This window comes from Adiantum capillus-veneris, chromosome 2, assembly GCF_014529385.1.
Source record: "Adiantum capillus-veneris isolate H3 chromosome 2, ASM1452938v2, whole genome shotgun sequence".
Classification (NCBI taxonomy): Eukaryota; Viridiplantae; Streptophyta; class Polypodiopsida; order Polypodiales; family Pteridaceae; genus Adiantum; species Adiantum capillus-veneris.
The window spans coordinates 82,097,179-82,169,267 of record NC_140932.1 but is presented as its reverse complement, the minus strand read 5'-3'; the positions used below and the strand labels follow the sequence as shown (position 1 = coordinate 82,169,267).

At 42.7% G+C, this 72,089-nt stretch overlaps 1 protein-coding gene across 1 annotated transcript; it reads right to left on the bottom strand.

Moving 5' to 3' along the window:
- Positions 1 to 30,906: 30,906 nt before the first annotated feature.
- On the bottom strand, positions 30,907 to 65,517 carry LOC147463080 (E3 ubiquitin-protein ligase AIP2-like). The gene is made up of 5 exons (XM_086487158.1): positions 65,300 to 65,517; positions 32,511 to 32,724; positions 32,167 to 32,429; positions 31,275 to 31,484; positions 30,907 to 31,195 (listed from the first exon to the last, which is right to left on the bottom strand). Exons 1-5 carry the CDS (start codon positions 65,426 to 65,428, stop codon positions 31,046 to 31,048), a joined length of 966 nt encoding a protein of 321 aa, XP_086343284.1. The 5' UTR covers positions 65,429 to 65,517; the 3' UTR covers positions 30,907 to 31,045.
- Between the last annotated feature and the right edge of the window lie 6,572 nt (positions 65,518 to 72,089).

Genomic DNA, 72,089 nt, shown 5'->3' with positions numbered 1-72,089 from the left:
GGTATTGATGTGTATTATCTGGTTTGGGGTGGTTCACCTCATTGAATCATGTCTTGTATTTCAATCGGATTAATTGTCTTGTATCTTAATCGCATCAATTATATTTAGTCATTTCAAATTTGTCGTGTTATCCGGGGTATTTTAAATTTTTCTTGTGGTTCAATTGGGTCCGTTTGTTGTGATTTTGTTTAGCCACATCAGTTGTGATTTGATTTAGTCAACTTACGATGTCTTATGTGATCTGCTTTGTGTATCTATGAAACCGTTGAATTGTGACAATATATTTTTGTCAATGATATTGAATATTTGTTGTTTGTCCATTGCAGCTCTAAGATAAATTGGCCAATGAAGAACAAGTTTGTGGCACGCAATCAGTGCCTGATGATCAACATCAAGCTGTTGTTAATGCAGTTCAGTGCATGAAGTCTCTAGCGCATGGTATGTCGACCCAGCAAGCAACACAGAGATGCAATGGAAAGAGATAAATAAAGAAGTGACCAAGGACATGAGGACGGGAAGATAAAGAAAGGAAGGTGAAAGGTATCAAAGTGGCTCCACAAAGCAATCAAAGAAAATGCTGAGAGGATCTACTTGGAAATTTATGGTCATCCACTACACAATGCAGATTGTGTGTTATATTTTGCAAGAAATGTTATATGTTCACTTTGTGCAACAGTGACCAGTAGACTTTTCATCGAAGGAGACAACTGTTGCCACCCATGATATCAGGGAGAGTTGTGTCACTTTCATCCAAGATGAGCTAGCATTGATAGTTGAAGGTGCCAATCTACAATTAAAGAAAATGAGATATATTTGCACAATACATATGGCAGAGAAAGATGCAAAAATAAATAACGACTTTCTATAGCCACCCAAACACCCCAACCCTCACAGGTTCGGATGGAGAAAAGTATTCATCGCTTAAGCCAAGACGTTCAAAATCTGACACAGCGAGTGAATCCTCCACCTATACAAGGGACACGCATCAGTCACCTTGTCTTGCATGCAGATTTGGTCCCCTCGTCTACTTTGGATGCATCTTCATCTTCCCAATGTCCAGTTTGCTACAAGAATTTTGATGGATAAAGTGGATACTATACATTGACATGTGGTCATTATTATCACTTCGTTTGTCTTATTTGTTTGATGCAAAATAGTAGCTGATGTGCAATCTGTTCACAAGATATTCCACAAGGAATATATGTTATGTTTGGCATGGAAAATGAGTATAAATTCAAGCGAGCCCGCCAAGATATCCTAGCGCAATCAGAAATCTATTTGGTGATGAAAATGCTGGTTTTGAACAATTAATACAAGCTCTTTCATAATGGTTTTTGACACAATCTTCGTTCTTCTCTTAAGCTATATTGAATCTGTGAAGTTTTTATCTTGTTCTAAGTCTGAGTGTTGTGGGTCTCCTTGTAATTCAACCTCCACATCTACTACCAAATTCTCTTCTATTTCGTCTATAGTGCATTGAGATACACATACATTGAACTCTTCTTCATCTTCCAGTTGACAATCATACAACCAGGTTGGCATTTCCTCCTCGTAGCCAGTACTTTTGATATGATGCAATATCTTTTTGTTGCAAAACATATACACTAATTTTTCCGCTCTATCTGCTAATAGTCTGTTGTGAATAGTGCTATGAACATACTTGTACATACTCTAGTTTCTCTCTGAACTTGAGTTTGTTGCACATTGTGCCAGTACTTTCATTGCAATGGGACGTAAGGTCGAGTAATTCCCTCCACCATTCATCATCCACCACTTCCATGCAGATTGCTCTTTTGCCATTGACTGTACAAAATCATATGCAGAAGGACCTTCTTTTAATCTAAATGCACTCATTTCTTTGATACAATCAATTCGGTATTGAACGTTGGAGTAGAACGTGTTGACCACGTGATAGAGATCGTTGACCACCTCTTTATTGGACATCAGAGCTAAATTCCAATCCTTCGAATCGAGCATGTAAGCCACACTATGGAGTGGACTATGAGCTCTCTTCCATCTTGCATGAAAATACTTGGCCAAAATTTGTCGCTGTTTGTTAGAGAATGGTAGTCGCCACTCCTTCTCTACTACAGACGATTTTAGCTCCTCAGAATTTTCAAGACTCTATTGGACTCACCACCATGTCATCCACACTTTACCCATATTTGACGCCTTTTGATCAAGGTGGAAATTGCAAACATAACAGGCATCATTACATGGTATGCATCCATTACATTCCTCTACCAAGCAGCCTTGTTCATATTGCCACGTAGACATGTAATTTTCTCTTTTACTTTTTCTTTCTGCTCAAGCTGCCATTCATCAAAGGCTGTGCAATTGAAGGTGTCAATCACAGTGCACTTATTGTGGAGAAGTAATTCCAATGTATAAAAATGCATGCAAAACCAAGTTTCAGCAGGAAGTTTCAACATCACTGACATGCGCATTCTTACAACTCTTTTTAACGCTACCCAAAAAATGGTCCCTAATACATGGTGCATCGCTTGATTTTGTTGTGAAGCACAATTTACATTGCCACTCCATATATCGACCGCATATGTTGTGAGCATAATCCCACTCTTTGCCACAAGCTTTTTTATTCTTTAGCTTCTTCGTACCACTTGTGCTGACATTTTTCTCCATTGCTTTTAAAGTAAAACTATAGACAAAAGAAGTAGATGTTCAGTTTTTAAAACACTTTTCTTCTTTTCAATATATATTAAAAGACCATTCACTAGGAAAGTAATCAAATCTGCACGATATGAGATTTGCAATGCACACTAGTCAATCCACATATCGATCACCTATGTTGTGAGCAAACATACACATTGCAATGCACTCTCTGCACGGCATAATAAATACAACAATGCTATGAATTTCTATTTATATGTCCTCTTTGATTTGCAAACAATAAGAAACATCTAATTTCAAATTCTACAAGGAATAATCATCTTCTACATAGAACAATGTCAGTTGTTTGCAAAAAAAACACAAAATCAATAAAATCTATGATTGGTCATGTCATACAATTATAATCTTTAATAATACATAATCTAATCTCTGTATTGGGCAATGCATGAGATAACGCAAAGAAATCTTCAATATAATCACACAATTGAGGACTGCTTGTACCCAGTCAAGGATTGTAGCCCCCGAATGTAACCAATTCAATTTAAAAAAGCTATTTTCATCCGATTAAGGATTATAGCTCTTATATTGTGCAGTGAATGTATATCAACTCAAATTTATGATGGTGAAAAATGCAAGACTTCAAGGATCTTTATATTTCTAGTATACTAGTACAGGACATCCAACCCTTGACTATCGACTCGTCATTTACATATGCTCATCTTTTAAAACCAATTGCATCCCTTGTTTGGACCAATGGCTTTGTTGCCAATGAGCATGACTCTCCAAAATTTTAATTGTTTTGGTTTTGTACCTTTATGTTTGGTAAAGGAATTAAATATTTTTAGAAGTGGTTACCGAATTAAGAATCACGTTCAACAAAAAAAAAGGACCCGTGACTTTGTAACCTTAGGTCAATTCACTTGGAGATGACAATACCCGGCACCACTCGGATACACTCCCCAGGGATTTGCCGAATCAAGGCACCATGGTAAGCATGTTGTTTACTTTATATAAGTATGCCCGTTGGAATTTTTTATTTTCCCGACGGACCCGTCGGGCAAAATGAATTTCCCGATAGGCCCGTCGGGGAAAATAAAAAATCTCGACGAGGCCCACAAGGAGTATACCTTTACCCGACGGGCTACTATGGGTTTTTGCAGGTCATCATCAAAGTCACGTAAACAATTAACGTGATCACGTGTTTTTTGTGTAATTACTAGAGTTATTAACGTACTCACACGATCGTGATCACGTCAATAAAATCCCTGCTGCTCAAGCAAAAGTCTGTCCACTATGGACTTAGCCCAATTGCAACTAAATGTTTGTCCAGTACCTACAACAATGTAGCCCTCCTACAGGTTGCCCGCCACAAAATCACTCACCGTCTTGGTGATAGTAACACTATGCTATAAAGAGAACCGAAAAGTCACTATATGTACAAAAGAAAACTGAGTAGAGCAGTGCGGTCCTATCAGTCAAGAGAAAGAGTCATTCGCCACTACTGCACTTAAAGTATCCGCCTCTGCGGGAGGAGCCATCAAATTGATAGTGGGAGGCTGCTGCTGATGAGCTCTACTGCTATGGATGAACTGGCCGGTGAGAAGAGCTGCCACGTGGCATGCGGTGTACTCAGGGTATCAACTAACCCAGCCCTGTTGGTGTACACCATCAAGTCCATCGTAATGAATTCTATGTGTTGACTGCATATTTGGTAGGGAGGCCAATGGCTGAAACCCCTGAGGATAGTAGGTAAAGAACTGAGGCTGGCCGTATCCGACAGAAGTGTGAGTAGAGGGTCCCATGAAATGGGTAGAGCTACTTGGCTATACATACCCAATAGGTATACATGTATCCCCTGCCATGTCCAGCCATATCCCCTACTCACTAGAGCTTAAAATCCCATATCACTGTGGAGTAGCACTTCCCGAAGTCCCTTCATCTAGCTGGGAGGTCGTCGATGATTTTAGACTTTTCTTGCAATGCATGTTGCAAAGCAAAAATGGTGGCATCTCTATCCGCAATTGTGCTCTCTGTGACACACAGAGGGCCCTCCATAGCTGCATATGTAGCAGAGTGGCACTGGTGAGTAGCCACGAGCCGCTCTGCCCCAAGCTCAATGGTAGCAATGGCCTACCTGGACTCCTACAATATGTCCTTAGATAGCCCAAAAAGTGATGTAGAGTCCAAAATGGTGGAAGAGGGTTGGCAATTTGTACCGCTGGTGGTGGATTGGGAGCATGCCTCTCTGGTGGAGTAGAGGCTGGTGGAGTGTCTGCAATAGGGAGAGGTATACGAGACGAGGCAACTACAAGCAGGGCACGGTAGCTAGTCACTGTGGTAGGAGTGAAAATGACAGGAGTAGGTAGAGGGACACACAATGTAGAAGCCACAGTTGAAACATGCATAGTGTGGTCCAAAACACCCGAGCATACCCCAGAACAAGTAGCAGGAGTAAACAAGGAGCACCGTACAGGGTTCTTCACCCAAAGCTACTGGCTTTCAGATATTGGTAGCAATATTAGAGATTCTAATGTCTCCTTCACCACTCAAGCCCTCTTCTTCTTCTTCATCTCAGGTAAACCTGTTGTATGGACAATAGATTTCCCTTCGTTTTGGAGTGTATACTTTGTATCTTGGCATTCGCATCCATAGGGCTTACATGTATGTTAATAACCCAAGCCAACGTAGGAGTTGCAAAGCACTGAAAGCTAGACTGTATTGACTACACCTAGGCTCAAAACCTCTTGGCCAGGGATGGTAGATTAGGCAATAGAGGCCGTCGCAATGACAGAACAATGTAGGTACATCGCATCTTTCCTTACTTGCTTTAGCATCTCTGACCAAAAAGTAATATTTGAGAATAGACAAAAGCTTTTTATGTCTTGCATAGTCTGGGTGATCAGTACTTAGTAGATCTTGATATGCCTGGATGGTAACATCTTTAGAAAGTTATGAGTATGTCCTAGTGTTTCTTTTTACGGAGGGAAAGCTTGTCATCCCCAAGGCATGACCAATGTGTGTAGCTGTAAGTGTGTGATCATGTACCTTGGTGAAAAGCTTCAGAACCTCTTGGACCATATCCAAAGGGACATTCTCAGGTAGATCTACATCCGCCAATGCTGTAAGACCTACCGTGTGCAATTGATCTCTGGATAGAATTTCCCCAAGTGATGGATAGAACTTCCCTAAGTGATGGATAGAACTTCCCCAAGTGATGGATAGAACTTCCCTAAGTGATGGATGATGCGGTTGTAGGTAAAAATTCAAGGTGAATTTGGCGTGAATTTTTGATGTCTCGGGCCTACTGATATGATGGATCAACACTTGCATGCTAGTCTTCTTTTTTCCTTTAAGTTCATTCTAATCACTAGAAGGGTCTGAGTTGGACTCCAACTTCGAGGACTCTATAGTTGCTTTGTAATTATCATCACCGGGATTGCTTGAAGACATATCTATGAGACCATGGCTAAAGTGTTCTGCATCTTCCTCAGCCACAACTTTCAAATCTATCATACAAAGGTCTCTGGTGCAAGGTCCTTTTACGCACTTGCTTGCTTTTTCTAGCCATAGGGAGTCTGTATATTCTCAAGTACTAGTTTGGTCACCATCGATAAGCACAAGCGTACACTCAAAGTAATGAATTTTTAGATGAATTTTTAGAGAAGCATACATCAACCTTTCTGATACATCACATGTGTTGCACTGTATCCTCGTAAGCATTTCTGTAGAGCAAAATTTTCCACAGCAACATACATAACTGAACAAGATTCTCTATGCAGTATGTTGGTCTACTTGTCTCTGTAGAGGACGCTTGCAAGCCAGGCTAGGGGAGGCACGAGGTGTAGAAAGCATGAAAGGGTGGGTAGGGTCTACGGTGGTCCTGGGACAAAAAGGGTATGAAGGAGTACGAGCGGAAGTGCGACGCGAGAGAGAGTGCGAGAAGAAGAGCACGACGATATGGTGAACTCGCTCTACTGTAATGTGTAGAGCATAGTGAGTTCTTATTAGGTTTTTACAAAAAGAATATGTGTACATACCTGGCGGCCCGCCCACTTACCTGGGCGACCACATTGGGCTTTATACCCCAACAACCTCCCACTTAAAGTCCAATGTGGTACTTTAAGTGTGAGAGAAGCTACTATACAAGTTAATATACAAGAGATGTAGAGAAGTGGTGTACTACCCTACACCAAACTGCTTGCGAAAATGCGCAAAGCTCTCTGAGGGAAGTCCTTTTGTAAGTAGATCAGCAGGATTTTATGTGGTGTGAACTTTGACAAGCTGAAGTTGCTTATCCTCAAGCATTTCCCTGATGAAATGATACTTCACATCCACATGCTTTGTCTTTGAGTGATAAACTGGATTGCGAGCCAATTGTCTAGCACTTTGACTATCACAATATAACACAGGCATCTCTTCTTTGATTCCCAAATCTGTTACTAGTCGATTAAGCCAAATTGATTCTTTGCATGCCTATGATGCTGCAACATATTCAGCCTCTGTAGTAGACTGAGTAACACAATCTTGTAATCTAGAACGCCATGATACTGCTCCACCAGCCAATGTAAAGACATACCCTGACGTAGACCTTCGGTTGTCTAAGTCACCTGCATAATCTGAGTCTGTAAAACCCTTTACACTTAGCTCCTGACTCCCATAGCATATACGCATACTCTTTGTAGCTTTCAGGTATCTCAATATTCCTTTCACTGCCTCCCAATGTTTCTTGCCTGGGTTTGACATGTATCGACTTACTACTCCCACTGCAAATGAAATTCTGGGCGAGTAGCAATCATTGCATACATCAAACTACCCACTGCAGAAGCATATGGAATCTTATCCATTTCAGCCTGTTCTTCCTCAGACACAGGACAATCTTGTTTGCTAAGTTTCACATATGGTGGCAATGGAACACTCAATGCCTTTCCCTTCTCCATATTGAAACGTTGCAAAACCTTGTCAATATACTCTGTTTGAGATAACCAAATCAACTTCTTTGATCTGTCTCTCTCAATGCGCATACCAAGTATATGACTTGCCTCACCCATGTCTTTCATGTCAAACGCTTTTGCCATCTTTGACTTCAAAGCTGAAATTTCTTCCAAGTGCTTGCAAGCAATCAACATGTCATCCACATACAAAATAAGGATCAGCCAACTGCCATCCTTAGCCTTCTTTGTATATAGAAAGTGATCGAACTCACTACGTTTGTAGCCTTGAGAAAGCATCAACTTGTGGAATTTATGGTACCATGCCCTCGGTGATTGTTTTAATCCATAAAGACTCTTTAACAACTGGCGTACCCAATCTTCCTTGCCTTTCTCAACAAACCCTTGTGGCTGCTGCATGTAAATTTCCAAATCTAAATCACCATGCAAGAACGCTGTCTTGACATCCATTTGGTGCAACACCAAATCTAATATGGCAACCAATGCAAGAAAGCATCTCAATGTAGTCATCTTGACCACCGGAGAGAAGACTTCATCAAAGTCAATGCCTTGTTCTTGCTTAAAGCCCTTGGCAACAAGCCTTGCTTTGTACTTTGGCTGACTATCATGAGCGGTGATCTTATACCTATAAACCCATTTACAGGGTAGAGCCTTTTTGCCCCGTGGTAATTTAACTAGCTTCCATGTCTGGTTTTTATGCAGAGCTGTCATCTCTGACTGCATGGCCAATTGCCAATTCCCGGAGTCCTTCATTTGCACTGCTTCCTTGTAACATGAAGGCTCATTGCAATCAGTCAACATGACATAGTTCATAGATGGAAAAAACCTATCAGGAGGTCGCGTGACACATCCAGATATACGCACAATAGGTGGCTCAGGCTCAGCCACAACCTGTGGTTCCACTCTATCCTGTCCTTGCTCCTCTTGAGCCCTGACATTTTGTCTTGCACGTGCAGGTCCATTTTCTTGGAAGACAACTCTTCTTATCTCCTCAACCCTCTCTGGTTTATAATGATATTTGGATTCATTAAAGTGAACATCATTGTTGCGGACAACCTTTGTAGATTGGGGATCCCAAAGTCTGTACCCCATCTCACCAGAATTACCATAGCCTAGAAAGATGCACTTTCTACTCTTTGGCTCAAGTTTGTTCCTAAATTCCTTTGGAACGTGATTATATGCCTCACAGCCAAAGACTCTGAGATGCTTGTATGAGGGAATTTTGCCTGACCATACCATCTCTGGCACTGAATCCTTCTGCAAAACCTTGCTAGGAGATCTATTTACAAGATGAACAGCTGTTGATACAGCTTCAGTCCAAAACCCATTTGGCAGCTGTGCATTAGACAACATACTTCTGACCTTCTCTTGTATGGTCCTATTCATCCTCTCAGCACCACCATTTTGAGGAGGATTGTAAGGAGTAGTAAGTTCACGTTTTATACCTTTTGACTCACAAAAGTCTTGAAAGGCCTTTGAAACATACTCTCCACCATTGTCAGTGCGTAAGCATTTAAGCTTCTTGCCACTCTGATTCTCCACAAGTGTCACAAACGTTTTGAAAACACTAAACGCTTCATCCTTGTGCTTGAGAAAGTAAACCCATACTTTCCTCGAGTAATCATCTATAAATGTCATAAAGTAAGAAGCTCCCCCTAGAGATAGGTTAGGCATAGGTCCACACAAATCACTATGAACAAGTGCCAACTGTGTATCTCTTCTACTGCTTCTATGCTTATGTGGCTGCTGTGTTTGCTTACCATACAGACAATGTTCACAGAATTCAAAATCATAAATGAAAAGCCAGGAAAATAACCAGAACGAGACAAGATTTCCATTCCCTTCTTGGACATATGTCCTAACCGGCTATGCCACAAAGAAACGTTCGGCTGCTCGGTTACATTGATTACATTTTTAGAGACATTTGATACATAAATCATGTAAAGTCCTCCAGACTTTACTCCATGTGCTACTGTCATAGAACCCTTGGATATCTTCCACATGTTCTGTCCAAAAGTGGTGACGTAGCCAGCATCATCAAGTAAACCTGTGCTGATCAAGCTCTTTGTAATTGCGGGAACATGTCTCACATTCTTCAGCGTGAAAGAAGAGCCATTCTAAAACTTCAATTGAACATCTCCAACACCTAAGATCTCACATGTCTGCCCATTGCCTAGCCGAACATGATCTTTAGTGGTCACATAAGAGGTAAACCACTCCTTGTTTGGAGACACATGAAGTGATGCCCCTGAGTCTATAATTCAGTCACTCAGTGCATTTCCATCAGATGCTGTAAGAAGAGCTGAGTCCATTGTATTCTTCAAGAAGTAGATGTCTCCAGACACTAGACTGTCATCCTCTGCAACAGTGTTTGTCACATTTATTTCTTGAATCTTCACTGAGGACTTGTTCTTCTCACCATGGTCTTCAGCTTTCTCTTTGCCTTTTTCTGCTTTCCATTCTCTGCAGTCTCTTTTCATGTGACCCTTCTTGCCACAATGGTAGCATTCTATGTCACTCTTGCCTTTAGCACTGCGGGACTTGCTACAAGATTGATTCCTCTTTCCACCTTTGTACTTTTCTTTGGTCCTTCCCCTGACAACTAAGGCTGTTCCTGTGCCTTTGTCCATTGTCTTTCTATTGGTTTCTTCAGTAAGCAGACTTCCTTCTACACCTGTTATGTTCAAACCATCTGGAGGTGCAGAGTTACTCAAAACAGTGCGAAAAGTGTCCCAACTTTCCGGCAATATGATCAACAGGAACATAGCTCTAACAGGTTCATCAAACTTGACACCTTGAGCTGACAACTGACTGTAGATTGTGTTGAATTTATTCAGATGATTGGACATAGGTGTCCCTTCTTTCATCTTCAAGTCAACAAGCTTCTTAAGCCAGTATACCTGTGAAGCTGCACTCTGCTTCTCATAAAGATCACTCAGCTTTAACCATGCTTGATAAGCCGACATCTCGTCTGCTACATTGAAGTAAACGCTTTCTGCCAAAGTCAGCATAATGGTAGAAAGTGCCAATTCATCCATTTCGCTCCATTCATCTTCGTCCATATCTTCTGGTTTTATCCCCTTGAGCTTTATAGGTTTTATCTGCTTCTTTTGTACCAACACGTGCCAAATTTGCTTCTTCCACAATGGGAAATTGGTTCCATCCAGCTTCTTGATATTGTAAAGAGCAGTAAAAGTGATCCAACCATAGCTACGCTTCACAGTGGTTTACTTTCCTGGGAAAAATTCGGCAGAGTTTCCCCTGTAAACTGACCTCTGAACCAATATCAACCTGTCAAATGAACCAAGAAAGCTTCAGATTCTGCAAAATTTTTGGCTGAGTCTCCTTTGTAAAATGGCTCTGGTGTACTAAAAACAGACCAAAAAACAGCTCAAAAAACACTGTCTCTCTGACACTGTAAGCTGCGAGTAAACCTGTCCTGCACCTGTACTATCTCTCACTGTCCTGTCACTGTCGTGTAAGCATAGACTGTGACAATTCCTCAACGGCAGTAAAGCAAAGATGCAATCCCAACTGTCTAACTCACAGTCAATACATCCTAGCTGTCTATCTAAGGGTGCTCGAGGGATCGCTCCAAGACGTGTATCACCGAAAGGATCTCAACATTCAAGAATCCCCCATCTCAATAAAACCTCACTCGACCCTCAACAAAGGCTGCAGTAAATCTGACAGTACATAGACTTCCCACAAAGTCATACATCCACAAATTTCCCACTATATGCTGTAACCGTTGCGGCGGTTGTTTGCTGCGTGACTCACAGCCAGCTAACCCTCAACAAACATACATCATCTCTGACAATACATCCCATGTGGAAGTACCTTCAATGTCAGGATGAAATCTGGAATATCAAGCAGCAAACACAAGCTACCTGATGAACTAGTGGATGTCGCCTACAGTCTGTGTGTAGATGCGCCCGTGTCGTATGTGACACGCCTCCAAGAACTGTGAGTCGTCCTTCGATGTGTATACAGCCACAAATCAACACTCTGGGAGTGTCGATATCCTCAGCACCTGCATTCGTAGGCCGAAAACCCCAAATTTGCAGAGTCGGATCTGCACCCGCAGAGACCACGTAGTCGAAAATGGCCTGCGCAGACCTTTGTCGAAGCTGAACGGTGGCCGAGATGACCTCAGAATGAAATTCTGAGAACACCAGGTCCTTTGGGCTTTCCCACAGGATTTGGGGCCGTGTCTTCGCCTGTCGAATTTCACTCCAATCTGAGCTGGTGACTCTAGCCTCCTGCAGTGATGCCCCGAGCCTCGATCTGAGCTCTGATACCAGTTGAAGGAGTACAAGCGGAAGTGCGAGCAAGAGAGAGTGCGAGAAGAAGAGCACGACGATATGGTGAACTCGCTCTACTGCAATGTGTAGAGCATAGTGAGTTCTTATTAGGTTTTTACAAAAAAGAATATGTGTACATACCTGGCGGCCTGCACACTTACCTGGGCGACCACATTGGGCTTTATACCCCAACAGGGTAGAGAGGGGCTAGGGGGTAGGGCTAGCCAAAAGGGGAAGAGAGGGGTGAGGGAAGGGTAGGTAGGCACGAGGAGTAGAGAGGGACAAGGGAGGGGTGGCGAGGGTGAGGGGGTTAGGTAGGGGTGAAGCCAATAGGATAGAGGCAAGGACTAGAGAGGGATGAGGGAGGGGTGATGAGGGGCGAGAGAGGGTAGGGAGGGGTGAGGGGGATAGATTAGGGGTGAGAGAGGGTAGGGAGGGGCGAGGGAAATTGTGTAGGGGCTAGGGGCTGAGGGTAGGGAGTGGCAAGGGATTCTGCAAACTGGAGACTAGGAACTTGCACGTGGAGGCTGTAAAAATTGCATTTCCCTGAAACATAAAGTAGAAGGTTGCAGCATCAAAAAAATTGGTAGCTCCAATAGATGTGAATTAAACACAAATTTTGCAGTTTAATTTATTGCAGCTCCAATATATGTGAATTATACACAAACTCTACAAACTACAGAAGAACCCCTTCTATTTTGATCTCAAGTGCTTGTGAAAAGCATTCGATAAGAAGGAAAGGAAATGTTGCATATTACATAACATTGCCTTACGCATGCAAACAATTATGATATTTTATTGAATGCAAATTGGTAGAAGGTTGTGCTGCTTGAGATTGTACGTAGTTGTGGTGAGGGTAGAACTTACTAGGGGAAGAGATGGTCATGAATATTGCAATTAGGAAACGAAGAGTAATACAACAACTAGGCATACTCTGAAAAAAAAAGGACACCAAGGAGGGAAAGTGGACAATGCAGTTAAGATGAGAAAGCTTCAGGACAAGGGTCCATGGAAAGAGAGGATTAACCAATTAGATATCCAATTGAATAGATCAAGTCCTCAGTGTAACTCAATAAAGATATTGATGCAATTAACTGAATAGGAAAATGTTTAATGAAAGAATACACTTCGTTCATTCAACAGAGTAGGAATCCATTGAAAAAACTCGGGGGTCAGAAGATAGATATAGGCCAGAAGAACAGTGCTTAAGAGTGGGACCAAGATGAAGGTATTGTGATAAGGCAAATGATAGAAGTGAGATGGCAGGATGGTAAAGAGCGCAAGGAGAAGGCACACTTGTGGCCCTATAGGTTAAAATAATAGTTTGAGAGACCACAACCTATGGCTTATGGTGAAGGGTAGTAGCATTTAATCCTAGATTTTACCAACAGAAAAGGAAAGCCTTCCAAAGAGGATTGCCCCCTGTGGTAGAATCACTTGTACTATGAATGGTCCTTGCCAAGTTGGGACCAACTTTTCCTTTTTTTGATATTGAGCTTGATAAAGTAGCACCAGTAAGCCTTGCATAATTTTTGGATTTCAGAGATGGTGATAATGCCACACCTTGCGACAACACTACCTTGCTTCAAGAGCTTGAGAAGCCAAATGGTGGCTTTCTTCTAGCAGGGAGAGACAAGAGACAAAGGTGGATCCCATACCACCATTAGCATGTAGACTGCTGCCTACTCGAGGAGATCCTGAGTTGAATTCAAACGGGGCTATGGCTTCCAAATCAAAGGCTAATTAAAATGGGGTGTGATTGGTTGTGGATTTCAAAATAATTTTGGTATGCCTAAAGGGTGCCATGGATAGCTTGAGCCCAAGACATTGGATGGAGATGACATGCTTTCTGTAGAACCTTGTTGGTGCTCTCGGCCTACCCATTTTCTCTAGCGTAATATGCACAAGATTTACGATGAAAAATCTTGTAGTTGCAAGCAAGGTTGAATTCATTTCATTAACAAAATGACTGCCCCTATCACTGGTGATCTCCTGGGGACATCCAAACCTGCACAAAATATTTTCATACAGAAACTTGGCTATAGTATTGCTAGTACAATCAATTGTCGCCGGTATCTCTACCCACTTGGTTGCATAAATTGTAGCCACTAGCAAATACTTCCGGTTACTTGGTTGGGTCGGGGGAGCAATTGCACTCACGAAGTCCATGCCCCATCTCTCAAAGGGCAGCCATGCCATAGAGACCTGTACAGGACGGTTGGACTGCTTACTTGTTTTAGGTCCACAGCGATGAGACACATCACAAACTTTCACATAGGCAATTGCATCTTAAAAAACATAGTGCCACCATAGACCACTCTGTAGAATCTTCTAGGGGCGGTGATGTGACCAGGGCATGCCACCAATGGGACCACTATGGGCATCCTCCAGAATATGGTCAAGTTCATTAGGGGAGACACACCGCCTCAAAACACCATCTGGTCCTGACTTGTAGAGATGGCCTCCCTGCCTTGTACAAGGATGGCATTGAAACTCGCAAAACCGTTACCACCTTAGCCACAAGAAAGTCTTTTAGATGAGTTCATTAGCATTACCTAATCAATTTTCTTAGTTTGAGGACTGTTTAACAAAATTGCCAGTGTGTTGCAGACATTGGCTACTAGTAGAGTTGCTTGCACTTGTTGTTGCTTCTTCAAGGTTTGATCATGCAATCTGAGCATTGTTGGATGCTCCAACATTCGAGTAAGTATTTTTTGATTTACTATCTTCTCCATGCCTTGGGTCTAGTCACTAAATTACTTTACTATCTCATAGAAAATTGTGTGCCTTGATGCTTCATTAACATTCGTCAACCTAGCACAACTCTTGTGCTTGCTATGCTCCTAATATTCTCTCTTTTGTAAGGCCTTGCACTCCCTGATAATACCACATGATTCGAGCCACTTCTTCCGATGGGCAGAATGGGTTGAAACCTTGAGTCTTGCAAGACCTTCTTCCATTTGTTTTGTGAATGCACCCTTGTTTTTTGTAATACATCATGTAGCTTCTCCACATTCACACACACACACACACACACGAGAGAGAGAGAGAGAGAGAGAGAGAGAGAGAGAGAGAGAGAGAGAGAGAGAGAGAGAGAGATTTTTCCACAATAGCAAAAAAAAAAAAATCATACAGGAGAGAGCTTGTGTGGAAGAATTTGAGCCCTAGACCTCTCTATAGCAATGGCAAGAATTGGGACAAGAGATGAGAGAGAGAGAGAGAGAGAGAGAGAGAGAGAGAGAGAGAGAGAGAGAGAGAAGCTAGGCCCCTCATGTTTAGAGCTAAAGATGGGAGGGAGTTGTGGGTAGTAATTGTTTGTTCTCTTTTTTCAAATATAGAGATCCTATATATTTTTGCAAAGTCAAATTTTCAAATAAGGGAAAAATAAAATAGCATGTGCTATTTAGTAAAGTCCATGGGAATTCTATTTGGTAAAATTTAACATGCTTCCACCCTTAGATCAACCTCCAATAGCGTGCTCATCGACAACCTCAACAACTCTTGAATATAATCTCTTGCCCTAAAAAATAGTGCAAAAATGATCAACATGTGATTGTAAACCTCTTCCCAATGCCGCCCCTTGCATGTTTTGCAACCACCTGGATGTTGTCTACTCATTTCATCTTCATTGGTAGCATTGGAGTGCCTTAGGAAGAGGATGGTGTCTAAGAGGGCCTCTTTATTTGCCATGAGATTATGGAGGCGATTAACATTCTGACAAATAGGTGCATTCCATGTGTGCAAGAATGATGGGTGTGTAAGAGGTGTGTGAGAGTGGTCAAAGGATTCACTTTTCTCTCCAGAAGAGGAGGTGGATATTTTTATGATTTTTAACCTTCCATAACTCCCACAAAAATTCTATAATTTGAGTGAAGACTATAGATCTATGATCTACACGCCAAGCTCTTTCCATAGGTATATTACATGATTTTAAATTTTATTTTGGAGGGAATTTTGAATTCAAATAAAGTTTTTTCAAAAATTAGAATATCTCCTTCATTACACGGTACATTTATAAAAACCCCAAAAAATAATTCAATAATGATAGCACCAGATCTTTGGTGGCTAGGAAATCAAAGCTGAATATCTCAATCTTCTGCATTTTGAAAACTAAGCTCTAGTCTTTGCCGCCCCCCCCCCCCGGCCTTGTGCACCATCGTACACAAATCTTGAATTTCTTTCCTCCATTGCTCACCTCCTCCTAGAGGAAGTTTCGATAAGGCAATGCTCAATGGAGATTCTCGAAAAAGAGGTTCCATAAGAAATTGGAGAGATGTATATCATATGCACGTAGAACTCTATGAGAGTATATGTCCCTCTACAAGAAAAACAAACAAAACACCATTTCTAAAGCTTCAAAGGAGAGCTTTAGATTACAAGGCATGAAAAATGTGGACGTTTTTGTGGATGGAAAAATGTATCCTAAACATCCCCTCACAAACTCCACTCCTTGAAACACATTGACTAAGTATTTGGGAGATGACCACAATGGCTTGTATGTGGGCTACACCAAGCAGTTGGCTACGCAAAATGATGTTTTGTAAAATGAGATAGAAATATTGCATGCAATGAGAATGTGCACTTACACTAGATAGTTGTGCAATGTGCTTAGCAAGTCGAAGGCAGCAAGGAGACCACCAAGGAGCTTATGCAATAACTCAATGAAAAAAAAATAGTGTTAGGGCTTTGACAAAGACAAAGGAGACTATGGGAAATCAAGGACTTGAAGATTGGCTTGGGAGGAATTAAGAAAAGAGTGCAACCCATCAAGGACTTGAAGGTTGGCTTGGGAGGAATTAAGAAAAGAGTGCAACCCATCAAATAAGTCCATCTATCCTTCCCTAAGTTTAAGTTTAAGACTATGGGAAATCAAGGACTTGAAGGTTGGCTTGGGAGGAATTAAGAAAAGAGTGCAACCCATCAAGTAAGTCCATCTATCCTTCCCTAAGTTTAAGATCATAGGCTCTCAGACACATCTCTTACTTTTTATGTGGATACCCTGATCCTTGCTTGTCATAAAAAGCTAATATCTAACCAACCCAAATGATTTTCTCATATTAAATTCATCATTTAATGTGGGAGAATAAATGGGGACAAGGGTAGAATATAGGTATATGCTTTAGATGCATCCTAACGCGGGACCAAAGGTAATGGGTCCAAACAGGAGATGGTCTATCAAAGAGCAATGCTAATGGAGCTTAGAAGACCTTAGGGTTAGCTTCATTGAAGACCTCAGTTGGTTAGTGTTAAAAAGTCCTTTGACCTTAGTTAAGCTAAGGTGCTTGAGGTGCTTGTCATGCTTGATGACTAAGGTGCTTGAGGGGCTTGTCATCCTTGATTATTAAGGTGCTTGTCGTGCTTGCTGACTAAGATCCTTGAGGTACTTGTCGTACTTGTCAACTAGGGAGCTTGGGGTGCTTGTGGGAACACTACCCAAGCTTGAGGTTCTTTGTCATGCTTGCTGACTAAGGTGCTTGAGGGTAAGGTGTGCAAAAGTCAAATCCTATCCCTACAAGAGAGGGGGCAAGCCCTAAATCTAGGGGGATGAGAGAGAACACACACACACACACACTCACACAAGGCAAGCTTGGTACAAAGAAAGCATATAGGACACTTGTCAAGTACCTCCTCATGCTGCCCTCATGGTGTGCCTAAAGCCTATTCGTTAGCCTCCCAATGGGTCCAATGATAATTTAGTAGATTTAATTGATTGTTTTTGAATTTATCAACTTCTCTCTCAAAGGGGAAAAGGGGGACACTTGTTCCAAGACTACCCTTGTTGCTTGTAATGCATCCTGTATGTGATTGGCCAGTCTTGCAAGGGTCCAATGAGCTTAAAATTGTGATAAAAGAGGGGGTCGACCAAAGCTAGTAGGGGGCATGCTTGAGGGGTATACTCTCCCACACACACACACACACACACTCTCATGGTGTGAAATGCGAAGTGCAAGAGCTCTATATCCTTCTCCAAGCAAGTAGAGAGGTTGAGAGCCTACACCAACACTCTTGGCTATGGAATGCAAATCCAACCAACAGCCATCTTCAATGCTTAAGCTTGCCATCTTCTCCATCTTCATTACTATGATATTATGTATGCTAGCAAGAAGAGTGATGATAAGTGAGGAACCAATTCTTTCCTATGGAATGTTTCTTCTTCCTCTTCCCTATCCTCATTCCCCGCTAGCTCTATCCACCTTCAAAGGTGTTTGAGGCCTTGGGACTAAGGCTTGGGATAGTTAATGCTTTTTGCAAAGTTTATGTTATGCTTGTGATGTATGAAGATTTCCATCTTCATTGCATCACCTAGGTCACAAGGAAAACAAAGATTGTATTGTACCAAGTCTCTCTTGATGGGAGAAACTATAATACAAATGCCTATTGGAGGGGGGACCGTCTCCACATAAAGCCGGTCCTCAAGTGTTGTCATGTTCTCTAAACTCTCTCTCTTGCAAAAGTATCGTTCATGCCAAGTTAACTAAATGATATGTTTGTTGCTACCATCAAGTAAAGTTCACCCATTATGCTCACAAATTAATTCCACAAAAGTGCTATCTTTGATTTTTGCTACTCTCAAAGTTCATACGCTATTTCCATTACATTGGTATTAGAGCATTGGGTTTCTCTTTTCTTGCTTAAGAAGATAGGTCCTTAAGTAGCATATAAATGTTTGATTTTGTTAATTATATTAGGGTAAGTGGGATTGGGATCTATTATTGGTTTTGATGAGCCCACTATATGGGATATGGTGCACACATCGGGAGCTTTGGACTTAATAATGGGGTCTTTTTAGACCTGTCTACCATTATTGAGCCATAAGAAGTCTGAAAGGAGCTACCCCTTGGCAATTCTGCAATATTGGATCCACTCCACTATTCTCTATAAGTAACCACTTCAAGCCGTGGGTGTAGATACTTAAGTGAAAATTTTCAAAGGCTAAGAGGAGTGGCAACTAAGGTTTTGAATTGCCAAAGCATACACTAAGTAAGTACTCAAAATTTTGTTAATATGGCTGAAAATAACTAAGAGAGTAGAATGAGCATTGATAGCTTTGATTTTTCACATGAAGGTGCTAATGATGATGCTCCCATGTTTGTCACTTATCTTGTTACTAGGTTGCAGCAAGCTATGGGCAACCCTACTTTGCAAGCCAAAGTTACTCAACAACTTTATGCTTATGGGAATTCCCTTCTTCTCCAAGAGGAGAGAGAGCTTAGGAGGCCTCTTGAAGAGACCCCCAAAAGAAGACTCCCTCCCATACGAGAGGATGAATCCAAAGAGCAAGAAAGTTATGAAAATTTAAGTTCCTCCGAAGATGTGACTCCACAAAGATAGTGGTCTAGATGATCGCCAACTCCTCCCACGAGGAACGTTCAACCCACAGTCCTTCTCCTTGTCACTCCAAAAGGGAAGAGAGGAAACAAAGGAAGAAAAGGGCAAGAAAGAGGTTACCATCTTCTCCTTCTTCTTTACCTTCCTCCTCTTCCAACGAAAGCTATGGCTATTCTCCCAGAGAATACAAGAGGGGAGGACATCACAAATCATACCCTGGATGGGAAGGTAACAAAAGCTTAAGAAATTCAAAAAGGGAGGAAAGAGTATTTCTTTTCTCAACTATGATGGCGGTGCCACCAACAAACTATTACCCTGCATGGGAAGGTAACAAAAGCTTAAGAAGTTCAAAAAGGGAGGAAAGAGTATTTCTTTTCTCACCTATGATGGCACCTTCGGTGCCACCGACAAACTATTGGCCTTCATCTAGGAATTTGATGCGGCCTTTGGAGATGAGGGCTTCAAGGAGTCCTCCAAGCTACGCCATGTAGCTATGCACTTCCAATAATTGACTCATAAATGGTGGGCTAGCCTTCGTGGCAATGGCAAAGCCCCAATACATGGAAAACTCTATGAGATTCCATCATGAAGCAATTCCTTGCAAGCGATGCAAAGGACAAAGTGCTCACCGAATGGCGCAATTTGAAGCTTCTCTACCATGAGTCTATTACAAATATGTGGACAAATTTTGGGGCTTACATCTCAAGGATGCCGTCTTTCAAAAGATAGACTTTGACGAGCAATAGTTTTGTGAAGAATTACCTGAAGAGATGGCCAAGTATGTCAACTCCCAACGGCCTGGTTCTATTACCAACGTAATCCACCACACCATGGTTACTTTGCGCATCAATTTTCAACAAGGGGCTAGAAGAAATTTCAAGCCCATGAAAAAAAAAGACAAAAATGATGCAAAGGGGAAAACCAATGCCCAAAATTATTCCCAAGGCAATTCCAACAATAACAACAATCGGTCCAAGGAGAAGGGAGTTTACAAAGGTAAAAACAAACTCTCTCCTATAGAGCTTGAAGCTTTTCGCAAGGACCATAAATGTTTTAAGTGTGGGGAGCAAGGACATGGCTATCGTTCTTCCCCCAAGAGAAATGCTTGCAATGAGACTCCTAGAACTTCCACCAGTGAAGCTCCAAAAGAGGATGCTCATTGCAAAGGATCACCTCTTCCTATGCGTGGGGAAAGGTAAGGGAGCATGATTCCTTCATCTTGTTTGACCATGGCTCTACTCACAACTTCATATCAACGGAGTTGGCCACCAAGTTGGGCATTCAAGATTTTGAGATGGGAGATGCTATAACGGCCGACACTGCTTTCAAGGGATAGCAAGCCTAAGTTACTCCCTTGATTGGGAAGTTGAGGCTTCATGTTCAAATCTATGTCAACAAAGAAGACTTTTTCATCTCTCCTCTTCAACATGAGGATCATGGTGCCCTTAGGATGCTATCCTAAGGGCACCATGGTTCAACCGCATGGCTGCCAACATGAAATTCCCTAAAAGGAGAATTTCCTTCACCTATAGGGAAAAAAACATGTATATAGATGCTAGTGAGTCTGGTCATACTATACCACTTGTAAATCCTCCTGCTTTTGATAAATCAATGAAGAGCTCAGTTTTTGCATACATAATTTTTGTCAAAGAGTCCCTAAAAGGTCCTAATGTTTCATCAAATGTAAATGGTAGGAATCAAGAAGAGTTAGACTTGTCTAATTTTCTAAAAATATTCCAAGATGTGTGCATCAATGATATCCTATTGACTTACCTCCAAAATGAAGGGATGATGATCATCGAATTGAGCTCCTACCAAGAAGCTCACCGCCTAACAATCCTCCTTATCGAGTTTCTCAAGCTCAACAAGAGGAGATCATGAGGCAAGTACAAGAATTGGTTGACAAAGGGATGGTGAGGCTTAGCTCCTCTCCCTTTTGTTCTCTAGTCCTTTTAGTGCAAAAGAAAGATGGTACATACCGTATGTGTGTGGACTATCATCACGAAACCATATCACTATCAAACACAAATTTTTCGTGCCTCGGGTAGAAGATATGTTTGATAAGCTACAAGGCTCTACCTACTTCAGTCTGATTGACCTTAAAAGTGGCTATCATCAAATAAGGATAGTGGATGAAGATATCATAAAGACCACGTTTCGCACAACGTTTGGGCTTTATGAATATCTAGTCATGCCTTTTGGCTTGACTAATGCATCGGCCATGTTCAATTGATTAATGGAGAAAATCTTTAGACCCTACTGCAAATTCACTGGAGTGTTCTTTGATGATATCATCATCTACTCCAAGTCCTTGGAGGAACACAAGCAACATCTCCAAGTCGATTTTCAAGCATTGAAGGAGAACAAGCTTTTTCTCAACCAAAAGAAAAGTGAATTTTTCCTTCAAGAGATTCTATACCTAGGTCATATTATCTCTCAAGATGGTATCCGGATGGATCCATCGAAGTTAGAGGTAATAAAAGCATGGCCTAATCCAAGGAATTACATTATCTAAGAAGCTTTATTGGTATGTGTGCATACTATAGACGCTTTATAGCTAAATTTTCTCAAATAGCAGGACCATTACATGACTTAACAAATAAGAACGTTAAGTATTCATAGACTGCTAAGAAGCAAAATTCTTTTAACATGCTCAAAGAGAAGCTTACCTCCCAACCAGTCCTCATGCTTTTGGATCTCTCAAAGCCATTTGAGGTCCAATGTGATGCTTGTGGTGATTGCCTTGGAGCAGTATTGCTTCAAGAAGGACATGCCAAGCATATGAGAGCCGAAGGCTCAATACTGATGAATGTGTCTTTGGCATTTATGAAAAAGAGCTTTTAAGTGTTCTACATGCCCTAGACACATGGAAGCACTATTTATTGGGGACTGGGCCATTTATTCTATCGACCGGCCACCAAAAGTACTTCATGATGCAAACCAAGCTTTCCGACAAACAAATGAGGTGGGCAAATTTTCTTTCGCAATTTAATTTTCATACTGCTAACATTGCTGGGAAGCACAATCAAGTGGCCGATGCACTTTCACAATGACCAAAAGTTAATGTGGTGTCTATAGCTACTCACAATGATCTATCTTCTATGATAGATGAGTATGCTATTGACCCTGACTATAGAAACATAATGTCAGCCCTTGCTTTGGGGAAGAGAGAGGAACCATTCACCTTGCAGGATGGTTATCTTCTCCATGGAATAGGTCGTGTGTCACCCTTCCCTTCGTGAGAAAGTCATGTATGAATCCCATGCTCCTCCCTGTATGGGGCATAGAGGCATTCAACCTACTCTTCGAGGAGTAGAGACATATTTCTATTGGCCTACCATGAAAGTGGACATACAAGAGTATGTTTCAAAATGTGTGGTATGCCAAAAGACCAACTATGATAGAGGGAAGCAACCTCAATTACTCCATCCATTGCCTATCCCAAATTCACCATGGGAGAGTATATCCATGGATTTTATCTTTGGATTACCCAAGTCTATCCATGGGAATACGAGAATATGGACAATAGTCGATAAAAGACCTTAGGGTTAGCTTCATTGAATACCTCCAATGGTTCGTGTTAAAAAGTCCTTTGACCTTAGGTAAGCTAAGGTGCTTGAGGTGCTTGTTTTCCTTGATGAATAAGGTGCTTGAGGTGCTTGTCGTGCTTACTGACTAAGATGCTTGAGGTGCTTGTCATGCTTGCTGACTAGGGAGCTTGAGGTGCTTGCGGGAACACTACCCAAGATTGAGGTGCTTTGTCATGCTTGTTGCCTAAGGTGCTTGAGGGTAAGGTGTGAAAAAGTCAAATCCCATCCCTACAAGAGAGGCGGCAAGCCCTAAAGCTAGGGGGATGAGAGAGAACACACACTCACACAAGGAGAGCTTGGTACAAAGAAATCATATAGGCCACTTGTCAAGTACCTCCTCATGTTGCCCTCATGGTGTGCCTAAAGCCTATTGGTTAGCCTCCCAAGGGGTCCAATGATAATTTAGTAGATTTAATTAATTTTTTTTTCATTTATCAAGTCCTCTCTCTCAAATGGGAAAAGGGGGACACTTGTCCCAAGACTACCCTTGTTGCTTCTAATGCATCACGCATGTGATTGGCTAGTCTTGCAGGGGTCCAATGAGCTTCAAGCTTGTGCTAGAAGAGGGGTCGACCAAATCTAGTAGGGGGCATGCTTGAGGGGCATACTCTCCCACACACTCTCATGGTGTGAAATGCAAAGTGCAAGAGCTCCATCTCCTTCTCCAAGCAAGTAGAGAGGTTGAGAGCCTACACCAACACTCTTGGCTATGGAATGCAAATCCAACCAAGAGCCATGCTTCAATGCTTAAGCTTGTCATCTTCTCCATCTTTATTACTATACTATTACATATGCTAGCAATAAGAGTGATGATAAGTGAGAAACCAATTCTTTCTCCTATGGTATGTTTCTTCTTCCTCTTCCCTATCATCATTCTCCCCTAGCTCTCTCCACCTTCAAAGGCCTTGGGACTGAGGCTTGGGATATTTAATACTTTTTGCAAATTTTATGTTATGCTCGTGATGCATGAAGCTTTCCATCTTCATTGCATCGTGTAGGTCACAAGGAACACAAAGATTGTATTGTACCAAGTCTCTCTTGATGGGAGAAACTATAATACAAATTCCTATTGGAGGGGGGATCAGCTTCACATAAATCGGGTCCTCAATTGTTGTCATGTTCTCTAAATTCTCTCTCTTGCAAAGTATTGTTGATTCCAAGTTAACCAAATGCTATGTTTATGTTGTTGCCATCAATTAAAGTTCACCCTCTATGCTCACAAAGTAATTCCACAAAAGTGCTATCTCTAATTTCCGCTACTCTCAAAGTTCATAGGCCATTTCCATTACATTGCTTCACCTCAACAAGGTAGTGGAGCACAACACAACCACCTCCTCAACTCCTTACGATCTCACATTGAATCAAAAAAATGTTGATGGCCTCTTAGATGACAAATGCTATGGAAATATCGTTGGCCAAAAATCTTGACAATCTTTTACAAGAGAACCAACTCCATGCACGAGACAGTCAATCAATTTTGGATGAAGATGGTACATCAAATAAATTATATGTTGTCATTTACAAGTATATCATGTTATTTGCAATGCTATTCTACTAGGAAAGGGCTTTGCTGTTCAAGTCTATGCAAAAATAGTTAAAAAAGATTCACATCAAGTACACACTCCTACCAAAGCATTTCTGTATTTAAAAGACAAACCAAGAAGTGAATAAGGAGGTTTTTCAAATGGAAGTCCTTTTCACCTTGAATTGACATAAAGATTTCCAAGAGCAGAGGAAGTGGTATATGATAAAGTATAAAAATATCTTTATGAAATAAGAAGGTTCTTTACATATTGGGAAGTCCTTTCACATTGAATTGACATACGGATTTCCAAGAGTGGAGGAAGTGGTATATGACCAGTATACCAATATTTTTTATGATTTGATCGTTATGCAGACATACATTGTGCAGTTGTTTGATGTCACTCCTACAGAGTGCAATCCTAAGGAGAAACAAGTAAAAGCCCTTGCTTGTATTGCATGAAAGCCTAAACAAGTGGCATTATAGAAGAACTCTAGACAAGCATCTTCATGACCCTAACTTTCGATCCTTTTTTAATATCCCAATATCCAGGGTACACATATACACAATGCATACACTTTGTATAATAATAGAAAAACTAATTTTTCTCTCCATTTGTTTCATGTGAACCACTCAACCGGCCCCTGCAAAGCAAAGGGCAATCTCAACCTTAGCGACAGTGTTCTCAGGGATGGGTTTTCACAAAGGACATGCTAAGATAGAGTAGGATGAAAAGAGGTCTGAGAATGGCTGGGATGTTTCAAAGAAGCCCTTCACTAGTGGATCGAAAGTCCAACTCTTCCTATCAATTTCTCCGATTGAAAGACAATGTAAAAGCCATCGTGCAAAAGAATGACAAGTATTGAGACTAGTGAAGGTATGGAAAAGCTTGGACGTAATATTTAAGTTTTGTGAAATGAACACATGGATTGATGCTGACTATGCAAATTTCTAATAGGCTTACTAAGGAGACCTTTCAAAGAAATTAACTAGTGCTTAGATAAATCAGCATACACTTAGTACATGATAATGTAATTTGTTTGATAATATACTAAACTTTTGATTTGAAAATTTGTTTCCTTGTAATCTTTGTGCTTGATTTGTGTGCATCACATTATGTGTACTCACATGTCTTGGTTTGCAAGAAGGCAATATGGTAAGTTGGGTATCTGGTCTATGAAAAGCATGGAGAAAACCCACTATCAAGCTTGTATTGGTTATTTCAATGACATTCAATACAGAGATGGTGCAAACAAAGCCAATAGCTTAGAGGAGCTACATCAATGGACATATCAAAAACTTTTGCACAGGTCGCATCGAAAGAAACAAGTCAAAGATAGTCAAATTGTCCATGAAGTGAGATTAGCCCAAAAAAACTGTGAATGAAAGAAATATGGGAGTTATCCTCTATGGCAAGATGACATGCAAATTGGTTTCTATAAAAAGAACGTGTGGGAAGTGTTTGGACAACACAATTGTAAGTTGTGCCATAACTCTCAGTGATAGCAAAACCCAAATACAAAACTCACTGTATAAAAAATACTTGATTAATCTCAACCTTCCTTAATATGAATGATTTTTGCAACAAAGAAGCACAACATAGTAATACTTTGCAAGATATCAGAACACAATCAATCTAAATTTGTTGCACAAAATAGATACATTTGATGTCTTTTAGTCATTAGAAAACATAACAAAGTACTTTAGTCTCTCGACCTGGTCCAAAGGACTTTGTTCTTACCCATAAGGAAATTGGTCATTCTAAACTTCTAAGCATAAAATTTTTTTTCTATCTTCTCATTGACATTCTAGTTAAATACATCATTGTTAGACGACATGTTTCCAATACTTCACCAAGTCTTTGAGCAAGCTACTAAAAAGAGCCAGTTACCATCTATAACCACAATATATGTACATATATCTGTTTCACAATACTAAATAGTATCTTTTAATAGTGCAGTCTAATTGGATTTTTCTACACCACTAAAGAGTAGATCTAAAGAAGCCCGAAACTTGGCATTCTTGCATGCAAACACCCGAGGGACCATCTCCCAGGTCCACCAATTACTTGTCGTGAGGGGATTAATGGTAGATCCTCGAGGTCAAGTAATTGACCTACCCATCCAAAGAAATCTTGCCTTCAAAACGGGGGTTAAAATACTCTCGAAATGAAACTTTGGCTACACAATACTAGTTCAAAGGACTATACACACACTTGAAACACACTATCTCCAACAAAAAAGAATCCCCTCAATCAGAGTTTATTTGACAACGGCTCTCAAAAATCCCGAGATCGCTTCTTCTGCTACTCCAGCTTGTTGCTTCAAGCTCCTCAAACACAACCAGGCTCTGATACCATGTTAAGAGATAAATAAGGAGGGAGCTTGAGCTCTTGTTGTCAGGGAAACAAGCCCAACTTGCGTGGCCATCATATGTGAACTCTTTGTGATGCCTTTAAAAGACCCAAATCCTAAATTAAAACCCCTCTCTCTTTTTGTGTGCACGCTCGTCTTATCTCTTGTTCATCTCTACTATGTCAAAGACATATCCATAAGAGAGGCCATTGCCATCCCCAACAATTAGTATCAGACCCATGGTGGAGGAGACGGGATCGCCAACACTCAAGGCTAGTATAATTACTTCTCCAATTTTCATGCATCAAGAAAGCTGCATTTCATTGCATTTATTGCATTCTCTCTAATCCAGTTACTCTTAATTGTCTATCCACCAGAGGCATTACATGTGGTATCAAAATGCTATTGAAAGCAGTCGTGCCATCATTGCTTAGTTGTAAATTTCACAAGTCGGCATCTCAACACATGTCATTGCATCTCAAGACATTGTTGTTGCATTTTGAGACATCGCATTTTGAGACATCTTCTTCAACTGCCCTACTTATGCACAAAATCTCGGAACGCTCTTGCTTACTGTCATCATGATGTCAATCATTTGTATCTCAAGATGCCACCATCCATAGTGGCCAAGGGTTCCTTATGCTTCTGAATATGCTTAATGTTTTTGCAAGGCAACTGAGAGAAGAATGTTTTCAAAATATTGATTGTATTGTAGGATGTGGTTGATTTGTAGCTATAGTTATCCCAGTGGGAGTCAAAGAAACTGACCTATTTGAAATCAATAAGACCTTTGCTTAAAGTTGGAGTTGGATCATGAGAAAGTGCACATATCGCCACGCATATCACCGTTTGCACGCATACCAATGCACGTATGTTTCACACCATCAATTGACAGCACACCACACCAATTTTGCCCATTTAAATTGTTTTTGAACTATCATGATATGTATGTTTATTTGGCAACATCCCCCCCCTTCCCCCCCAAAGCTCCATGTTTATCCCCATGTCTATTCATCAAAATTAGTAAGGAACTAGACTCTTTCCCGGCTAGAGAATGAAAGCCGGAGGTAAGACCTTCCCTCCACGTGTGACAAGTCTACATGTGTGTGTGTGTGTGTGTGTGTGTGTGTGTGTGTGTGTGTGTGTGTGTGTGTGTGTGTGTGTGTGTGTGTGTGTGTGTGTGTGTGTGTGTGTGTGTGTGTGTGGTGGATGTATCCAAGTGTACCGTGTTGTGTTAAATCCTCTAAGAATTGCCACAATGTATTGTATGGAATCGTGATGTGTTAAAACTAGATAGAACCACCACCTTTTATGTTTCAAAGAGATCCTATTAAAAGGTAGCTTTCAGTGGTATCAGCCATAAATGGACGGAATCAAGGATTTACATGGCTGAATATATACATGACAAAAATAGCCTTGATGACAAAAAGGCTGGGAGTTATAGTTACTCAAGGCCAAATTGGGGATTCAAGGAGAACCGCCTCGACAATCAGGGACAAGGCCTTACATACTCTAAAGAAAAGCCTCCCGCAGATGATTGAAGTACAAATGCCTGTACTATTTTGGTCCCTTTTGTATATATTCATCTAGTACGAGTATTCTATATAAATTTGGGTTGCAATATCAATGTCTTGCATCTTCTTCTCCTCTTATGACGGCTTTAAAAATTAAGAGTGTTGCAATCCTTGATTTAAGTTTGGTGATGTATGATATATAGATTTGAAAGCTTGAAACCATATGATATGTATCATAATGATTGATATTGTTTCCATTAGTAACCTAGGATCTGGAAGTAAAATTTGGTGACCAGGGTTGTTGTATGCAGAATCTTTTAAAGGGTTGTAGATCACAAAATTGAGAGAATGTTCCCTATGGATGCATGTCTACAAGAAAATTGAAGTTGTTCACTCACGAAAGATGTGTTTGTAGATATGTATATTTGGAACAAAAGTATCAGCCATGTAAATCCTTGATGGTTCAAAGTCGTCGAGTCATAAGGCATTCTATTAAGCTTGCCCTATGTCAATGCGGAAAGTTTACAAGTATATAAGGCTTCTTGATTTGGAAACGTGCATACTGGAGGATAAATTTCGAGGGGGTGGTTTTTGAAGCTAAGCTCTCCCAATCTAATCATTAGGCTTAAAAGAAATATCAAATGAAAATGTATCATGTGGAGTCCCATCCTTATCAAACAAACCATTCAGATTGTGTTTATGGAGAAAACCATTCACATCAAGTTAAAAACCTATAAAAGGCAACACCTCTCCTTCTTTCAACTATTAAGTTAAATATTAAATGGCTTGGGGGGCAAACGTTAACTTGATTCTCATTATAATACAATTTATTTATCACCAACAAACCAAGATATTCATTACATAAATTTGCACTTCAAAAGACACAAGGCCATGTGTTGAAATTGAGGCATGAAGAAGGTGAGAAAGTTGAAAGGAACTGAAGGTTTACTTACTCATATTCAATGGAAAGATTATCTATTGAGGATCATTGATGTTGAGGACAAAGTTTAGGAATAAGCCCATCTTCGATTATTACAAATGGGATTCCCTATCTTTATTACATGTAGCATTTTCTAGTCATTATGAATGAATATCGATAATGGCTTGGATTGGTTTCATAGGTTGGATGCTTGTTGCTTGAATGAAATTCAAGTGCTATTTTGTACCAATCATGATTGAGCAAGTCAACACTGAACATTTTGATTAGTTCTATTGGCCAAAGAGAAAGTATAGGTGTGCTCAATAGCAAGTGTGCTAACAAGCAACACATTATCACTTCGAGATCCTTTTGAGCTTAATTACAAAGGGTGCATTTATTAGCAATTCATGATGTACTAATAGGGTGCTAATATTTTGCTACAAATACACCAAGTGTGCCAATAAGGAGATATTAGCATGGCAAAGTTTAGAACATATCTATTCCTCCTCAAACCTTGCAACTTACTAAAAAAAAATGAAGGTGAATATACACACTAGAAGCTTCAAGATTCCACCCAATCTTCTAAAATTTGAGTCTTTCTTTGTGCAAATCTGAACCTAGCACAAGACTCAAGAACTAGGAGAGAGAGAGTGAAAAATTCAAGATGAATGACAAGTTTATCTTCCAAAATGTGTGAAGGCAATGTGCCATGTGGTATGGATATAAGTTATATACATCTCACATAAGGACAAGGGGGTTATTACATTTACAAGTAACCTTCAACCAAAACAATATGTGCATATAAGGGTAGAGTCTTTTGCAAGCCACATTTCTAACTTCACAAAGAATATATCTATTTATTTATTTGAAGAAAATGAGATAAATATAATGACACTGTTAAAGTAAAAAGAAAAGAATCTTGCAATCAAGGGATGAAGAATGTAATCTATTTGAGTTAGAATTGGTTGCAATCTCTAGCTCTTGAAACTTGACATCAACTGAGGATGTGAAGTCCACAAAACAACAAAGAATGCAAATTGAAATTTGATCTTATTGGCATATATATTCCATAGATTGAAATGTTCACCAAAGGAAATCAATTTCATAAAATTGAAATGACAAATATGTTGATAGGCATAAAAGCCTCTTTGGTTAGGATTATAATCTCATCATACTTATCATGCTTTTGGAATATGCAAAGTCCTTACTGTTCTCACCTAGTCCATCATTCGAATACCTACACGGGACTTGTACACAACACCAAATCTCAACTACAGCAAGATTTATGCAACAAAATGGTATTGAAGATAAAGATCTTTACAGAAGAAACCATTCACATGTTGCCTTGACAAGAAATTCTCACACCAAATGTTTCACAACTTGCCATCCAAAACAAGGACATCCAAAATGGAATATCGTTATCTTCACCTCAGGTCGTCACTCAATAAACCACTTCTCTACAAAGTAAACAAGAGGGCTTGATTTTGATAACCCTTTTTATGTTTACTTGGTTGAGCAATTATTTGAAAATCCATGTTAAACCCCAATTTAATGAAATTTAGAGAAACCTAAGAGAAGTGTTGTATATATAAGGTGCGGCGTGACCATCGTTCATTACAATGAACAAAAGTTGCTGCATTTTTGCACCTTTTCAACAATTAACTCACCTACTTTCTCTGCTTCTTTTATATTTCACTTAGTATTGTGGTAAAACCATTGACAAAGGAAACTAAGGATATCCATGACATGAGTAGAGAAATTGTCAATATAAACTATGCACAAAAAATACACTCAAGAACCTAAACATCATTTTGCTTATAAATTAAGGCCCCTGAAAGAACTTTACATTTACATACAACATATGAAAATTGGAAAGAAATGTGACAACCCACTACAAATCCCGTACATTCATGACTCAATGCGTATTAAATTATTATATATACATGAACTCTCCACCACGAACAGCATTTTCAGCACCTTTCCTTTCCTCCTCAAACTCCTTGTCCCGCTCCTTTTTACTTTCATAATCGTGATCATCGGTTCGAAGCTCGAACCGGCATATCGGACATGAATTGCGTTCATCCTGCCATTCATAACAAGATCCACATCGTCAGAAGGGTTTTCACAGAGACTTGAGCTCTAATGAACCAAAAGAATCATACCAGCCATGGTTTCAAACAGTCCGGATGGTATTGGTGTTTACATGGCATTTCCTGCATCTGGTCTCCTATAGCTAGTTGTTCTCTGCACACACAACATTCCACCTCTCCACCGAGCTGCTTAAGCAAAGACTCCGTCACATCGTGTACAGGTAACTTTGCAACCTCTTCTTTCGATGCTGGCGGGGTCCCACGGGGCATGGCACCAGCCTCCTGTGCAAATTGAACCCAGCAATGGTTGAGGCAAAGCTTTACATAGTGAGGATCCAAAAATCTTGTAAGGCCAGGTTGTCAGCACACAAAGGCACCAAACCACCTTGAGTCGAAACTCATGATTGTTGAAAAAAACCAAAAAGCCATCTTACAATAGTTATGGGAAACGGCGAAACCAGTGACTATAGGGAGAGAGGGTGATGGAAATGGAAACAGGGAAGCGAAAGTTTCGGGGAGTTTGGGGGATGACTATGCATCTCACAGGCACGAAAATTTGCAAAAGGATATATACAATAAATAACTTTCATAAAAGCAGCAGGTGAACAAGAACAGTTTTGATGTATGAAAAAGGGCGTTTTGGCTTTTGAGATAGCTGTTCTCATTCTAGTCACTGTGGTGAAGGGCTGAAAGAAATATCCACAGTTTAGAATTTGGAGATTTTCAATCAATGCAAAAGTAAACCTTTCAATTCAAAACCTTGAGTGCATAATTTGAAGCAATGAGATTGAGATAAAATGAATAACAAAGTGAGGTTTGCTTGCAAGTATATGACTCCAATATTATTCATTCAGATAGGGAAAGTCGCACGATAGGGTCCAGAACGATTGCCATCCTTACATCAAGTGCAATTTTACCTCAAAGCAGTGTCTTGCATGGCAAGAAGATGGTCACAGAATGTTACCTGAAGGGTTGCTTCTATTGCCTCCTCCAATCCTGTGCCAAAGTCACTCAGCCCATTTTCCCTCTGCATCATCAGTTCCACCAGATCATCAGTCATGAACGGATCCAACTGAGGAGCATTTGTTCCGGACGTTTGACCTGGGTTTGCATTTCTCTGTTCATGCTCTGACACTAAAGCAGTTAGCAAATTATGTGCCACTAGCCAAGCTGGACGAGGCGGCTCTGGGTCTACCGTTAGTTGTCCCTCAAACAAGAACCCTGGACCTACACCATATAAAAGAATCGTTAACCTCATCGAGAAACCAAATTGCAATACCCAGATGAACAAAAAAACATAGACCCCACCTCTTCCTGCCTGTTGCACGGCAGGAGTTTCCTGCTGCAAATCTCCAATAATTTCACACGCTTTTGCGATATATGATTTCATGCTTTCTTTCTCTTCGGGCTTACTCACCACCTTTTGAGTTGCTTCGAATAGCTGTAAGCCCGCCATCCAAAAGCCTACAGCTGTATAACGAGTCTTCAACAATGTAGCAGCCCTGCATACTGTGGTGTAAATCTGCATCCCCCAACACCACGACTAAATCAAAGCGATACACTATCCTGTACAGGTACTGAGAGAAGGCAATAAATGAGCAGACTGAAATTTCACAAATGGATGCCAAAATTGGTACACGAAGGGAATGTTAAAAAAACCTGTGAAACGAATATTTAGAAGGGGTTTCTCTGTCATGCAAGCGATATACCTGACTGCCTTTTCTGTGTCAGCTACCAACAAAACTAAACATTTTCCAAACGATCATCAAAGTGCTGTTGAAACAACTTTCTTGCAATCACGTATTTTTTGTTAGAGGCTGTGTGAGTCATCAGCACGAGAAGTAGATGCAACAAATTGAGAAGTATGGGACATCAGCACGAGAAGTAGATGCAACAAATTGAGAGATTAGACAGAATTGATCAGTCAACCTTGCATTAGCGAATGAGACTTTGCATTACTAATAATTCCTATCTCAGAATGAGTATGGAGAGAGGGATCTCTCAATGTAGATAGGCAGACTTATGAGAAGAGATGGGAGATTTGATATAGAGAATCATAGACCCACCCTCTCATGGGCCCCCACCCCATTACGGGCACATCGAATCAATTCCGATTGGTGGATCAGATCAGCCCCTGAGGTGCTTTATCTTGAAGAGTAACTGTGGCGGTAATCTCCTTAAGGCCTATAGTCAAGTCATCCTGTGCATTGAGGTATAGCACCTGTTGTACATTCCGTTTATGCAATAGAAAGCAAATACCACTGGCTGCGTATGGCCAGCATGGGAAATATCTCGGAGTCATTTGCACACCCAATGTGAGAAGATTCAAGGGCTAATTTCCAGCTGCAAAAACGTAGATCTGTCAGCAAGTAGATCGCTGAAAATACAGAGGTATTCAGCAGCAAAGATGGGGAAGATGGTGGGCAGAGATGGCAGCAGATGTAGCACCTTCAATGGCCGGAGAAGAATGAAGGGGCTGATGACTGCATTGATATCAGCAAAACCTCAGATGGGACTGGTCACAGAGAGGCTGATGGGATGATGGTGACATCACCACTTATGGCTTTCAAAAACGCAAGAAGCCTCCTTGGTAGCATGAGCTAAAAGGCAGGTGTGAGCCTGCTTTCATAGGGGATTTCAGCCCTTGAGTTCCATAGTTCACCGAGGAGCTTGTGTTAGAAAGCAAACCTCGAGTACGGTAGATCAGTGGGTGCCTTGTGTGTGAGAAAGCACTCCTCAAATTCCAGAAGTCCATAGTCGTGTATGAGAAAAGCAGACCTTGAATTCCGTAGGTCACTGGGTACACTATGTGTAAGGAAACTACTGCTACTGCTCTCACACTAGAGAGGAAAGCTGCAAAACACAGAAATCGGTGAAGAAAATCTCAAGGTAACATCTCCTGACTCGAATGATGAGGTGGAGTCATCTCGGATGCAGAACCTTCGTGTGGTCTCGCACTTGCTGGGGGGAGAATCTTGGCAGAGCTTTCTTCGTCGACTGGAGCGTGGAGGGTATTCCTTATGGATTAGCCTATGGTTCTTTGATATATGCCATGGTTGCTACACGACAGGATATTGCTTATGCAATGGGAGTTGTTAGCAGGTTCATGTCTAATCTTGGCAAACCACACTGGGAGGCAGTGAAGAGCATTTTCAGGTACTTGAAAGGTACATAGGATACATGCATATGTTATGGAAAGGGTACATTGTCAATGCGGGGATTCTGTGATTCAGACATGGCAAGAGATCTTGACACTCGGAAATCTACCAATGGTTAAATCTTTTGTTGCACTGTGCACTACAGAGGCTGAATATATTTCAATCACAGAAGCTTCAAAAGAAGCCATTTGGCTTGGCCGTCTTGTGAGGACTTCTGGTCTTCCAGCACATGCTCCAGTGATTGGTTGTGATAGTCAAAGTGTTGTATGCCTGGCTAACAATGCCACGTTCCATGCTCATACCAAACACATAGATGTTCAGTACCATTTTATACGACAGGTATTGGATAATGGCCTTGTCACACTGACAAAGGCCAAAACACAAGATAACCCTCCAGATGTTCTCACTAAGTGTCTTGCTAAGACACAACATCAGCATTGCTTGCACTTGGTGGAAGTTACTTAAAAGTACCACATCGGGCCTTTAAGTGGGAGGTTGTTGGGTCTACAGGCCCTCTGGCCACCTCTCTTGTATATTTTTTATACATTCTTATTCTTTGGGTGTGAACCACCCCTAGGATCACTTAAGTGACGCTCATACTTGTACCCTCATATAATAAAAACATAACATTGAAAAGCGTATGATTATTATCACACGACCAATATCTGCAGCAACCTCTCTCTCTCACGCTCTCTGTCGTCTGCAACTCAAAGAATCTAGTCCAAAAGCAAGCGCTCTGCCAATGATCTCTAAGTTGGTTGAGTTAGAATTTTAATCCTAACCCCTTTTTTCTTTTAGGCCCCTCCACCATCTTCAGTAAGTTGATAATTTCTTCTTCTACTTCTTCTTCTGCTAGGATTTAGGCCCCTCAGTCGAGATCTATAGGTTGGCTTAGGGAGTCCTAACCTCCTTGGTCTTCAGTGGTTGATACATCAACAGTTTGTGACATTCCCCCCTCTTGAAAGAAGAGTAATCGTCCACAATTATATCTACAAAACAACTCAAGTTAGATCAAAAATATCTAAGGGTCATTCAAAGGGTCGATCTCGAGGGTTTCAATCAATTTTCTCATTCCATATCAAAGCTCTTGATATTTTGGCGAAGCAAAATTAGCCATCACACCCAAACCACACTGATCTTTGAAGGAGTTTCTTGATGCACTAAAGTTACATATCCAAGCAATCTCACCCAATTAGGAATATTCACTGGTTGACACATCATGATGCATTACAGATACATGTTACAGGACATAAAAACAAGCCGATAAACGCTCCTCCCAGACAAACAATCAACGACTACCTCATCACTCCCCCCACAAATAACCCAAAAAGATCCGGGTCATGAGATACAGAGGATTGCTACAACCAAACGCTCCTCACACCGCAACCTCCGCCGCTTGGAAGCTCCAAGTACAACTAAACGCATCGTTCAGAGGTTCTACAACTAACATGAACACTCCTCCCGAAAAAGCATGAGCCGAGATATTCGGCCATTAACAAACACCAATTTTCTCTTCAATACGCCTCTTGGAAACGCCCGAGCCATGAGTAAACCACAAATCATTGAAACCAACATCAAAACAAAAATCAAGCAATCTCAAATCGGAACCAAAACCAGTTCAAAACATGTCGGTTTTATTCCAAGCGAATTCCAAACAGTACTTTCAAGCAAAGGGTTCTTCTCGTTGCAAAAGACTGGATGTCCAACTCTATGTTCCCAAATGCTTCCAAATGCATATTTCTCGCTCCTATCACCTGTTATCTACACACAAATAAAAGAGCTTCCCAAAACATTAATTTTACACGTGTTGAAATTTTCAGCGAAAACCCTAATTTACTGCTAAAACTCTAATTCATCAAAATTGTCGGAATCAAAATCCGCTCACGTCAAGGCGTAGGGCTCGTCGAAAGAACCAAGTAACTTCTGTTGCATATCCAAATTCTCAACCGTTGAAGAGATTTTTACAGGCCTCTGCAACACATAAAAGCATCGAAAAGCATATTTTTAGAGCATTTTACGGTAAAAACGAACTCTTGTTGCTTCTTCTCCTCCTCTTGTCGTTTCTTCTTCATCCCACTCCATCACTTCCATCCGTAGGTTAACGTAGGACCGGTTTCTCTACCGAAAAAGAAAAAAATTTCTATATAATCTGAAATCATCTTGCTGTGTCTGCTCGTGATGGAGCGGAATGCTTTCAGAAAAGCACACGCTTGAAGCTCTAATACCGCTTTAACAGGATGGCACCACATGCCAACTGCAAAGACAACTGAATTGTGTATGTGTGTGTGTGTGTGTGTGTGTGTGTGTGTGTGTGAGAGAGAGAGAGAGAGAGAGAGAGAGAGAGAGAGAGAGAGAGAGTGTCCACGTGAGATACGGAGTGGCGGAGTTCACTCCCAGAAGACACTGGCCCCAAACCCTGGCGTCCCTTTCTATATTTCTTTATATTGCTTCCACAAGGTACAAGCTCTTGGAACTCTGTTCTGCTTCTCCGTGGTAGAATGCCACACAGAGAGAGAGAGAGAGAGAGAGAGAGAGAGAGAGAGAGAGAGAGAGCCCACACAGCATATTTGAAGGCCCTTGGCCTATCAAAAACGTCTCACATGAAAAGCGTTAGTTATAAAAGCATCTGTCCAAAAGCAAGCACCCTGGTTTATTTTAGGCTCGGCCAATGATCTTTAAGTAGGTTGGGTTAGGATTTTTTATCCTAATCCCTTTTGTCTTTTAGGCCCCTCGGCCATCTTCAGTAAGTTGATCTTTCCTTCTTCTTTTGCTAGGATTTAGTCCCCTCAGCCAAGATCTGTAGAGTAGCTGGGGTTAGGCTCAAGGAGTCCTAGCTCCCTTGGTCTTCGGTGGTTGACACATCAATAGTTTGTGACATAGGTAACGTAAGATTGCTTGGCAAGTCCTACCATCAAACAACTAGTAACGAGTCGGAGAAACAAGTGACAATGTCAGGGGGGCCAAATCCGATAAGCACTTTGCCAGACAACTCATATTGGTGAAAGAAGAAATCCCGTGAAGCAATCAGCGACAACTCCATGCGAACAGCATGGGGAAACTCCATTGTGAAGAAAGTGCTTCATCTTAAAGAGTTATTGCGGCTACATCCATTCGAGTGTATTTTAGTCTTGCATTGAGTTATTACATTGGTGTACAATCCATTTACCCAATCTAAAGCAAATACTATATGGATAAAATAAAACAGCCGGATTCCCCTTGTCTGTACATGTTCTGAGACGGTTGTTCACTGCCTAGGGAAAGAGAGAGAGAAAGAGAGAGAGAGAGAGAGAGAGAGAGAGGGCAGCGAGCACCAAGGAGATGCCCTACAAACCCTACCCACAGGGTCCCGCAGTCTCTCCCCGTAGGATGTATACGGTACGTGCACTTCCTGTAAGGTGCAACGGAAGAGAAAGTTGAACTTTGCTCAAGATGAGTGCTCCGAACTGTGCTCCAGGGTTCCTTTTACTTACGGAAGGGAGAGCCTTCCGTTCCCTTAACGAGAGAGTGCAAGTGATAACAAACAAGTGAATAGACACTGTGCGTGAAGATGTTGAGACTGAGAGATAGAGAGAGAAAAGAATACGACACCGGGAAGTTATCAAACCCTCCTCCAAGGGCCCCTCTCTCGATGGCGAGAGAGGTCTATGCTATTGATTGCACAATCTGGTATAAGATGCTGATGCAAAACTAAGTGAGGCTATGTCGATCTAAATCTGAAGACGACGGTGACGACGAGCATGTCGACGACGACGACTGGAAACACTATGTTCTTCTGTTGCTGAATTTGATGGGTCTTCTGCTGAATTTTGCTGCTGCTAACACGCTGAGTTCTGCTGCTGCAAATCGTTGCCTTGCTGGTTCAAAACGTTGTCTCTGCTTTCTCTAAAAACGCTGGTCATGGTTATGAAAAACGCTGGCTGATCTGCTGAAAAAACGCTGTTTTATCATGCAGAAAAACGCTGGTTTGCTGGTCTTTGGAATCGCCGAATTGGACTGAGTCTGCTGGTCCTTCAATGCTGAAAACGCCAGGTCTATGGGCTGAAATCGCCAGGTCTTCAAGGGGCTGAAAACGCTGGTTATAATGCTTGAAAAATGCTGAAGTGGGGGGCCTTCAAAACGCTGGTCTTTGATGGTTGTTGCTTGAGAAGTTGCCTATTGAGCAATGCTCCTACTGCCTCTTCTGCCAGAACTGCTAGCACTAGGTTTCCTTGTATATTTCACTACTCAATTTGCCCTAACCAGTTTCCCAACAAAAAACACTTAATAAATAAGTGAAAAATGTCAAAAAAAGGGAAAATAGGTTTTTTTCTTTGTAAAATGATCCTGATAAAGTCTGATGGTAATGTTGATGATTATGTTGTGTGCAACCAGAGGATATGCATCTAATCTAAGTGTCTCGACATGCACGATCTGCGAACAGACTCACAAAAGTGCTAGATAACCTCCTATTCTAGACTGACTTGACTGAATTGAACCCTGGTCATGCTCTAGCTTGTCTGTCACGTGACACATCCAACCCTATGTGTCCGTGGACAAGCTACAGCATGATCAGGGTTCAGTTCAGTCAAGTCAGTCTAGAATAGGAAGTCATCGGGCACTTTTGTGAGTCTGTTCGCAGACCGTGCATGTCCAGACACTTAGTGTAGATGCATATCCTCTGGTTGCACACAGCATGATCATCAATATTCCCTTCAAAATCCATCAGATTCAATTAAGGGAATTTTCCAGTGCATTTAGCCTATTTTCCCTATTTTTGATATTTTTCACTTATTATTTTTAAGTGACTTTCCAACAAAAGTAGGTAGGGTAATTTTGCTAAGTTAATATATAAGCAAACCCAAGTTAGCACTTTCTGGCAGAAGAGGCAACAGGAGCACATGCTCAACAGGCATTTTCTCAGCAGGAACCCGCAGCACCCCCCAAGCCTGGCGTTTTCCTCTCCATGAGCCTAGCGTTTTCAGTTTGGGACTTCACCATCGCGAGCCACTTCCCCACTTCAGCCCGTTCCCGCAGCAGATACACTCAGCCCTAGCATTTTCACATATCGCTAGCACTTCCACAGTCCTGGCGTTTTCAGCCATCCCTTCATCGCCAGCAGTCCCAGAAAGGCCAGCGTTTTTCCCTAGCGTTAGCAGATGCAGCAGCGTTTTCATTTTCAGCCATAAACGCAGCACTTGCAGCATCATTTTCAGCATGCAGGATTAGCATCAGATTCAGCCACAAAGACTTGCAGAAGACCCCCATTTTCAGCCCTCGAAAACGCAGCCAAAAGTGTCATTTTCAGCCACCAAAACAGCCCCGAAATTCAGCAGATAGAAGCCCACAGATTTCAGCCCTAAAGTCGTCGTCGTCATCCCCGTCGTCGTCGTCGGCATAGTTCCAAGTTGCATCAGTCCATTGCATTCGCACTGTACCACTTTGTGCAATCAATAAGTAGACCACTCTCGCCGACGAGAGTGGGGCCTTCGGAGGAGGGTTTTACGTCTCTGGTGTCGTATCTCTCTTCTCTCTATCTCTCAGTCTCATACACTTGCACGCACAGTGTCCATTCACTTTGTTTGTGATCATAGCATTCTCTCATTAAGAACGGAAGGCTCTACCTTCCATAAGAACGAAAAGGAACCTTGAGCACAGTTCGGAGCAGTCATCTTGAGCAAAGCGCAAACAATCATTCCGCTACACCTGACATTGGTATCAGAGCTTTGGCAGTGTTTTGTATCACTCAAGGAAAGAACCACAAGAACCACAGAATTTTTTTTGCTTGTTGAGGTCGCACGAACCCAAGTTCGCTTGGGCGTGTCGATTCCTAATTGTGTTTTGTTGAAGAGTGAGAGGAATCCCAAGAAAGAAGGGCTTGTCCAGCCTCCCCTTGTGTCTCTTTTCACTCATTGAGAGCGAACAGTGCACTTAGCGGCCGGCCAATCGACGTGAGGTGGGAAAAAGCAACCTTGGTGTGAGCGCAAGGCTGCCAAGGGGTGCACCCGCAGAAGGGAGTAGAACTCGGGTGAAGAGAAGATCCTTCTCAAACACGGTTTGCAAGCGAAAGAAAACCTCAAGAACCTCAAGACCCGCAAAAACCTCAAGAACTCAAGAACCCCAAGAACCAAGACCCTCAAGAACCCAAGTTCCTCGTGAACTTAAGAACCCAAGACCCCCAAGAACCCAAGTTCCTCGCGAACTTAAGAACCCAAGACCACAAGAACCCACGACTTCAGAATGATCATCACTCGAAGCGGAATGGATACTTCGCTTGGAGGTGATGAGCATTAAGAGAGGCGAAGAAGAATTTTCCCCACCAGGAGGTTTTTCCGACCCTCCCCCTTCCCCATCTACGACACCAATTGCACTAACTCCAATGGAGGAGTTGGAGCTGTTGTTTATGAAACAGAATTTACAACGCGAAGCAAGAAATGCAGCAAGAATGGTAGAAATGAAACGCAGACACACAGAAGACAAAGCAGAAAGAGAAGCAGAAAGAAAGGCCTATGAAGAACAAAGGGCAGCCATAGATCGTGACTACAAAGAAGAAATGGCAGCCATACAACGTTAGTACGACTTGAAAGCAATACAAGAACAGAGTGACCGACAAAACAAAGAGTTATGGCGACTCTATTCTCAAGTTCAGGCACAGATGCAAGAGATTTGGGGAAAGGAGACTCTCTCAGTCTCTTCTTCTCCAACGCATGATACACAGGATTTGCATGATTGTGTGAAGCATGATAATAATTTGAATGACAATGATAAGCATGATGATTCGGATGCCAATGATTTGGATGACAATGACAAGCATGATGATTTGCATAATCAAGATGTGATTTCTCACAAGTATGATGAGTTGCATGAAGAAGATGTGATTGTTCACTAAGATTATGTGTTAGTGGATGCTTTTTCTAGCGAAGCTAACCTTGTTGCAGATTCGATCAATCACGAAGAACAGATCTTGGCTTTCGAGTCGAGGTCCAAAGAACCCCCACAGGACGATTCGATCATTCAAGAAGAAGCAATCTTGGCTCTCGAGCCTAGGTCCAAAGAACCCTCACAGGAAGTATTATGTGTTCGCATGATTAATACGCACGCATTGTTCGAATGTTTCATTCGTGATCGTTTCCTGTATTTTAGTCAGCATCGTTATGTGATCCCTTTTCCTAGGCATGACATATTGTATGTTAAGCACGTTTCACTCATGAATGAGCACGAATGTATGCGGATTTTTCATGAAAAGCTGAAAAGTATGTATGTCAGGAAGTCACATTCCATGTCTCTTCCTTGGCATGACACAGTTTCCGAACGAGCACATGCAAGTATGAGCACCAAGCATGGGCATTTCCATTGTGAATTGCCACAGTTGATTGCTTTGCATCAAAAGAGAAAGATTCGATCTCATTGTTTGCATGTGTTTGATGAACGGGTTGTCACTCCGTCTCTATGTTCATCTACATTGCATACACACTCTTTAGAGAAGACAAGATTTTTTCCACTCACTGGGTATGTTCATGGTTTTGTGTTGGAAATGGTTTCAGGAATTTTCAGCCATGGAGATTCTTGAAGAAGAAAGAAGCATGACTCTAGACGAAGTTGAAGCATCGAAGGAGCCACAAAAGACTTTGTGTCGCTTTTGGCGCGGCCCAAAGAAGCAAGCATTGCAGACCTTTATGAAGTTCAAGTACCGCACGACCCACACATCAGAGTGGGCCGGCGAAGAGTCCCTTCCAGGATTCCAAATGCGATTAGCGATCTCCCTCGACGCCATACAGTTCGGTACCAAGACCTCACTTTGAGAAGGAGGGGATGTCACGTGACACATCCAACCCTATGTGTCTGTGAATAAGCTACAGCATGATCAAGGTTCAGTTCAGTCAAGTCAGTCTAGAATAGGAAGTGATCTGGCACTTTTGTGAGTCTGTTCGCAGACCGTGCATGTCCAGACACTTAGTGTAGATGCATATCCTCTGGTTGCCCACAGCATGATCATCAATATTCCCTTCAGAATCCATCAGATTCAATTAAGGGAATTTTCCAGTGCATTTAGCCTATTTTCCCTATTTTTGGTATTTTTCACTTATTATTTTTAAGTGACTTTCCAACAAAAGTAGGTAGGGCAATTTTGCTAAGTTAATATATAAGCAAACCCAAGTTAGCACTTTCTGGCAGAAGAGGCAGCAGGAGCACATGCTCAACAGGCATCTTCTCAGCAGGAACCCGGAGTACCCCCCAAGCCTGGCGTTTTCCTCTCCATGAGCCTAGCGTTTTCAGTTTGGGACTTCACCATCGCGAGCCACTTCCCCACTTCAGCCCATTCCCGCAGCAGATACACTCGGCCCCAGCATTTTCACATATCGCTAGCACTTCCACAATCCTGGCGTTTTCAGCCATCCCTTGATCGCCAACAGTCCCAGAAAGGCCAGCGTTTTTCCCTAGCGTTAGCAGATGCAGCAGCGTTTTCATTTTCAGCCATAAACGTAGCACTTGCAGCAGCATTTTCAGCATGCAGGATTAGCATCAGATTCAGCCACAAAGACCCCCATTTTCAGCCCTCGAAAACGCAGCCAAAACAGTCATTCTCAGCCACCGAAACAGCCCCGAAATTCAGCAGATAGAAGACCACAGATTTCAGCCCTAAAGTCGTTGTCGTCATCCCCGTCGTCATCGCCAGCATAGTTCCAAGTTGCATCAGTCCATTGCATTCGCATTGTACCACTTTGTGCAATCAATAAGTAGACCACTCTCGCCGACAAGAGTGGGACCTTCGGAGGAGGGTTTTACGTCTCTGGTGTCGTATCTCTCTTCTCTCTATCTCTCAGTCTCACACACTTACACGCACAGTGTCCATTCACTTTGTTTGTGATCATAGCATTCTCTCATTAAGAACGGAAGGCTCTACCTTCCATAAGAACGAAAAAGAACCTTGAACACAGTTCGGAGCAGTCATCTTGAGCAAAGCGTAAACAATCATTCTGCTGCACCTAACATTCTCCACGAACACATAGCGTTGGATGTGTCACGTGACATTCCCTCCTTTTCAAAGTGAGGTAATGGTACCGAATTGTATGGCGTCAAGGGAGACCGCCAACAAAGTCTGGAATCCTTGAAAGGACTCTTCGCCAGCCCACTCAGATGCGTAGGTCATGGATACTTGAACTTCATAAAGGTCTGCAACGCTTGCTTCTTTGGGCCGCGCCGAAAGCGATACAAAGTCTTTTGTGGCTCCTTCGATGCTTCAACTTCGTCTATAGTCATGCGTCTCTCTTCTTCAAGAATCTCCAAGGCTAAAAATTCATGAAACCACTTCCAACACAAAAACATGAACATACCCATTCCATGTAAAGTGACTGGAAAAATACTACTTTGTAGTAGAGTCTGTGCATGCAATGTAGATGAACATAGAGATGGAGTGTCAAACCGTTCATCAAACACCCGCAAACAATGAGGTGGAATCGTGACTTTCTGATCTAAATCAATCAACTGTGGCAAATCATAATGAAAATGCCCATGCTTGATGCTCAATCTTTCTTGTGCTCTTTCTATGACTGTCGTACCAAGGAAGAGACATGGAATGTGACTTCCTGAAATGGATACTTTTCAGCTTTTCATGAGAAATCCGCATACATCCGTGCTCATTCATGAGTGAATCGTGCTCAACGTACAATATGGCATGCCTATGAAAAGGGATCACATACAGACGCTGACTAAAATACAAGAAACGAGCACGAATGAAACACTCCAACGATGCGTGCTGACTAATCATTTGAACACATAATACTTCCTGAGAGGGTTCTTTGGACCTCGACTCGAGAGCCAAGATCGGTTCTCCGTGATCGAACGAATCTGCAATGAAGTTAGCTTCACTAGAAAAAGTGGCAACTAAACCATATCCTTGTGAACAATCACATCATCATGCTCATGAATAATCACATCATCTTCCTGCAAATCATCATGCTTGTGAGAAATCACATCTTAATCATGCAAACCATCATGCTCATCACCTTCTCCAGAGAGCGCTCGCTGCTGCTGGCGCGCCCCCCCTCTCACCATCGCCCCCTACCCCCCCCCCCCCCCCCCCCCCCCCCCCGCGCGCCCTTTTGGCCTCACCTGCTGCGCACAGTCCCCCAGCGCGCCCCCCGCCCCGCCTACTGCCCGCTACCCAACCCCGCCCGTCACCCTGCCCGCTGCCCGCCCGCCGCCCTTCGCTGTTGCTCTACCTGACTGCCGCCTCGCCATTCGCCTCAGCCCACCAGCCCCACCTCCCAATCCCGCCAGCCCCGCCTCGCATCCCCGGTTTTCTGCTTGACTGAGATCATCATCTTCCTCGACGTACTCGAGCACAGAAGGCCTCCTCTCGTCAACGACTCTTCGCCTTTTCTTCACAGCAGACTCAAGCTCCGCCACAGAGGGACTCCTCCAAAGTCCCCTCGCCCGACCCCGCTGAGACTACCATTCGACTTGCTCTTTCACTCAAGATGAGTGCTCTGAACTGTGCTCAAGGGTTTAGTGTACATTGGTGTACAATCCATTTACCCAATCTAAAGCAAATACTATATGGATAAAATAAATCAGTCGGATTCTCCTTGTCCGTACAAGTTCTCAGACGGTTGTTTACTACCTAGGGGGGAGAGAGAGAGAGAGAGAGAGAGAGAGAGAGAGAGAGAGAGAGAGAGAGAGAGAGAGAGGGCAGCGAGCATCGTAGAGATGCCCTGCAAACCCTACCCACAGGGTCGCGCACTGAAACCGGCCCGTAGGGCGGTAGGCGTTGGCTTTCACCCGAAATTCTTTACTTTAGACACACACACACAGCACTTTACAAAGGAGACCTGTACTGGGAATTAACACTTAATCACACACACGGCTCGGAAGCTAGAATGCTCCGAGCAGACGCCGACAACCTGTAGGCCCCAAAATTGGCGCCCCTTTCGGTATTTCTTTATTCTTTAGGAGGGTAAATTACAAGGTAAGGTCCTGGGAATCCTTCACGTGTATCCACCTAGATACCATTTGATTTGGCCAAATTTCGGCAACATAACAGCCCCAAAACTTGCGCGAAACCAATTCCCCTGCTAGAACTCACTTGCACTGGCGTATACCCTCTGATTCCTGCCCAAAAACAGTAAATTCAGCACGCTGTATTTACTGGTTTTTGCCCTGTTTCAGCCCCAAACAGTCCCCTAGCTGTCCTCCGCCAGTGGGGCACGATTCCCAAGTGTCTTGGCATCCATATGGCTGAAAAACAGTCAAATTACAGCGCATACACAGCGCTGATTTTGCACCTGTACGGTGAGGTTATAACCCTCACCAGTGCCTGCTTTGGAGTAGCAGTCAGCTACCCCTGTTCCTACTCAAGGAGGCTCTTGCCTCAACACAAAAGCATGAACCCACACAACTGTACATCAGTCAAATGAAGAGCCCTCTTGTGGGGCATCACATAACTGCACATAGGGGAGAGAGAGAGTAGTGTGTAGTGTGCAGGGCATCACTCCTAGCACCACACTGTACATGAGAGGGAAAGGAAGCACTCCATAGCTCTTAACCTGTGACAAAAACTGAAATGAGGCCTCTCCCGCCTTAAAAATCAGCGCCCATTTTTCTGCAAGAGGCAAGTGCATGAGAATTTTCCACTTGACGCATTTTCAAGCATTTTCCCGTTTCGGGTTCGCCGCTTAAAAATATCCTGACCGGTTGCCCAGTTGACTTCGCGGCAGAGTTGTAAAATGTTCCCCTAGTCATACCGGAGGTAATGACGCGAACACATTTCACAGCCCAAAATAGCAGTTCCCTAAATTTTAGGAGATGCTTCCGTTGGGCTCCCACTGGTCTTCTGACCATCTATCCTCATTGGGACCGCATCCAAAAGTGCAATGTGGCCCAACTGTCGGATACTTTTTGTTGGTAGTCCCACCTTGACTTTACGCCTTAATTGAGTTCACTTCCTAGTATCCACCAACTTACTAAGTGCGACGGGGGGACCTATATGATCTTGCTCTGAGCCTAGACATCCTCTTACCATACGAATTCCAGTGCCGACCACTTCCCGTCTGCGGGTGAATCTACCATTCACATTGGTCATACAATGTCCGACCGTTTGCTACTTCAAAAAGAGGGTCTCAAAACAAATAAAATAAACCCCATTGGAAAGAAACCAACAACCAAGGTTAGCAGTTGCCACATCTTTGTGACATGGTTAATAACTGCCACGTCCTCGTGACATACCCCCCTCTTGAAATCGCAAACGTCCTCGATTGCATACCATAAAATACACGCCATTGATCATCTTGTGCTATTAACACTCTTTTATCATCGCATGTATCCGCAAGAAAGGTCGTAACATACATAGATACAAATGACTTAATGAGACCTTCACCTTTTTCCATTTCCATCTATGGCACTGAATTCATATGTACATTTGATGTACTAGCTCTATCATTACCCCTCCTTTTCACACGTTGGGTTGGGGCATAAGTAGGTTGTAACCCAAAGGCTTCAAGGTAAAGCTGCAATACATTTGGTGACTCTGACAGTTCATGCTCTTCCATCCACTTTGCATCCATAGGCGGATAGTTCTTGAACTTCACCAAATAGCGGCTTGCAACTTGTCCTTTTAACTTTTTTGTCCTTATGTACCAAAACTTGCTAAGATACCAAGATCTCATCAAGTTCCTCAACTTTTGGCTGATCCTCATCTGGGATATCTTCTAGCACATCACCCATGAAGGGTCTTAGAAGACTCACGTGAAACGCATTATGAATCTTCCACGCATCAGGCAATTTTAGCCTGTAAGCCACATCGCTGATCTTGTCAAGCACTTGAAAAGGCCCATAGTAACGCATGCTGAGCTTAGGAAACAGCCGTTCCTTGCCCTTCATCTTCTTTAACCTTGCCTTTTCGAACCTTAACAGAACCCAATCACCAGGTGATAGTAGCAATTCACGACAGTGACGATCAGCAGCCTTTTTTTGCTTTGCCTGAGTCTTCTCCAAGGCAGCTTTAATTTTCTTATACATCTCATCCATGTTCTCAACATATCGATCTGCCTCAAAGATCTTGTCCTTTGTATGCAAAATGGGAGGAACCTTTTTGCCGCCTTCAACAATCTCAAAAGGTGCTTTGCCAGTAGACAAATGCACCGTATTATTGTACGCATACTCAAGCATAGGCAAATACTGTTCCCACTTGCCCTTATTATCTAACACATAGCATTTCAGCAGATCTAAGACAGTAGATTAGCCTCTTCTGACTGTCCATCAGTTTGTGGATGAAACGAAGACGAGAATTTGAGCGTAGTGCCCATGTTCTCAAACAATCCTCTCCAGAACAAACTGGTCATGCGAGGATCACGATCACTGATAATCGATTGTGGCATACCATGGTACTTAAACACATTGTACATGAACAAGCGTGCCATCTGATCAGATTTTATCTTCTTCCTGATAGGGATAAAATGGGCCTGCTTGCTGAACCTGCAAATATTGGTCCATATACCATCACTCCCTGTTGGCGTTCTTGGAAGATCACAGATAAAGTCCATGGCAATGCTTTCCCATGGCTTATCCGGAATCGGCAGTGGTTGTAACAACCCTGGTGCCTTTTGCCTGTCAAACTTGACCTTTTGGCAAACTATGCATGCTCGCACAAAGGCATCCACATCTCTCCTCAAGGTAGGCCAATAGAAGAATGTCTCTACCGCTTTAACTGTCGCATCAATGCCACGATGCCCTGCATACGGTGGGACATGACTCTCTTCCATGACCTTATGTCACAGTGGCCTAGTGACACAAAGTCTGCCATGCATCATCATTAAACCATCTTTGAGGAGGTAGTGCTCGTGATGTTGCCCCTCTTGTAATTGTTCAAAGATCCTTGCAAAATCTTCATCAGCAGTATACTGTTCCTTCATGTCATCTAGCTCATGATGATAAGGAATTGACACAGCTGAAATTTGTGGCTTTCTTGATAACGCATCAGCCACAACATTCTTCTTGCCTTCCACATGCATAATCTGGAAGTGGAACATGGAAAGAATTTTTGTCCATCGCATATGCTTTTCGGATAACTTTGACCGTGTCAAGAAGTATCGCAAGGTCTGATGATCTGTTTGGACAACAAAATCAGCACCTAAGAGGTAGTGCTTCCAGCTAGAAAGCGCATGAATCACGGCCAAGAGCTCTTTCTCATAGACTTGCATAGTCCTCTCTGGCCCTTGCAAAATTCGGCTTTCATAAGCTACTACCCGTCCATCTTGCATTAGCACTGCTCCGATGCTACTGCCACACGCGTCACACTGGACCACAAATGACTTCCTGAGATCTGGCAAAACAATAACTGGATCTGAAGTCAACTTTTCCTTTAAGAGACTAAAAGCTGAAATCTCTTTTTTGGTCCATCTGAAAGTGACCTCTTTCTTTTGCAATGCATGAAGAGGCGATGCTATCTCTGCAAAATTTCTGATAAACCTTCTATAGTAGGAACACAATCCCAAGAAGCTTCTGACATCGTGCACAGTCTTCAAGTCTGGCCATGTCTTGATAGCTTCGACCTTTGCGGGATCCATTCTAACACCATCCTTTGAGACTATGTGGCCCAGAAAGTGGATCTCTTCGAGGAAGAATTCACTTTTCTTAGGATTGACAAGTAACCTGTGAGACTGCGCAGCTCTTCGAACACAATGGTCAAGTGACGCCTATGCTCCTCTTCATTCCTCGAATACACTATCATGTCATCGAAGAACGTTCCAACAAACTGTTGATGCGAGCGGAAAATCCGGTCCATCATTCTGTTGAACGTGGCAGGAGCATTTGTTAGCCCAAACGGCATCACTAGAAACTCATAAAGACCAAATTTCGTTCTAAACGCAGTCTTGTGCACATCCTCTGGCCTTATACAAATCTGATGGTACCCACTCTTAAGGTCTATCCTGCTAAAAATTGCAGCACCCTCTAAACGATCGAGAATATCATCAATTCTAGGAATAGGGAACCTATTCTTGATGGTATTCTTATTCAACGCATGGTAATCAATACACATGCGCCATGAGCCATCCTTCTTCTGCACTAGGAGCACTGGGGAGCAAAAGGGTGAAGAACTAGGCTGAATCAGCCCCTTCTCTAATAACTCCTCAACCTGGCCCATAATCTCTTTCTGCTGCGCCGCACTAACCCTGTAGGGAGGTCTATTTGGTGGGCTACACCCTGGCACCAAATCTATCCGATGGTCCTCAGGTCTCTCTGGCAGCAATTGCGACGGTAATGAATCAGAAAAACAGTCACTAAACTTTTGCAAAAATGCTGACCTTTCTTTATCTAACACAGATAAATTTGACTGATCGTTATCTGAGACATCACGTGCAAAAATCAAGTACACAGAAAGATGATTCTTTATTACAGAAGTGATAGCAGAAGCAGATACAATAGGGATTGACTCTCCTTTAAGCTTTACATCCAAGATGTGAGTTTTGCCCCTATGCTGTACAGTGATCTTTTTGTTGTAGGCATCCAAGACTCCATGCACTCGGAACATCCACGGGATCCCCAACAAGGCATCACAACCTTCCAGCAGCATGATGTAAAACTCTTCAGTGTCCACATACAATTGAATATGCAGAGGCAGTTTTCCAATGATGGGAGTAACACACTCTGAGTGGCCAGGACATGCCAACCCTGCCTCTGCTGTGTACCCCATTTCTTCAGCTCTGATGCCCAGCTTCATAGCTAACTCTGGTGAGATAAAGTTGGCTTTGGCACCTGGATCAAAGAAGATGAGTGCCGTCTGATCCGTAACTTTACCCCATGCCCTACATAACTCACTGGCATCTGTGCTGGGCCTGTCACCCACCATGTCTAGCACTAGACCTGCCGTGGGTTTTGGCTTCTTGCCTTTCTGGTCTTCTTTATCCTCTGAGTCAGCTGGCCTTTTCCTTTGTGGACAATTGATAGAAAAGTGACCAGGCTGCTCGCATATAAAGCATTTGTTCTCAGCCATTAGGACCTTCTTTTCCTCGAGCACAAAAGGCTTCCTTTTCTGTTTCTTTGCCTGCGCTCCAAAAGTCCCGGCTGAATCCTTGTCTTTGGTGGCCTTTTCTGATCCCTGTGACGCATCGGGAGCCGTTTTCACAAAGCGCTTCTTCGCTGAATTTTTCTTTTGCTGCCCTCCTTTGTCACTGCTCGAAAATCCACTGTCCTCTCCTTTCAACAAGGCAAGACCAGTATTCGCAACTTCCATAAGCTGAGTAAGGGTAGCCACTCTGTTCTTTGTACAGTAATCGCGAAGCCCTTTAGGCAGCCCACAATAGTACTTCTCTATCTGCTCTGTCAATGGCACAAATCTGTAGGAGGTCACTGAGAGTAACGCTTTACAAAACCTCCTATTGTACTCCAGCAAGCTCTTGCACGAAGCTGAAGTAAGCTGGTGCCAATCTGTCAGGACGTCGGCTTCAAATTCATTTGATAGCCAAGCAGATGCAAACATTTGCTTGAAGTAAACCCAAGTGGCGGGTGCCTGTCCTTGCATTAACAATGTCGTCCACCATGTAAGCGCATTGTCCTTTAAGAAAGTGGCAGCTTTCTTGACCTTCGAGGCCTCTGTAAAATTCCCTCCCGCATAAACTGTATCAAACTGCTGGAGGAAAGTGAGGGCCTTTGTCTTATCCTCGAAACCACTGAAGGTACTGAACTTTACCGCTGCACCACCTTCTTTGTAAGCCTTCGGCTTCTCTAGTGCCCCCAAATTGTCATACGGAATGGTCTGCAAATAGGCACTGTAGTAGGCATGATTGGCACGTTTTGGCCATTCACATTTTGCGTCAGAGGTGCGATATCTGGCTGCTGTCCAGAAAAACCAGCCATGCCAAAATGACCCTGTGGCACCCCAAACTGGCCCTGGTTACAGTGGAAACCTTGCTGCATGCCGATACTACCATACATGGGGTTTGGCATGATGCCTTGCATACCCCCGAACACTGTTCCTGGCATGTGCGACTGACTTCCAGGCGCATAACCAACCATACTTTGGAACACTGATCCACCCCCGAAATACCCAGGATGTACCGTGGGTGGTGGAAAAACTGAGTGCATTGCCTGGTATCAGCTCCCTGTCCATTCAAAACAGCATGTTGGCTCTGAAAGGTGGCGGGCTGAACTGGCATAACCTGTGGAATAGGCGTTCTAGCCACCTGTTCAAGCACGGGAGGAACCTGCTTTGGAGTCCCCGACTCCGCAACATGCGAGTGTTCCCTTTCCTCCTGCGCCACATGAAGTACCTGGGCTTGAGCATCAACAAGCTCCGTACGCGGCGTAGGTTGCCTATTTGCTGTTGCACTAGTGGCGCTTGCAAGAATTCCATAAACCTCGGATTCTGCACCAGCTGCGAAAAGACATTCACCGCGGCAACTAACTGAGTCTTGAACGCATCATCCTCAAGTTGCCCAGTCATAAAGCCCTGTACTACTACTGGAGGGACATTCACGTTGACAGGAGGTACATACTGACGTGGCCGTGAGCTCTCGCCAATCTCAAAAACCATAGGAATCTCCTGCCTGTCCTATGAAGAGGAACCCTCTTCCAAAATTCCCTTCCCCTTGTCGGCCATAGTGTAATCCCCGCGTTCCTGCACTCTGTGTCTTTACCCTAAACAATCCAGGCTCACTCTTTAGCGAAAAAGTGATTGAGATCCCGGCAATGGAACCATGAAACCAGCCCGTAGGGCGGTAGGCGTTGGCTTTCACCCGAAATTCTTTACTTTAGACACACACACAGAGCACTTTGCAAAGGAGACCTGTAATGGGAATTAACACTTAATCACACACACGGCTCGGAAGCTAGAATGCTCCGAGCAGACGCCGACAACCTGCAGGCCCCAAAATTGGCGCCCCTTTCGGTATTTCTTTATTCTTTAGGAGGGTAAATTACAAGGTAAGGTCCTGGGAATCCTTCACGTGTATCCACCTAGATACCATTTGATTTGGCCAAATTTCGGCAACATAACAGCCCCAAAACTTGCGCGAAACCAATTCCCCTTCTAGAACTCACTTGCATTGGCGTATACCCTCTGATTCCTGCCCAAAAACAGTAAATTCAGCACGCTGTATTTACTGGTTTTTGCCCTGTTTTCAGCCCCAAACAGTCCCCTAGCTGTCCTCTGCCAGTGGGGCACGATTCCCAAGTGTCCTGGCGTCCGTATGGCTGAAAAACAGTCAAATTACAGCGCATACACAGCGCTGATTTTGCACCTGTACGGTGAGGTTATAACCCTCACCGGTGCCTGCTTTGGAGTAGCAGTCAGCTACCCCTGTTCCTACTCAAGGAGGCTCTTGCCTCAACACAAAAGCATGAACCCACACAACTGTACATCAGTCAAATGAAGAGCCCTCTTGTGGGGCATCACATAACTGCACATAGGGGAGAGAGAGAGCAGTGTGTAGTGTGCAGGGCATCACTCCTAGCACCACACTGTACATGAGAGGGAAAGGAAGCACTCCATAGCTCTTAACCTGTGACAAAAACTGAAATGAGGCCTCTCCCGCCGTAAAAATCAGCGCCCATTTTTCTGCAAGAGGCAAGTGCATGAGAATTTGCCACTTGGCGCATTTTCAAGCATTTTCTCGTTTCGGGTTCGCCGCTTAAAAATATCCTGACCGGTTGCCCAGTTGACTTCGCGGCAGAGTTGTAAAATGTTCCCCTAGTCATACCGGAGGTAATGACGCGAACACATTTCACGGCCCAAAATAGCAGTTCCCTAAATTAGGAGATGCTTCCATTGGGCTCCCACTGGTCTTCTGACCATCTATCCTCATTGGGACCGCATCCAAAAGTGCAATGTGGCCCAACTGTCGGATACTTTTTGTTGGTAGTCCCACCTTGACTTTACGCCTTAATTGAGTTCACTTCCTAGTATCTACCAACTTACTAAGTGCGACGGGGGGACCTATATGATCTTGCTCTGAGCCTAGACATCCTCTTACCATACGAATTCCAGTGCCGACCACTTCCCGTCTGTGGGTGAATCTACCGTTCACATTGGTCATACAATGTCCGACCGTTTGCTACTTCAAAAAGAGGGTCTCAAAACAAATAAAATAAACCCCATTGGAAAGAAACCAACAACCAAGGTTAGCAATTGCCACATCTTTGTGACATGGTTAATAACTGCCACGTCCTCGTGACACGCACTCTCTCCCCGTAGGATGTATATCATACGTGCACTTGCTGTAAGGTGCAGCGGAAGTGAAAGTTGAACTTTGCTCAAGATGAGTGCTCCAAACTGTGCTCAAGGGTTCCTTTTACTTACGGAAAAGAGAGCCTATAACCTGCCTGTACAATGTACAGGGCGGTACTATTTGAATTACATGTTAACTTTACACAGAGCACTGAGAAGGGAAGAGAACACAGTTGCGTCCAGCGACTAGAATGTCACTGCGTACGAGAGACCGACACCCTCTAGGCCCCAAAGACTAGCGCCCCTTTCGGTATTTCTTTATTCAAATTAAGGTAGACGATCCGACCACTTCGCACAAGCTTTCACAAAGCTGTCCAAACCTGGCGAGAGCTGAAAACGCAGGTTTTCGACCTGATTTTGGCAACATAACGGCGCAAAAACCCCTGTAGGTCAAAAGCACCTGTCTAGGACGGATTCCCTCGCTATCTGGAAGCTTTCTGGTGAGCTGTCATAGAAATTCAGCGGGTTGTAATTCCCTGTTTTTCACTGCCGGGTGCCCAAAAGCCTGTACACGCATCCCAAGGCTCTCACGAGGCTCCCCCGGTGTTCCCTTGCAGTTTAGGTGCGAAACCCTAAACCTGCAGAAAAACACAACAGGCTGTAATTTATTGTTTCGGATCGTGAACACGCCTACGCATGTCCCAAGGGCTCCCGCACACAATGGGATAGTTCCCCTGTGAATTGGACGAGTTTTCACGCGAGAAAACTCTCCGAACTCGCAATCTTTCGCGATGGAACTGTGCGTACCTGTGGGGGATTAGCAATTAGCTAATCCGGTTCCTGTTCAGAAGGCTCTTGCCTTGGCAAACACACATAAACCCCCAGAACTGTACATGTTCATCTGAGTAGCCCAACTAGTGGGGCATTACCATATGTGCCAAAAGGGAGAGAGAGATGCACGAGAGCAAATCATCACGCTACATGAGACAGAGGAGAAGGCAAGCTTTCCATTAAAGCTATAGACTTGCACCCACTACTCACACACACACACTGTAGCTCACTTATGATCAAAAATCAGCCTCCTCTCTCAAATTGGGCGCCCCCTCTTCAGCTGGAAGTAGAAAACTCCCCAAAAGCCGCCATGTGTCCAGTTTGCCCCTTTTGAGTTAATTTTCTAGTTCCCACTAACTTATAAAGTTATAAGTGACTTTCCGAGTGGCCCAGACTTCATTTGGCGCACACAGGCTTCCATACTTATCAGAATTCAGTGCTAACTGGCCCGATTAGTCCCAGACTGACCGACCCAAACTCCCGCTGTGAGAAACCTATTCGGCCGCAGCCGTTTCACACTCGCCATGCAATGTCCACTTGCACCTTTTCAAGGGTTCCGGGGAAAACAAGTAAAAATTAAAAAAATAAAAATATCTAGTACTTATTTACGGAAGGCAACAAGAAAAATACACCTCCTGGTGACAGAGCCTTCCGTTCCCTTAATGAGAGAGAGCAAGTGATAACAAACAAGTGAATAGACACTGTGCGTGAAGGTGTTGAGACTGAGAGATAGAGAGAGAAGAGAATACGACACCGGGAAGTTGTCAAACCCTCCTCCAAGGGCCCCTCTCTCAATGGCGAGAGAGGTCTATGCTATTGATTGCACAATCTAGTACAAGATGCTAATGCAAAACTAAGTGAGGCTATGTCGATCTAAATCTAAAGACGACGGTGACAACGAGGATGTCGACGACGACGGCTGGAAACACTATCTTTTGGGATGTTCTTCTGTTGCTGAATTTGATGGGTCTTCTGCTGAATTCTGTTGTTGCTAACACGCTAAGTTTTGCTGCTGCAAATCGCTGCCTTGCTGATTCAAAACGCCGTCTCTGTTGTCTCTAAAAACATTGGTCATGGTTATGAAAAACGCTGGCTGACCTGCTGAAAAAACGCTGTTTTATCATGCAGAAAAAACGCTGGTTTGCTGGTCTTTGGAATCACCAAATTGGACTGAGTCTGCTGGTCCTTCAATGCTGAAAACGCCAGGTCTATGGGCTGAAATCGCCAGGTCTTCAAGGGGCTGAAAATGCTGGCTATAATGCTTGAAAAACGCTAAAAGTGGGGGCCTTCAAAACGCTAGGCTTTGATGATTTTTGCTTGAGAAGTTGCCTGTTGAGCAATGCTCCTGCTACCTCTTCTGCAAGAACTGCTAGGTTTCCTTATATATTTCACTATTCAATTTGCCCTACCCAGTTTCCCAACAAAAGTCACTTAATAAATAAGTGTAAAAATGTCAAAAATAGGGAAAATAGGTTTTCTGCTTTGTAAAATGACCCTGATGGAATCTGATGGTAATGTTGATGATCATGCTATGTGCAACCAGAGGATATGCATCTAATCTAAGTGTCTGGACATGCACGGTCTACGAACAGACTCACAAAAGTGCGAGATCACTTCCTATTCTAGACTGACTTGACTGAACTGAACCCTGGTCATGTTGTAGCTTGTCCACGGACACCTAGGGTTGGATGTGTCACGTGACACTTGCGCCTTGCTCCAAGGAGATTCCGCGGCACCCGTGCCATGCCCCCGTCTCCCCAGCCCGCCACGGCAACCTCTCCTCGCACACTATTGACCAACGCCTACGCCCGTCAAGTGGCCCCCACCCTACCATAGCCTCCCTTGCCCCTGCCGCTGCGCCTTGCCCATGCCAGAACCTCGCCTTGACGGCCCTGCCCCTTTTCCCAACTTCGGCACAATGACGACCCCGACCTATTGCCCCCGATATCATTCTGCTCGCTGTTGTCATGGGCATCCGAGTACACGTGTGCATGTATTGGTTGAGGGTTTGCTAGTGTGTGTGTGTGTGTATGTGTGCGCGCGCGCTTACCTATTGTGCGTGTGTCCGCGTGAGTGCATGTTATTTTTTCTGTTTGGTTCTAGTGCGGGTCTTGTCCGTGGGTTTGTGTATGTGTTTGTCTGCCTGCGGGTTGGTGTCTATGATTGTGTCAAGAATGTCTTCCTCTGTGTGTGTGTCGGTTTGGCGGTGTGTTTGGTTGCCTGCTGTGTTTGTGTGTTGTGCGTGCGTGCATGCATGGCGAAGCGGTGTGCTTTTGTTCCCTGCGAGGCTGATTTGATACACCTTTGTAATCCAGCTGGATGAGGGTTGCAGATGGCCACCAAGCGTTAGATTTGGGCTGCACTCGACGTGAGAGGATTTCCAGGTTGAATGCTAGCTACAGATTCAAGACGCTGAAAAAGAAGCAAATCCAGCCTTGTCGCATGCTAAAAATGGATGCAACAGATGCGGCACTTGATGGCAGCAAGGGGCACGATCTCCAAATCTAATGGGGCACTCAAGAAAGGAGTCCCACCATTGACAATCTTCTCAACAAGCATTTACCTCGACCTAGACTAGATTATCTTCTTTAGCAATGTAGAGTTGAACCACCCATCTGGCCTTAAAAAGGTGTTGGGGATATCACCAGATAGTGGCAACATATCATGTTTGTATGGCCACAATGGCCTTGCATATGAATTTTTATCCTATTTTGCCCATTTATTAGCTTGTAGTTGATATGGTATATTTTTGTGTCAGGTGGCACAGTTCCAACTTTTTATGCCACTCGTCATTATTTCTATGATGTGGCAGTTGTCACTAGAGCTAGTCATCCCTAAAGGGTTTTTTGGATAGTTAGGTATGTGATTGAGCCCTTTGGCCAATAACTTACGTATTGTAACATTATCGATAATGCTGAGATCTTGAGTATAGACATGGTTACCAATTCCTTCAAAATTCCTACAGAATGAAGCAAAATGAATGCATGTACAATAAGGGATTGTTTCTTGTCTAAGAAAATCATTATTTAAAACTAATCCTTTTATAGGATGATGATATTTCCATCCTATGAGAATATTGTCAAGCAGTTTATGATTCCTAAAAAGTAAGTCAAAGCACTCACAAAAAAGATTTTTTGGTAAGATCCAATCGAGAAGTATATTGTGAAAGAGACAGTGTATGTAGATAGCACCACCTTTCGTATCTTCTCTGTTGAGAACTCTTCTTCCACACGGGTTTGTAGAGACCTGCAATATATTCATGGGTTAGATTTTAGGGAAGTTTCTGATAGCAGGGAACCTACCTCTCCCTCTTGTAAAGCTACGAGTTTTTCCTTGATTAGACGAGGAGCTAGGTGTAAAAAACGAGGTGAAAGAGTTGGGAGTAGTCAAAGAGTTAGCTCTTTTTAGGGCAGGAGAATCATCAAATACAAGGTCTAAGCAGATTAGTGATGAACTTGACCCCTTTAAAGTTAGCATAAGTGGTGAGGTATAGACCGGGCTTATCTGCTTTAAGCTCTTTCAGAATATTATGCATAAGACCACGAAAGATATTAAAGGCAATTTGTGCAATCACAATCTGCTTAGCCTATCCACCTAGCCACGAGCAGATGAGGGATAGATGAAAGTCGACTGGTTTCTCTGGGAGTAATAAATCCAGATGGTTGAGGATAAAGCATATTGCATGATCAAACGACATGATGCTTGATTCACAGGAAGCTTTGGGGTCAAGAAATCTGCAAGCACATTTCACATAGGGACGGAAGATATTCCAGATGGACTTAGTGTAGAAATCTGGGTTACTTTTAGCAAATTCCATGCTACCCTTAGTACGTACGTCGTATGTACAATCCAGCATTTGAGGGGCATTTGGAGTGGTCAATGAGATGAAGGTTAAAGGGTGCTTTAATCACTTCCCCTTTGTCCAAGAACTGTCCACCTTTAAGAATCTTGAGTTTACAGTCTTCCACAGTTGAGGCAGGAAGGTTGGCCAAGTCCACCCAGGTTTCACTAAGAATAGGAGCCAGGAAGGCTTTGTTTGGCAGAACCCACAGTTGATGGTCAACTACGAGAGATTCAATTTCTATTTGTCTTATTGGTAAGACAGGAAAAACTTTAGAGATTTTTGGTACCATCTCAAGGAGGTTAACATCATTGAGGGAGCAAATATTATTTTGAAATTATTTTACTGCTTCTAGTGCTGCACTATCTCAACAGAATATGCCACCAATTGGAGGGATGAAGGGGGTATTTGGAGTGCAGACAAACGAGGGGTTAAGCCCACATAGTTTTCTAAGGAAGTTTGACAACTCAGCTCCAGATGAGGTGAACAGGGCAAGCTCTTGCTGATATTGCGAATCAAGGACAGGAAGTTGGGCAATATATTGGAACAAAAAATTAACACCTTCTAGGGGGTCTTTGTCCAATGTAGCCAGAATTTTTACCCAGTCTCATTAAATGACAACATATGCAAGACAGATAGTTTTTTATCAAGAGCCGAATCATAAATAAGCTGTGAAGCATCCAAGCTGCTAATACATCTGAGGACAAGAGAGGAGGCCATAGAGAGGGGCTCCGAGGTTAGTTCCAATCCTTGAGAGAGAGCAAGAGTCTACAAAAACAGTGAGGTCAGGTTTAATTTTTCTTTGCATAGTATGTAATACATAATTTGGCTTTCCTAACAAGGAAAGGTCTAGTTCTAGTAGCCAAGGCATTCTTTGGTGTATGGTCTTTAAGGTAAAGCTTAATTTGATCAAGAATCTTAGCATGATTCTCAGGGTTGTGATTAGTACTCATGCGAGCTGTCATTCTATAACATAAGCAATCCTGAAACAGAGGTGACATAAAAATAAGCAAAGTGTCTAGATTGTAATGTATACTTGGTCCTACAAACCTTCAACCAGCAAAGTCAGAGACTATGGTAGCTGTGAGCAGGGAACCAGAAAAAGAGTCTAAAAGGGGCCACCTAACACTAGTCTACCAAAAGGATTTACAGACTGTGGGTCCAAATTAGAGCTCCATTCCTAAGATAATTTCCTAGGCCAGCATCCCGGTTTCCCCCGAAAAGGAAAAACCTTATGTATAGGATGTGTGTGTAGCTGTTTAAATCTTAACTAATAAGACATAATTGAATTTTTACATTCAAAAGACAGCTGGCAAAGGAATAATGAATTGATATGTACAAAAATAACTCAGTATCAGAATTATTTAGGTACATTGATTGTAGGAAAGAGATCCTCTTTCAGTAAGACCAGTAGTAAAAGAACTTCCCCGTTCCTCAGTGAGTACTTCATTAAAGTAAGGTTGCTTGCCAAAGAAAAGAAAACCCTCCAAGGTAAGATAGAGTCCTTACCTGCATCCATCCAAACAAGACAACAATTCAGTTAGCCTTGGATGTGTTTTACAGGTATCAATGGACCATATCAGTTGTTATCCATGTCCATCTTACAGAATTTAATTACTTTAGAAGAGCTAGGTCATTTATTAGAATTTGTACGTTTAGCAGTTTTTACATATTCCTTCCAAAATGAGTGGTACAAATCTACCTTCTAATCTGAGTGGTGAAGTCCACCAAGAATCCAAACATCAAAATTTTTCTTTAGAAAATTTTAAAATAGTGAGGTTTACTTGTTTAGCCATAGCTCGGTAGCTATGCTTAAGCCCACAATAGCAACCATATACTTACCAATCAGTAGAGTATCGAAAAACTCAATCTTTACCAAGTGGAACCTCATGTCACGAGCCATAGCTCGGTATTTATGCCAAAGCTGAGAGTAACAGCCATATACTTACCTTCAAACTCCCAAGATTTCTATTAAGTTATTAGCATCCCATAAAGAACGGTAGTGTTCGGCTCTGCTTGAGTTATGATGCCTTAATGTTTCAACAGCCATAGGTACTAGATGAGCTAAAAAACCCCAAACCTTCACCTCATATGAAATCATGAGGGAAAGTATTGTACACAAGTCCAATTGTGGCCATAGTTCACCAAAGAAAAAATCAAGCATTTTCGTGCAAGTGTTCCGACAGAGATCATCACCATTTTTAATGCAAAAACGAGGTTTCAATACCCAAGATTCCATTTATACCAAGTGCACTCATAGATCACCAGCCATAGCTTCACGCCAAATCCGAATGTAATAGCTAAAAGTCCTGTAGCGGCTAAAACAGAGCCAAAAAAGGTTGATCTTGAATGTAACTACTTCAAAGAATAAACTCCTCCCCTTTTATTAAAAAAAAAACTAGTTAAGTCGGCAGTCGCCAAGACCTGCAATGGCTTGAACAAAGCCAAAAGAATCCGAGAGATGCCAGTTGGTGTGCAGTTTTTCCTCAGAAAAACTAGTCCACAGAAATCCCCAATAGTCAACCTCTTTAACCAACAAATCACCCCACTTGTATAATGTACAAGAGCCCTGGTGTATCAACTGTTGAAAAAAACCAGTTGTGTTCGCAAGTAACAAACCCCAATGAATAAGACAACCTCATTTCTAATCATGCTGCCATCACAAAATGTTGCTTCCATTTACACAGTCGAGACAGAACACCAGTTCCCCGTCAAGCAATATTCATGTCTAGATGTAGCAAATGTTGAGAACGGCCATCATGCCAAGCCAAACCATCATATTCACACATACCTATACACAAATATACACACCTACATACACTTACACACAACCATATACCAAACTATGCAGGAGTGAAGTTCTGCAGCGGCTTTTTACAGAGCCGACCCCTAGATTACATGTAGGCATTCCCTTTAACAGAAAGACCATTAATCGTCTCAAATCCTAAGCCATTTATGCCATGGCTAAAAAGTTTGTCTTTATTTATGCTTATGACAAATACACAGTGTATAACTTAGACGGCATCTCTCTTTACCAACCATGCATAGTACTGCAACAACAAATAAACAAAAAACCGAAGCTTGTAGTAAGGTAGAATATGACACCTGTGTTACTTGAGCTGCAAGCTCCATTTTAGCAAGTTCAGACAGTGGCAAAAATGAGCAGAAAAAAGACCTACTCCAGGGCTAAGTGAGGGCGAGAGTATGCCCTCACCTCAGTTTATATAGGATGGCATGCACGCTCCCAGAGCCATTAGGTTGAATGCATTCAACCGCTCTCAACTGCGTGAGCCTGCAAGTGCCATTGCCCGGGGAAGGGGATAGAGAGTGGACAGGGGCCGCCTACCTCGTGTGATGATATCACTCATCTCTTCACGCTTTGATTAAGCGGGGGTAAAGTCCCATTATATGGCAGTTTCCATTGGCATGGCAAAAGGGTATCATTATTATGCAACCGGGGGGGGGGGGGGGGGGGTTGTTTTGGGGGGGTTTTTTAGAGAACTTATGACCAGTATACTAGTGTGTGTGTGTGTGTGTGTGTGTGTGTGTGTGTGTGTGAGCATGAGAGAGAGGATATGTATGATCAAGCATCAATGGCAATCTGACGATGGCAAGGCGGTTGAGAAGTAGAGGCAAGCTCCTTCTTTATTGCAACACAAGATTCCCTCTTCGATGATGACACAGAGAGGTGTCTAACACACCTTCCACACTGTTGAGCTTGTTTGTAGCAAAATTGTGTGCTTGCAACCTTTGTGGCTAGAACAAGAAGGCCCCCACAATTGATATTTTTGGCACCATTGCAAGGGAAGATGATGTGCACCAAGCTCTAGGTTCAGGCTATGTTGTTGTTTTAGAGGATCTATGCATTCTCTAGGAAAGGCTATAAAGGGGATGTGTGTTGTTTTTGAGGTTCAATAGAGCCACTATGAGTCAATGTCCACCATTGCTACTACAAATTGTTCAGCCTAGGAGTAGGAGAAGATAAAGTTCATCTTTTGGTGTATATTTCCCATTCACTACAGAAGGTAGGTAAGAGTAGATAAGGTGCAAAACATTTTCTTAATTGTCTATTTTTTATTGTATGTTTCTGGTTTTTCTATCTTTCTAATATTAAAGAAAAGGTCCAAAATTAGTTTTAAAGAAATAATTAAAAAACCAAAAAACAATGTTGAGTGAGTGAGGAGGAAGAAATTGTTTAAAAGAATAATTGAGTTTAAAAAAAATGATTTTCACTAGCCCCGTGCAATGGAAAAAAGAAAGGATCCAATGGCCTCGATCTCGGTCTCGGTCTTTTGATATATGTATTATAATATAGGGAGAGGCATTCTCCATAGCCTCCTCTTGGTTGAAAGCAATAGTGAGCCCCAAACTATAGATATACCCTACTATCCTCCAAGGGGTAAATGAGGCATGTGGGATGAAGGCTTCACCTTTGCCTCCACAAGCCTCGCTTAGACTTTCACTTTGTACCCACATGCCTAAGTAGATAATGACTATTTTGGGGACTATAAATTTTTTGGGTAGCCTAACCTAGTGCTATAAAGCACACCATATTCTTCTAAATAATATGCTCATTTTGAGCTATTGCATGCCCCGTTCCACATCATGTATGTCAAAAATCAAGTGAAAATGGCTAAAATAGCCAATAGAGAGGCATCGTAGCCCCCTCCTAGGATACTTCTCAATGCTTTTAGGGTATCAGAGTCTCATGTATCTATGCTTTGGTCAAGTCCTAGATTTTAAATAGCTAGAGAATTCTAGAGTTTGAATATCTAGAGAGTGCATCAATTTACACAGTACTATCCATCCACATTTGGTTCCGAGCCTTTGACTAGGACCCAAGGTATTGCAATCCAAGACCCACACATTACAGCTAGTGACTCTTCCTTTGCCTAGGAAGTCATGGAGGGATATCCTACACAAACCCCTCAGAGTTTGAGTCAAAACAAGCATGTCTTAGCCCCACAACTTAAATCTAGCATGTTCAACCACTTAATAGAAACCCTTAGTAGAGCTATTTTCTCTAAACATACGTCTAGTAAAGTGAACAAAGGGGATGGGGAGGTAGATTCAGCTTTCATCTCATGTAGACCATACACTTCTGAAGAGTGTTCGTGTGGATTTCCTACCTATTTTATTCAATCAAGGCTCTACAAAGCTATCACCCTCTGAATATCTGTTACCTGATGGAACAAGTATTGCAAAAGTGCAAGAAGTCAAACATTGTATGCAAGTAGCCAGAGACAAGGAAATCAAAATCTTACGCGTTGTAGAACAATGTTGAGCAATGAAATCAAAGGCTTCTATGATAACAGTCGTCCAGTTGAGAAAGCGATTTCTTTCAAATTAGTTGTTACTAAGAGTCAAACCATAGGGAGCAACAATGCAACCACACTTCAAGGGAAACCTCTAGTACACCAATCCTACATGGGAAATTTCTCAATAAAAATTGGTAATATAACCTACAAATTGAAACTTTGATCAATCTATACACAGGATACACACACCAATTGGGTTGGTTAGATGTTGAATAATCCACATCTAGTGTCATTAATCTAGAGGAGCAGCAACGGAAGTCTTTGTTGTAATCCGTAGGATTGTCCTATTGGAGATACAAAATGTAGGGATAACATGCCTCCAATGGGTCTTATGATATTTGTGAATACAAGAAAGGCCATAAAACTGAGCCTATCACAAATGGCGACTCCTTGGATCCTTTGTATATTCGTATGTTGTTTTGTTGGGACCCTCAATGTAGTTTGAGTCCACAAGCAATACCTTCAGTTTCCCATACCTAGCTCGACCTTATCTTAGAGACTAGGCTACTCCAATGAGCATGAAGATGAGTGCATCCTTCACCTTGGTGGTTAGTATTTCCTTGCTACCTAGTAACATAGTGCCTATAATAGCACCTATAAGTGTGTATCAATCAGATGTACCTATTTTCACTCACGCTCATGTAGCTCCTACAACCCCAATTATTCCAATGGCTTATGCTCCACAATTGCATTATCCAAGGTATTATTCAAGTGGAGCCATGCCAGGGACAACAAAACATCATATCCCACATCTGTTATGACTATGGCCAGGCCTGTGAACTTTGGAACGCTGTGACACAACACTGTAGCAAGAATGGGACCCAAGGACCGTGCGCATGCCAAGTCCAATGGCAACCCCCGTTCCATGTGTAGTTTTGAGAGAACCTACACCGGCACCCTATTTCTGCACACCTCTAGGTCACTTCGTCAGTATATAAGTGACTCTCTGCCCCCTCATTCTCATTATCCAGTTGTATGAGCTTTGTCCCCTCATTCTCATTATCCACCATCTTGAGTTATTGGGTTATTGCTCTTCGGTCATTCTTTCTTTCAATGTTTGTCTCCTCTATTCTCTTCATTCCTTCAAGGACTCTGCCACTCCGCGTCGCTTGTCTACAATAAATTTTCAAGTTCAGTTTGATGTTTTCCGTTCAAATTATTTATTGTTCCAGTGTTTTAGCCCCTTGTCGGGTGAGTCGCCAGTTTCATATCTCCGACTTTGTGAATTGACACAATCGTCTGCACACTCAATAGGTGAGAAATCACTAGAAAAGAACAAATGATGAGAGAAATGAGCCCCCAAATTTCTGGCTACACACCTGGCTGGCTTGATACATCAAGAGCACCCCTACTCTCATAAATATGTGCCTCGGTGGCTGCCAAACGACAGCACTCTCTCTCCCTATGACCTGCCCTTTAAACGAAAATGAGACACCAGATAAACTCTAACATTGCACTAAACCTCATCAAATTATCGTGGTCTAGTTATCCTGTTAATTACTTCAAGCAAGACGTAAAACTGAGTATTACACCCAGTGCATTGAGTTGACAATACTATTCCTGTAGCCACTTCCATTGAGAGAGTGCTCTATAGGGCACACCCAATGTAGTGGGTTGACAAGTGTTTTTTAATAATGCATGCAACTGCATTGCATCCATGTTCATCCATACATCGCCATAAGAAAACACTCTGACAATTGCAGCAAATTTCACTTGAATCTTCGCTTTGCTACATCTATACGCCAAAAACCAGCACCCACACGTGCAGCCATGAACACACACAAATACGCGTGATGTAAAAAACGGCATACCGATTTTTGATCGGAAGGTGATGCCTGCGGGTACAAATCTGAAACTATCTGTGTCAAGGACGAGATGGCTCCTTCGAACGTGTTCTTTTTGGCGAGCTGCTTCTGCAAATCAGCTAGCACGTCCTCCATTTGGACTCAACCGAATAACCCCTCTCTCTCTCTCTCTCTCTCTCTCTCTCCCCTGTGTGAATGTATCTATGTGCGCTATAGTCGCCTCTTACGTGCCTTGCGGATCAATTTTTCTTGCGAAATTGTCCAAGTTATACCGTCCAGTCGGTGAGGGTGTAATAAATGAAGGGAAAATTACCAAAATACCCCTCTAATTTGAGGAAATTCCCAAAATACCCCTCAAATTTAAAAAATTCCCAAAATACCCTTGTATCTATTTTGGTTGGATTGTTCAAGATTTTCTAATCTTCATTTGTTTTTGACAATTGAGATCCGTTTTGAGTGCTTAGCATGTAATTTGTCACCAGTTAACCATCGCAAAAAAGGCAATTATGTCTAAAAATAACGAAGCAATTCATCTCCAAAGCCTACGTAATTAACTCAAATTGTAGTTTTAGCATCTTGTACGATAGACAATCACTCTTCTTGTGAAGACCTACAAAAAAATTTATTTTTTGAGAAATTTTCTCTCACAAGCAGGGGTATTTTGGGAATTTTGGAAATTTTGAAGGGCATTTTGGGAATTTATGACAAAATATCGGGGGTATTTTGGGAATTTTTGAAATTTGAGGGGTGATCTGGGAATTTCCTCAAATTAGAGGAGTATTTTGGTAATTTTCCCATAAATGAAAGGGAAATACCCCTCTAATTTGTGGAAATTCCCAAAATACCCCTCAAATTTCAAAAATTCCCAAAATACCCCCGATATTTTGTCATTATTTCCCAACATACCCCTCAAATTTTCCAAAATTCCCAAAATACCCCTGGTTGTGAGATTAAATTTTTCCAAAGATTAAAAAAATTGTACCTTTCATAAGAAGATTGATTGTCTATCAATACAAGATACTAAAACTAGAATTTGAGTAGGTTATGTAGGCTTTGGAGATGAATTGCTTCATTATTTTTACATATAATTGCCCTTTTTTACGAGGTAATTTGTGACAAATTACATGCTAACCACTCAAAAACGGATCTTGATTGTCAGAAAAGAATAAAGGAATGATAAGCTTAAATAATTCAACCAAAATAGATACAAGGGTATTTTGGGAATTTCCACAAATTAGAGGGGTATTTTGGTAATTTTCCCTAAATGAAACGCCACTTTTGGGAAGAGCTCATATAACAAGGGCCCCTTAGGGCATGGTCACCCGAGGCTTAGTTATCAGTTATTGCTAACTATGCCAACTATGCACAGACAAAGCATTTAATGAATAACTAAGCCTCTTGCATGGTCACACGGGGTTTAGTTATTCATTTATCCTCCCAACTATGCCTGCAACTTCACAACTATGCCAAATTCGGCATAGTTACAAAGGGTAGGCTTAGTAAGTCATTTAATTCTCCTTTTTGCGTGTGACCAAGAATAAGGTTTAGTTATTTGTTCAAATAATGATAACTAAGCCTCGTGTGACCATTGCCTTAGCTGTGTATCTAAGAGTGGGAGCGCAAAAAAAAGACAAGCGCACATGCCTTGCACCCTATGATAGAGGAGAAGGAGCTCTCCCGTAACATGCGCTTAAGCCCCCCTTTTTTGAAAGTGGCAGTAGGGTTACTGGCTAGCCGCAGCGCCAAAAAAAGACAAGCGCACATGCCTTGCTCTCATTGGCTCCTATAACCCTACAATATAGGAGGAAGCAGCTCTCCCGTGACGTGCACTTAAGCCCCCCTTTTTTGAAAGTGGCGGTAGGGTTATTGGCAGCGTTCGGGTTTCGTGCAAATATTTTTGGATTTTCTGAATATGGTAAACATCGTCCCCCCACTCCCCTTGGGCGCGACCCAACTCTAACACAGGCATGGGAGATGGGATCAAAGGCTCCCATCAATTTTGGGCCCCGACATTAGGCGCACTTCATAGATCTTGTTGTAAAAGTAAACTCGGGTATTGCAAACTTGGGTACAAAAGTACCCAAGTTTACTTTTTCTCGCCCCGATACCCGAGTTTACATTGTCTGCGAAAGCCCGAGATCTACGGTGCTCAATCATCCCACAGTAGATCCTATCTCCTCTTATGCCTGTGCGAGATATAGGCGAGGCCAGGCTGAGACAAAAGCAAGGAAGTTGATTTGGTAGTCTTGGATTTGCATAGAAAAAGCTACCAAATTGTCGTCACGTGCGGTCGTCAAAACCGTCAAACAATCTTCGCCCAATCCAATGAGGCCACTTTTTCAGAGGACAACCTCAGGAGGTAATCCTAACCCTAATCCCAATCAGCAAGTTGTACCTTTGTTTTAGATACAGGCTTAGAGGACTCTCTCCCACATTCTATTTCATATGCCCATGCTCTTCTAAACCAACCAAGCTTCAGCCCCCTAGTCAACATGCAACACTTTCCTCAACTGTCTCCTTAGGAAGGGACTAATGCAGGGCTAGGTCCCTCATTCAAGAGCTCTACAATACTTTTTTCCCCACAATAGAGACCCCTACAGGTAAGCCCCTCACTGCCTATCCATAATGGCCATCTTCCCCTTATTTTGAATGTTTGGAACAACATGGAATTGAATCAAAAATATTTTCATGTTAATGGTCATGGTATACCTCTGAATCATGAGGGGAAATCCCAAGAAGAGTCTAACCATGGGAATGCAGTGCACAATGCCCCTCCTGCTAAGGAAGGTAATGAAGATAACTCCTCAGAAAAATTCTCGATACATAATAATATTAAACAAGGAAATGGAGTAGATAGTGAGGTTATTGTGGGGTCGACTGAGTTGGAAAATTGGTACAGACACATTCAAGACCAGGTTGTTATAGGGATTTTGTAAAGAATGAGGATGCAAGAGAGCTACACAAGACAAACACAAAGCACACAGAGATGGAAAGCTTCTTCTTCTTCTTCACAGAAAAGAGAGTACAAAATGACTAGATGCTAAAGTTGAAAAGTAGCACATATGTACATGCGGTCACTGAGTGTGAACTCGCTAGAAGCGTACTAGGTTGGCACTATAAGTGTAGTCCAGCTGTAGAATCACTGGCAGAGATCCTCCGTGTCGGTCACCTAACGCGCCAGTGAGTAAATGCCGTAAGCGGCCAAGACCCGTAGTGGATGCCAGCTCAAGGTGTAGAGCTCGACATCTCAACACTCCCCCTCGAGCTCTGCATGTCGCAGAGTCCAAGCATAGTCCGGAAACGTCGAAGCTTCTCAGCTCCGAGGGCCTTGGTAAAGATATCCGCTATCTGCTCCTCTGTGCTTACGTAGACCAAGTCGATGTCGCCCGCCAACACTCGCTCTCGAACGTAGTGGTAATGGACCTCTATGTGTTTGGTCCTGGCATGGAACACTGGGTTCCTAGCCAACTGCATGCTGCTGAGGTTGTCACAATGGATGAAAATCTGCTGGTCCACCTGCACTCCCAAGTCCTCAAGTAATGTGCGTAGCCAAGCTACCTCGCACGCCGCAACTGCTGCACCTCTGTACTCGGCCTCTGTGCTCGATAAAGCAACCGTAGGCTGCTTTTTGCTGCTCCAAGTAACAGCAGCACTCCCAAAAGAGAACATGAAGCCACTCGTAGATCTCCTATCAACAATGCTACCTGCCCAATCTGCATCTGTATACCCATACAATGCTAATGGTGCATCTGCTGCATAGAACAATGCGTAGTCAAGAGTACCTTGCACATACCTAAGTGTGCGTCGTACTCCATCCAAATGTGGCTTCCTCGGAAGTTGCATGAACTGACTCTCCAAGCCTACTGTGTAGCTCAAGTCTGGCCTCGTGATAGTCAAGTAGATTAGACTACCCACAATCTTCCTGTACATGTTGACATCCTCAACAACATCACCCTTCTCTGCACTCAGCTTTGCATTCACATCCAAGGGAATAGAAATTGGCTTACAATCAGCCATACCATACTTTGACAACATGTCCAAAGCATACTGTCTCTGTGATAGCCATACACCCTCTGGAGTCCTGATCACCTCAATGCCAAGAAAGTAGCGCAACTCGCCTAAATCTTTCATTTCAAACTCCTGTTTGAGAAGACCCTTCACATGGTCAATCTCCATAGCATTGTCACCAACAATAATAAGGTCATGTACATATATGGTAATGACCACAATCCCCACATCACTCTCATGTACATAGAGTGAATGATCAGCATGAGCTCTCCTAAAACCAATACTGACAAGATACTTGGCAATCCTGTCATACCATGCTCTAGAGCCCTGCTTCAAACCATACAAAGCTTTGAGAAGTCTGCATACATAATCTGGGTAACCTGGATCGACATAACCAGGTGGCTGATCCATATACACTTCCTCTTGCAACTCACCATTCAAGAAGGCATTCTTTACATCCATTTGATGCATAATCCATCCTCTAGATGCAGCCACTGCTATGACAGCTCTCGCTGTCGTCATCTTTGCCACTGGAGCAAAGGTCTCCTCATAGTCTATGCCATACGTCTGTGCATAACCCTTTGCGACCAGCCTTGCCTTGTGACGCTCAATGTTACCATCAGCCTTATGCTTGGTTTTATACACCCATTTACAGCCAATAGCTTTCTTGCCACTTGGCAATGGCACCAACTCCCATGTGTCATTTGCTTCCAATGCAGCCATCTCTTCATTCATTGCATCATCCCAATGCACATTTCCAACTGCATCCTCAAAACATGTGGGCTCCACATCCTGTATCACCTTAGCCATGTAGGCTTGGTGATGCGCTAGATACCCATCATAAGTCAATTTCTGAACTGGATTTCTGACTCTATTAGATCTGCGCGGTCCTGGGTCACTCCTTTGCCCTCTAGTATCTTCTTGTACTTTCCTTACACCAGGTGTCCTGACAGCCGGAATTCCAAATTCCTCATCAAGACTTTGTTCAGAACCATCTGAATCCATGTCTACATGTGAAAAACCTGATGATGCATCAACCATAAAGGGAGGTTCATCAACCTTTTCCTTTCCTTTTTGTGATACATTCCCTGTACCTGTTGGTGGAGTAACCTGCGTACGTAGTCTACCATTCCATGGTTTCTCAACAGAGCCACGAGAAGAGGACTCTTGTGGTCCACTCAAAACCTGTGACTGTGGCCTCACATTTTGTACAACCACATCATCTTTTACATCAGCCCCAATAGTGCCATGTGCATTACTGTACCAACTGCTCATCTCATCAAAGACTACATCTCTGCTCACTCGTAATTCTCGTGTAGTAGGATTGTAGCACCTGTACCCCTTTTGTTCAAGGGAATATCCCACAAGAATACATTTCTCTGCTTTAGGATCCAATTTCCTACGCAACTCATCTGGTACATGCACGTAAGCTATGCAGCCAAACACTTTCAAGTGTGCCAAATCAGGCTTTGTACCTGTAAACTTTTCCTCATGTGTTACATCATGCACCGCAGCTGTAGGTGTCCTGTTCGTACACAGCTGTATTTACAGCTTCAGCCCAGAAATAATGAGGCATGTTCTTCTCATTCATCAATGCACGTGCAACCTCTGCAATGTGCCTGTTTTTCCTTTCTGCGACCCCATTCTGTTGTGGAGTATATCTGCATGTAAACTGCCTGTGTATACCATGCATTCGCAGAAAATCTGAAAAATCATTGGAGAAGTACTCTCCCCCTCCATCTGACCTCAATGTCTTGATTTGCATATCTGTCTCCTTCTCAATCATGACTTTGAAGTCTTGAAAGTGACCAAACACTTCACTTTTGTTACGCATGAAGTAGACCCATACTTTCCTTGTATGGTCATCAATGAAAGAGACATAATACCTGCAACCATGTATACTTGCAGTATCGGTTGGACCCCAAACATCTGTGTGCACCACCTCAAGTGGCCTTTTACATACATTGCGCTCATGTGGAAATGAGCCCTTTGACTGTTTTCCAAACTGGCATGCTGCACACACTTTATGCATACCATCCACCTTGAATTTGGGCAAACCTTTTACAATCTGTTTTGATTGCATGCTGCGCAATCTCTGCTCATTGACATGGCCAATGCGTTTGTGCCAAATGTCAACATCAGCCACAACACCTGTGCCCTGTGCAAATAATGCAGCTTTTACCTCAGGCATGTCTACATTCAGCGTAAACATTCTGCCCACACATTTGCCCTCTGTGATCAGCTTATAGCCATTCTGGAAATCTTCTACATAACAGCCATTTGGATTGAAGCGAACCTGCAAACCCTGCTCAACCATTTGTCCAACAGAAACAAGATTCTTTGTAATGTTTGGGACATGAAGTACATCTGCTAAGTACTTTGATTTCCCACTCTTCGTATTTAGAGGTATGTCCCCTACATGAGCAATGGGGTGAGCTGTGTCATCTCCTGTCTGCACATAGCCTGACACATCTGGTTTGCGCATATCTCTAAACCACTCTCCACGAGACGTCATGTGATTAGAGGCACCTGAATCCACATACCAAACATCATCTTGGGTGGAATTCTCTGCAGTCATTGTATTCATTACATGTTGCATAACAAACATGCGCTCGTTTTTGCTGTCATCTGCATCTCTGCTAGTAGATGCATAGTTGCCCTGTTCTCTCTTTCTACTTGCTTTTCCCTTTGGACAGTCACGTGACATGTGACCTCTTTCACCACAAGTCCAACATTCTCTACTATCTAGAGTATGTTGCTGCCTGCTTGATCCTGCACCACGACCTCT

Coding starts and splice junctions, on each gene's coding strand:
- LOC147463080 (XM_086487158.1), bottom strand. CDS start 65,428: ATGGAGGACGTGCTAGCTGATTTGCAGAAGCAGCTCGCCAAAAAGAAC. Junction 32,725..65,299: donor CACCTTCCGATCAAAAATCG/GTATGCCGTTTT, acceptor TGGGGGATGCAG/ATTTACACCACAGTATGCAG. Junction 31,485..32,166: donor CAATAGAAGCAACCCTTCAG/GTAACATTCTGT, acceptor CAATTTGCACAG/GAGGCTGGTGCCATGCCCCG.